General features: G+C 38.5%; 2 protein-coding genes across 2 annotated transcripts; one reads left to right on the top strand and one right to left on the bottom strand.

Annotated features, from left to right (window-relative positions):
• Positions 1-2,803: 2,803 nt before the first annotated feature.
• Positions 2,804-30,238, top strand: LOC139444375 (bromodomain adjacent to zinc finger domain protein 1A-like). The gene is made up of 24 exons (XM_071225342.1): positions 2,804-3,103; positions 4,953-5,228; positions 6,308-6,415; positions 7,771-7,878; positions 9,619-9,706; positions 13,186-13,411; positions 14,413-14,591; positions 14,772-14,867; positions 15,573-15,711; positions 18,647-18,790; positions 19,320-19,412; positions 20,361-20,585; positions 21,047-21,212; positions 21,686-21,781; positions 21,977-23,003; positions 23,864-23,955; positions 25,013-25,125; positions 25,477-25,575; positions 26,114-26,364; positions 26,687-26,838; positions 27,182-27,423; positions 27,909-28,103; positions 28,284-28,429; positions 28,917-30,238. Exons 1-24 carry the CDS (start codon positions 2,991-2,993, stop codon positions 29,181-29,183), a joined length of 4,641 nt encoding a protein of 1,546 aa, XP_071081443.1. The 5' UTR covers positions 2,804-2,990; the 3' UTR covers positions 29,184-30,238.
• Positions 30,239-39,163: 8,925 nt separating this feature from the next.
• Positions 39,164-64,450, bottom strand: LOC139442773 (beclin 1-associated autophagy-related key regulator-like). The gene is made up of 8 exons (XM_071223667.1): positions 64,257-64,450; positions 64,112-64,174; positions 56,704-56,746; positions 55,575-55,656; positions 54,261-54,495; positions 47,652-47,821; positions 46,764-47,091; positions 39,164-46,156 (listed from the first exon to the last, which is right to left on the bottom strand). Exons 1-8 carry the CDS (start codon positions 64,448-64,450, stop codon positions 45,841-45,843), a joined length of 1,431 nt encoding a protein of 476 aa, XP_071079768.1. The 3' UTR covers positions 39,164-45,840.
• Positions 64,451-72,089: the final 7,639 nt, after the last annotated feature.

Here is a 72,089-nt window from a genome sequence, read left to right as displayed (position 1 = left end):
CAAAGTTTCTGTGATACTGGAATGTACTCTGCGCCGGGAAATGCCTACTGAACTAACAATTCGCCATATCGTGGATTCTCTGGATCATTCCTGGTGCTGTTGCGGTCACAGGCCTTTCAGGACGGGGGTCGTCTACAAGGCTCTCCATGCCACACTTATACTCGGCTTCACACATCTAAGTAGCAGCATAGGAAGGGGCATCCTTCCCTGGTGTTGTACTCATATATCTTCATGGGTGGCTTTTGGTGTCAAGGTCTTTTTATGCAAGTACTTGATCCAAGCACGTTCCTCAAGTTTCTCCATTTTCAAAGGTCACAGAACCCTGCTTAATTTATTGCATGACTTGTCGCAGCCAAATAGTTTGCTCAAATGACTCAATTGTTTGTGGATATATATATATGACATCATGTGATGTCCGCAACCAAAGATTCCCCAATTCCTTCTATGGGATGCTCAGAACGTATGAACCAACCGTCGTACATCAGTGGGGCACACACAGAATTGCCTTCATCCATTGTATATCATGTGGAGATTCGGAGATTCGAATCCGGAGCGAACGCTTCAACCACAAGGCTATACTCACGGCCCCAGATAATATGTATGTAAATGAAGTTCTGCAGAAAGACAATTTGAAACTGTCGCACTCAGATATAGTATAGACAGTATACAGACAGTATAGGCGAGCGCTTTCAGCTCCAACAGACCTCTTTAGGTGAGCGAGTGAGTTCGTTTTTACGCCGCTATTAGCAATATTACAACAATTTCACGACAGGGGGACAATACAAATTAATGAGTTTCACACATATAATACCTCTTGTACACAGAATGTTCGTTTGAAGTCAACACGAGGCAGGTTACTGCATAAAATGCCTTCATGTGACCAGTCAAGCAGCGAGAAGATGCCATTATCAGCATATGTATTCATTAACCCCAATAACTGAGATTTTGATAAAGGTAATAAACACAGTATTTCCTGTCAACATTTAAACACATTTATACATGATTTTCGTCGATTTACTGACATCACTATTTCCTTAAAGCTTTCCTACCAGAAATTGTTTCATGGTATCCTGAAACTTATTAGTTATATCTGTTATGCAGATGCATGATGACAATATATAATTACATTCATTGATATTATATATCTTTAATACACATTTGGTGCTTTGGGCAGACACATTTGAAAAAGTCAACGAGGCACAATCTGGAATAAGACAGGGATATATCACAATTGATAACGTTTATATTTTTTATACAGGCAAGTATACAAAGATACCTAACAAAGGATTGCAAACTATAGGCATCATTTTTAGATTTTGCAAAAGCATTTGACTCTGACTCTTGGAGATATTTAATATGCATGGACTTAGTAGCAAAATGTGCTGTATCTACCGTATTGTGAAGGTTTGTGTGTGTGTGTGTGTGTGTGTGTGTGTGTGTGTGTGTGTGTGTGTGTGTGTGTGTAAGGACAATACCGTATCGTTTGTTTGTAATATTGGTGTTCGCTTTTCTTTTGTTATCATGAATTAGCAGAGCAAATCAAGGTTAATTGCACAAATATACAGATACACCCTGAAATAGTAAAGTGCTATGGTATATGGTGAATGTGGAAGATGTCCATTGTACATAGACAAGCTTATAAAGGTTTTGTTAGATACTGGTTAAACTTAAACAGAGCACTATTTGCTTGAAATAGATTTAAAGATTTATTAAATGAGGTACACACTGCATAATTCAAAGAGAAAAAAGAACCTGTCAACTGCTTAGTTTTAATAATATAGAAGATGAATATCACATTTTACTTGTTTGTCCATTTTATGCTGACATTAAAAAACAATTCATAATTGATTGTTTTTTCAAGGATCCTCACTTGTATAAATTCTACTTATTTATGAAGACTCATGAAGGCATTTCGTAGTACCATACAGTGATTAGACGCTAAATCTCGATATCTGCATAGAACACAATGTGTGATCCATGTATTTTGTTGGAGGATTAGCCAAAAAAATCTTCTTTTTTTTATTAAAACAATTCCAGTAAAAGATCATTGCTATTCCTTTAGATCTATGTAATATGTATTAAAATTAACAGTATTATGTTAGTCTTGAAAGTAAATGTATTATCATCTACATATTATACTTAATGAATCTGGGATGTTTCAAAGAATAACGTTAGTATGGCAAATATATTACTTTTGCATGGAGGATACCTATTAGGCTGTACATGTAAGACCCGATTATTATATACTTCCAATTAAAGAAATTACGTATAATGGTATGCTTTACACTCATTTTTTGTCAGCATTTCATTGAATGAGCACCGAAACAATAATCCTACCCCTTACGTAAAAATGCATACATTTGTTCAAATATGTACATGGTATTATCGTCTGCTTTTGTACATGCTGGTTACCTCCCTTTCAATACTCTTTTGCATTAAAGAACAGAATACCATTACTTCCGGTGAAATTTTTGCATATCTGTCAATCATCATACCAACTCAGCCAATCACCGAGCAGATCGTCAATCGGTTACTCCGCCCTTCGAAGCTTTTCCGCTTTCATATTTACACGTAACTTCACCGAAAATTATCTGTAAAATTAAATTTATTCCATGTAGCAACAAATAAATGGACGAGAATCAATGCTAAATATATACTCTACACCCGTGAACAATTGTATCTCGCGTATACGCATTTTTCTTTCCACAATCACGATATTTGTTACCCCCTCTGCAAACCACATTTTCACATGCAGCATTGCGATCTATCGCGCTGGTCAGCATATGACCTCTTTGTGAGGGAAGAACGCCATAGCAGATCGCGGCTCACTTTGTACTCGAATATTTTAGGAAATGCCGGTCTCAAATCTTTTCATTCATGTTTCCACTGCCATTTAGAGCTTTCTAAGGTCATTGTGGCTACAATTGGAGACATTTGGACTCACTTCTGACCACTCAGAAGAGTCTTTGTTTTTCCCTCCAAAATTCAACATGCCGCTCCTCAGAAGGCAACCATTCCACAAACAGAAACCTCCGCCCAATTTGCGACCTGATGAAGAGGTTTTCCACTGCAAACTCACAAATGAAGTATTCAGGGACTACGAGTAAGCAAATTGTTCTCCATCCTCTTTCTGTTTGTTTATCATTGTTGCCGGTATCACGTGTACAATATTCACCCAAGTTCACTCGATCTGGGCACATTTCGCTATCGCGTGTACATTCAACCATGCTATCTCGGAACGTTTATTATGTACTGAGCGCCATTTTCTTCATGGGATAACGTAATATGCTACGATTGTGTTTCATCACTCTAGAGCTAATTTCACTGGCGAAACGGATTCAGATGTAGGATGGCATAGGTGATGGTAAAACCCCAGGTCACTAGGCCTGAACATGACTTCCTTTTATTCTCCCGAATTTATGTCGGATCTTTTTTTAGACTCCATGACATTGCAATGCAGGAAATGTTGTACACCGTGCTGTTTTGATTTGTACAACGAACAATGGAGTGGTTTAGACAATTTGTCGTCTTGTCTTTGTGTTAGTTTTAGGATCTAAATATAGGTTTGGTCTTGTTGACAAGATCTAACTGCAATATTCTAGTTTATCAAGATACCATAATATATATGTATCACATCATATAAAACACTAAGGCAGTCTGTGACTTTAGCCACTAGTCCTAAGTCTGGTACAATTCAGTTCAGTCTAGTTTTAGCACAGCTAATAATCCATATTATAAACACTAAAATCTGCTGAAAATGATGCAAAGAAACTCAAAAGATTTTTGCACAGACTGCTGAGGTAGTCTTTGTCAGGGGTTGGTCAAATCTAACTAGTCTGGAGCTCATTTCAGATTACCGGCTTATGTAAAATAACTAGATTTAGGGAGAATATACTTAGTGTCTGCATTTTTTACTTGTCTCGGACTAACTGAGAAGTGACTGTGTCTGACATGTTATTGTATATTGAAATAAATATCTACCACTGAAGTCTGCTTACAAGGAAATGAAAGATAGACCAAATGTGCGGCTAATCAGTCTCCTAAAACGAATGACAATGGATTGCCTTATTCGAACAGATCTGTTATGAGGCATACATGCCGTCCACTAAGGGAATGAAAATATGTTTTTGTTAAAATAACAGGGGCTTGAAAACTTTCACAAATGATGTCAGGATGTAGTATTTCATTTAAACAGGGATCAGGCTCGCTGACTTGGTTGGTTGGTGCATGGTTAGTCACATGATATATTGTTTAATGACAAAAACTCACTATAGCTCAGTGGATACACTACAAGTCGCTAATGTTCGCATTTCTTTCTGACGATGGACACATTCATTTGACTTGTATATGTTTGAGTAAAGATAAAGCTTCTGTCAACTTTATTGTACACATGATCAGATCATTTGATACATGTATCTTAATAATTTTGGCACAGGCTGTGGTAAAACAATTCCCAATCAGACATTTTGTTCCCAACTCTTGAGACCTGCAGTGGATACGTGGGTAGAGTCTGGTAATAGGGGGTCAGGTACCGGGGTAGTAAATGTGGACTCATCCCAGCCTTTAATAGAAGAAAAAACACTTTATATTTTTTTTATTCTAATGTAAGCATATATATAAGCATGGTTGGGATTATCGGTATCAATGTTGAACATAAAAGCTGTTGATTCTAATATTTTATGTATTTAAATACAAGGAATTTAAAAATGATTTCATTATATTTTCAACATGGTCCCCTTGAAGTTATTATACACTTGTTCCATCTCTTCTGCGTGTCACTTATCCCTGTTTTGTAGAAGTGTGCAGTGTTAGAAATTAAGCATGAAATGCCTTAATGCTAAAAGTTAATGATTTCGGATGTCCCTAGGTATAAATGCTACCGTAGAGAACCACAAACATCCCAGGACCTTTCTTTATTTCAAACATTGCAAATATTGTGATTATTGTTTCAGGGAGTTCTTTGAGCGCATCATCTTATGCAACAGCTTGGTGTGGTCATGCTGCATCACCGGCCGGTCCGGCCTGACCTACCAGGAGGCCCTGGACAGCGAGGAGAAGGCCAGGAAGAACCTGTCAGCCTTCCCCAAATACCTCCAGCGGCCCATTCTCATCCTGGCTAGTCTCACATACAGGACCAGGCTCATCGACCTCAACGAGGATGTCTTCTCCTTTGCCAAGGACAGATATTTCATTGGGGAAATAGTAGATGTTATGGTTGGAACTGTCAGGTAAATAAGTTATACATAAACAAAACTTAAAATAAGTAGCAACCATGGTAACGAGCTAAGAAATACTGGATCTCTTATGGCTTGCTTAAAAGTATTGTTGAATGTTTGCGTCCTGATGGATAATGTAGCCAATCTAAATTTATACAATACATATTGGTTAGGATTACCTTGCAATGCAACCGTTTTTATTGCCTGTTACGTTTGCCATGTTTATCTATCTCGTGATTCATAGCTGTTATACATATATACTGTTCTATCTGTGTTAATCCCACAAGAATATCAAAGATTCAGGTTAGGATAAGTCTTCAGCAACTCAAGCTTGCCGTAAAAGGCGACTATGCTTGTCGGGCGAGGCGACTAACAGGATCGGGTGGTCAGGCTCGCTGACTTGGTTGTCATCGATCCCAATTGTGTAGACTGATGCTCATTATGTCAATCACAGGATTGTCTGGTCCAGACTCGATTATTTACAGACCACCGTCATATAGCTGGAATATTGCTGAGTACGGCGTTAAACAACATTGTTCAATGTGTGAAACGCCCCTTGATCTTGATATCTGAATAATTAGGATAACAATTAACAATCAGTAACTAGTGTTTTATTACTAACATACTGTTTGGGTAATAAAACACCAGCTGCCCTCGGCCCTATTCCACATAATAAATACCTATCGGGGATAAATCCCCTGAGGAAATAACTGAAGGCATCTTCAGTGTTGTTCCTAAAGTGACAAAAGTTGTGGCCACAGTAATCAATGGATAAGCAGACAGAAAAAAGTGTTTTACAAAATCTGAGGCAGAAGCAGGCAGACTGGGCGTAGGCCCAATTGTAATGATCCTTAAACTTTGTGCAGTGTGTCAAACGCAGGGAACTCGTTTTAATCCCAGTAAGGGGATTCCCCACAGCGGTGAAATTTTTCTTTTGGGGAACGCATTCGCCTTTTCTTTTGTATGGTCTGTTTTACGAGTTATTTTTGGTCAAGCTTTTGTGATTCAGTATGCCCTAGAGTATTAAAATCTGCACAGTAGCTGTGTTGACTTTACAAACAAAAGTTGCATCACTGATGTTTTCATTTCAGGAAAAGTTGCCGTATCTTGAAGGTAGTGTCACCATTACAGCAAAGCCAAGGCAATGGTGATGTCATTGTGATAGACATTGACAGTGACTCTGATGATGACCATAGAGGGTAATATATTATATTTTAGTTACCTGATTAAGTCTTTTCTACGTAGTAAAGTCTGTTAAACATGATGTTGAAGTATGACAAGGAATGCTTTGGATAACAACATCTTTATGATACACACACAACATTTCTTGGCCTTCATGAGGTGACTGCAATGGGGGAAGATGAAAAAAACAAAAAACTGACCAGCCCTCTAGATACTGATAACGTTAAACAGGCTGTCTTGGCTAGTAATTTGAGATCATATCCAGCTAGTGATGGGGTTGTTATTCAGCCTTAGGACCCACAATGTTTACAGGTCTTTACAGTGTTGTCACTACCCCTAGTGTTCAGTATGTTCACCCTGTGCACTGAAGAGAACCCACTTGTTAGATGGTAGATCACTAGTTGGTGGAAACACCCGAGACACAAGTGTCTAAACGTGTGGTGTCACAGAGCAAGTGACTTTCGTCAAATGAGCCTCTGTTCACCCAGCAGGGAATGGGTACCCGATTTGTGAGGTAGATGTTAAAAGCCTCAAGCGGCCGAAAGCAGCTTGGGTTGTATACTTCTCAGGGAGTTGAAAGTGGTAACTGGAATGCAAACGGATCCACTGGTCGGGGGAGAAATAAAACCAGATTTGAGCAGATTTGTACCTGGATACCTGCGGTATAACATAATAATAATGATAATAATAATAATAATAATAGTGCCAAGTTACATTCATATATATTATGTTGTAGCAGTATCAAGAGGGGTAAATGTGGTTTTATGCGTCCCGCGTTAGGTTTTATACCATGAACCGGAAGTATAAAACCACATCTATTGTGATAACGCTACAACAAATTTATCTTACCGACATGTTGCAATCTGCCATTGGAAAAGAATTAAAACAAATTAGAAATTTATAGAAACAGCTGCTCAGTTGAGCTGAGGTCAACTTGTGCTGTGTCATGTGACTTTCATTGACCCGGAAACAATATGCGGCTTAATGCTCAGGATTCCACATACAGCTTGTTTTCTTTGTGGTGGGGTATAAAGGATATATTATCCTGCTCGAAAATGTATTTCCCTCCCAGATGGGATACATCTGCACTTCATTGTTAAGAACTACTGCTACAATTAATTCAAGGTCATTTTCAGCCATACCTTTTACATTTTGAAACAAAGTTGAAAAAGAAATGAAGATATAGGTTTCCCTCCTTTGTTTGATTTAAGACTTATTAAGGATCATGTTTAACCATGAATATTTTAAAACAAGGTTGAAAATAAATTAGCAGGTTTGGATTCTTTGTTTGATTTATACATCATTTTTAGCCATGTTTGTTTTGAAACAAGGTTGATTATGAATAAGCAGGTTTACATTATTTGGTTTGCAGTCCCTCAGGTGCAGGCTCCCGACTCGGGCCCCTTCCTGACAAATATGAGTATGTTGTCCAGGAACTCAAGCAAACCAATGTCATGACAGTACCAGCTTCAGCGATCAGGTAAATTATTTATGACCACATTTGTTCATGCTGCCTTTCAGTGGCTTATGGTGTTTTGGTTGAAATCCTATTAATAATAGATGGTATAAGAGCTTGGGAAGGCTGTTCAATTTCTCAAATTCAAGATTAAATTCTAAATTTCATGCAGTGATTTTAGTTGCTTATTAACATGCATCATTTGATCTTGTATAGGGAGTGATAATATGCAAGGTTATCACTGCACAAGTAGCTCCTTGATTTTATAAATAATGGTAAATTTTTGTTCTCAAGAAAAGAAAATTATATTCATTTTGATGCCCCCCCCAAACTGATTTGGTTAAATTAATTTAATTTAACTGTTTTCGACGTAATAAGCACCCAGGGCGCTATCAAAATTAGAAATAGGGGACTCTTATTAGAATATTATCTTGGCAAAGAAAAACAGAGTTGAAAGATAAATTTCGTGGTTTATGCTGACAGCCTGAAATGTTTATGTACGACAGATATAACTTTCAAAATTTAATTGCCCATAATTAAGGGTGCATATAACACACGAATGTGTATCATTTGCGAATAAATAAGTATTGATCAATCGGAAGGGGTGCTAATTGAGATTGTTCACAAGCCAATATATTAGCAAATATCGCCGTGGGCGCTTATTAGAGCGGGGTGCTTCTTACGTCGAATACGGTAATTGGAAATAATTGACATGTATATTTTTATAGATATGTTTTTCTTAAGTCGAAACAAAAATATGTTTAATTTGGGGCATTTGTGTGTTGAATAGGCCATAAAGCCAAATGAAGGCATACTGTATGTGCTTTGTGTGAATGATGATCCTAATTATAGATGCTATAGGACCCTTTTTCAGGTGCATTTGCAAATAAATGTTTGCAGTAGAGTTGAGTAGACACATGACAGACATTTCATAACTTTAGTTTATGTCAGCATGGCCAGTGTGCTTCATATAGAATACTACACAAGCTACTGTGTAATACCAATTTTTATGAAAGGAGTGAATAGTTGTGTTGTCTGCCATGTGAAAGCAAGTCAGATATCAGAACTATTCACGAGTTCCATGAAATTGGTATCACCCGGGAGCTCATGTAGCATTTTATTTTTTACTTGCTGTTAATATTTTTTTTAACAAATTTCACTGCTTGTAAATAGGCAGAAAACTACTCGATCTAGAGCATAATCCAATTGAGTTTCACACAATAATACTTCATACACATTAAAAGTTGACACATGTTAATTTAACACCAGCGGCCTACCTTTAGAATTCAGGGGTCCCTTCCCCAAAGCTATCGTAACTCCCATAATTTAACATAGACAGTCATTGCGCTGCAGCATCTTTGTGAAATGGGGCCCTGCACCACAAAGTTTACAAACACGTCAAAATACCCTACGACGTGATTTGTGAAATTTTGTTGCAAGATACACCTGCGAAACAATGCCATATTTAATGGCGCCAGCCTAGCAACAGGGTTGCTGGGGTCATCAAGTGTGCATAACCTTCTCTCAGTGAGCTATCATTTCTACAGGCAGTGTCAGTGAATAAGCCCAGGGGTGTTGGGAGTTTTCAATATTTGTTTGTGAAACTAGGTCCTGCAGTACATCAGCATGCACTTTGGTATTAAACACTGTGTAATACCACATTATACCAGCTTCTTGTTAATAATCATGCCTATTGTATTACTTAAGGTGATACAATTTACATATTCCTTGGATGTGTCATAAGTTGTGTTCTCTCAATTACAGTCGGAAACGGACTCTTTATACTAGAGAGAAGAGCAAACTGTTTCTGAAACATCATGCAGACTCGAGTTCCGGTGTGTTTAGAGTTAAGGTAAGACCAAAGACTCTTGTTGAATAGCATGTCCCTAATATTGGTATACACATTGCCAAAAGAACCGACAGTGATATCACTGGAGACACAGCATTAGGACATTTTCATGGTTTTATCAACTTTTGATAGGACATTCTTCAAATACCTTAACCATATTTGAAAAAAATTCTTCACTTAATTTTGATTGGCAGTCAGTCAATGTCCTGGAAATGAATTGATCAGAAACCCTGTTCAATGTTTAAATGTCTTATGAAAAACCAACATCATAATCAAGATGATGTGTTTAACATGTTTATTGTGAACCCTAATCATTACTACCTTAATTGAGGTAAATATGTAGAAAGATTTGTTCGTTTTAATTAAAATCTGTACAAGGAGAAGGTTTGCGTGGGCATGAAATGGCCCTAAATACAACATGACTTGAAAAGGCCTTAAATACAGCATGACTTGAAAAGGCCTTGGATTACGAGTTTAAGATGAAGATAATATTCATATATTTATCTCATGACAACTTTAGGTTAAATTCATCAACAATGAACATCATTTTAGAGTCAACTGCCTTCCTCTCAGTCATTAACTCTTTTAACACCGCAGGCCAGTACACTGACCTAAACGTCATGAGTCCCGATACACTGCAGGCCGGTACATCCAACAGACTGTAGCCATGTCAAAATAATATATAATTTTAGTCAAATCATTCATTGATTAAATCTATCACTTTCTGCAATGTGTGAAAACATGTATTTCATTTCAGTTCATCATATTTTATTGACAGATTTAAAATATGAACTATTTCCCACAATGTTATTGAAAAAAAGATTCAGGCACACATGCTTCGACAACGAGTCCACATCGAAAATGTCAAAAAGCAAAATAAAGACGTTTAATGCGAGTCTTTAAAGAAATTAAATAAAGTATCAAATGTAATCAACAAAAATGTCTCTAAATGTTGTCCAATTTACATCTAATTCATTTTTCACATCTTTTCTTGTGAAATGTAATCAGGGTTAGAAACTAACAGTTTTTGTCCACTAGTCCTTATAATGATAACATGTAGCAAAACCTTTAAAATGGGCCAATTTCTACTAGTCCTTAGGATACCTTTACTATTGGGCAGTTTGGTAAGGACTGCAGGACTAGTGCCAATTTCTAATGCTGGTAATGTAAGTCAAATGACATGTTGGCTTTTGTCACCTCAATTTTTCCGCTTGGATATGATGTCTAATGCCAAAATATATGCATAAGAAATCTAGATCAATCACTTAGTATTTTAAAAAATAGGTCGTGTCTTCCTGCTTAAATCATTTAGAATAACATAAATTATATAAAATTATTAGTTTAAATTGGAAAATCATGATACACAAGGACATGTCCATTGTTGCAATTCGATTGGCTATCTTAGGTTATGTTCTTGAATTTGACCAATTGCGATGCTTATATTACACCAGTTTCTATCCTATAAAAATGCATGTTGCAACTAGGGGTGTCATGATAAATCGATTTATTGATATATTGCTATTGGTAAGCACTTAAAGTCAATAAATCGATTGTTAAATCAGGTTCCTATCAATAGTATAGATTTCAGTTAGGAATATCGATAGTTTCGATTCTATTTACCATATCAAAAATACATGCAATGCTGTGAAAATTTGTTTTTCTTTTCATCATGAGTGGTAGTAATTTACACATGATATTGTGGAAGTTTCTTTTTCTTAAATTATTAGGGTAAAGAAAAGACAAATCGGTCATATCTCAAACTTTACTTTTTATTTGTTGTTATGGTTATCACATTCAAAGGAAACTTAGTTCCAAGGTTAAATTCAACTTTAAAATCCATCCTTAATGATACACTAAAAACTATCAATATTTATCGCTGTAGCTGCTTGCAATAGCAATAGTTTCTTTCAATATCAATAGTTATTGCAATAGGTATTTCCAGACCAATAGTCACCCCATGTTACAACTATGAAAATGCCCCTGGTGAGGTTGCTGTAATACAAATGTATTATGGATGTTCAGAGCTTTCGAAAGATACCAATCATCGAAGGATTATTTGCTCGTATTATTCATACAAAGCTTCAAAAGCAGAGGTATTTCCAGGTATTTTTTCTTACTGAGTGATAAGCCATTCGGGGTGACTGTTGGTCTGGAAATCACTATTGCGATAACTGTTGACACAGGGTTAGAAACTTAACAGTTTTTGTCCACTTATAATAACATATAACAAAAATATATTATGAAAACTGCCAAAAATCGCCACAATTTATTTAAGTTGTTTATGTTGTAAATGTATTATTTAAATAATATAACAATAACTATCATATGTATAAAAAGTAGGATTAGACCTTTCAAATGGTTTGTGACAATGTATTATTTAAATAAGATGATAAAAATAACTATCATATGTATAAACAGTAGGATTTGACCTTTCATATGGTGTGTGACATGTAGTAGCAAAGATGATTTTCAAGCTGATATTTTTCTTGAAAAATGTAGGCTTCATCTTGAAAAGAATAGAGGTTAGAGAACTGATGTACAAAGTTGTGACCTATAATTTTGATTATCCATACATATTCGGTGAAGTATTTTTGTGTAGTTTGTTTGTTTATTATTTGACCTTAAGAAAGCCTTAGCAAGGCCTGTGATTGTGCCTCCTGCCGGGGCAAGGGCATTAAATGACTATAAAAGTCCACCCTTGCTAGGCTGGAATTCTGGAGTTAAAGTTTCGCCGGACTAACAAGTCTGTGCATATTCCAATCAAAATTGAGTAAAGAACTAGACACCTTGTTCGTAAACAACATGGATTTAAAGGTGCAGATTTCAGTGGACTGCATATTTTAAAAATATTTTAATGTTTTAAATCAAGCCGCTAAAGTGATCTCATGCACAACATGAGGAAAAACCTGTTTTATTACTAAATAGATCTTGATCATCGATCAGATCGTCTTGACTGGGCACTGCCATGTTTTTTAAGCTAATGCATGTGATGTGAGAATCTGATTGGTCAATACCCTGGACATATATATAAGGGACTTATCTCGTAATAGCCACTGGTGGCGCTACAATTGAGCCACGAAATTCCAGCCAAGTTCAGCAAGGTTGGCAATTGGACTTTCATGGTCAGTTAACTCCTTTGCCTCGGGAAGATGGTGATTGTGCCTGAAAGTTTGTATGAACCACGCAGCAGTACCAGCAACTCCTGACCTAGCCAAATAAATCTCAACATATTGTGTAAGAATTTGGCATTTTATATTTGGGTTTCCTGGTTGTGTTTATGCAGAGAATTGTGAAAAATCAGGCTAACATAATAGCTATGCTGTCATGCAGAATGTCAGTGAATGATCCTCCACAAGAGGACAGTTAAACCTCTCAGTAGCATGCCTTGTTTTTGTGAAATTTCCACTGAGAGTGTTGTTGGTTCATATTGATTGATGTGTCTGGTTTATAATACTGATTGAGTGAACTTATGCTCTTTCCAGGAAAAAGTTGTCAAAAGACTTAATCTGCAAACAGCAAAGTTTGAAGACTTTTTCTCAGGGCCTCCACCAGTTTTTGAAAAATCTGAGATGAAGAAGAAGATATCCCCCAAACGCCCTGAGAATCGCAACAGCACAGGCAACACTAGTCTGACAACCCCACCCAACAAAAAGAGGGGCCGCAAGAAGAAGGATGACAGAATGATGAAGGAAAAGAGAAGCCCAAAAGGTTAGCTTGACAATAGGAGATAATATTAGTAAGATAACCTCTTTAACCCCAGGAGGATTCTGGTTCACATTCTGTCTCCTTGTGTCTATTGTAAAAGTACAGGTGAAAGTAAAAGGTGTGCAGGAAGTCTGTGGTCGGGGGTTCGAAATCCGGTTTCTAGATTACAGCACCATACACATGCTTGTGGGTTTCTTCAAAGTGGTAAACGTCTAACACCTCCATCACTTTAGGCTTTCTTCCTGGCATTAACTTGGAGATATAAATTGTGAAACAATTTAGCAAGGACACCAGCCTTGTGGAATCAGTTTCCATATCTGTGCTTGTAGACCTCGGCGGCTTAGAACCCGTGCCCCAGAATAAAGCAGTTGGATTTGGCCAAAATGTGTCTGAATTGTTACCTTTTTTCGTTTTGTGGCTGTGTGTACATCTGACTGGCCTGGGGGGCAAGGGTGGCCAAGTCGTCTAAGGCGCCGCGATTCACTGTGCAGAGTTGCGTCCATTGGGTTTGATTGTGGGTTCGAATCCCGGTTCGCCCCGATTATGTTTCTAGGTTTGTCAGCACCATGCCCGTGCTCGTGGGTTTCACCGAAGTGGTAAATGTATGAGACCTGCATCACGTCGAGCTTTCCTCCCACATTAAGCTGACATGCCGCAATATAACTGGAATACTGTTAAGAGTGGTGTTGCCCCCAACTCACTCTCTCACTCACTCTGACTGTGAAGTCACAGGACATGGTGCTATGTGATAGGTGGAATGCTGTTAACTGAGACATTAAATAATATGCCACTCACTTTCTGAACTTGTTTTGTCTTCTGTGTATTCATGAGATTGGATAAGCTAATTAAATGCTACATATAATCTTTTAATCTAAAGGTTCTATTTCATTACAAATAGTTTCGTCAAATTTCAAAAACTATTTTTTGTCATTAGTCCCTGACAAGTACTGTCAATTGATTGTCCATGTCAGCGTGTATAGTCATTCTGTATGGTGTTTCCCCAGAGATGAAGACTCCTGAACAGTTGGCACGGGAGCAGATGCCGCACCTAACACCGGAGGAGAGGGCCCAGTTGAAGGAGAAGATGAAGCAGGACAAGATGGCTGAGAAGATGGCCAAGAAGGAGGAACTCAGAAAGCGAATGGAGGAAGAGAGAATGAAAAAAAGGGAAGAGAAAGCAAAGGTGAATTCTAGATTTGAAAAGGAAGTTGACATATATAGTTATGTTAAGGTGTCTCAAATGTTGAACTAATTTGATCAATCTAAGAACACTTTCTAGATTGCAATGTGAATATTTTCTATGTCAAAATGTCTTATAACAATTTTAATAATAGCGGTCTTATTAATTTTATATGTTATTCAGGAACGTGAAAAGATGCGAGAAGAAAGGTTGAAGGAAATTGAGATTTTGAGGGAAAAGAATAGGCCAAGAGATGACATGGAGTGTGATGACTTGAAGGTCAGTAACTATTGGTTGATGACACAGTTTTGTCTGAAAACTTGAAGTATTATATATGACACGTTGAAATGACTAGTTGACTTGTCAATTATTAGTTGAATGTCCTGACTGTCGACATAAAAAATGAATGGTCGACAGTTGACATTCTTTTGTTGCTTTGCACGCTATTCAATGAAAAATGATGTTAGTAAGTATTGACATGACTGTACTGCTCATTCTTGTAATTCTGCTAGTTCAATTAAAAAAATCAAGCCTAAAACAGATGTAATTTTAGATACATGTATATACATACTTACATCACTCTACTATGAGTACGAGCTTGACAGTACCCATATTTGTCATTTGACTTGTCACATCATCATTCTGTCAAAGCACACAAATCATAGTGAATATTTATTCCTGGTGATTACTCTTGTTGCCTTCAATAGTCTGATCTTTTGGACCCATGAAGATCCGGGGTAGAATAGATCTTCAGCAACCCATGCTTGCCGTAAAAGGCAACTAGGCTTGTCGTAGGAGTCAATTAACGGAAACGGGTGGTCAGGCTCGCTGACTTGGTTGAAGCATGTGATATCAATCACTGGATTGTCTGGTCCAGACTTGATTATTTACAGACCACCGTCATATAGCTGGAATATTGCTGAGTGCGGCGTAAAACAACAAACCAACCAACCAATCTGATCTTTTGCACACATATAATTGCAGGTTATGCCAAACTTCAAACCAGTGCAAACAAGGGTCCCAATGGAATTATTCGGGGATGCAGTCATGGTTTTGGAGTTCATTCATACTTTCAAGAGTCTGTTTGATTTTAAGCAATTCTTCCCTAAGGGGTTTTCTTGGGGTAAGTACTTTCATAGCGCTTTGAATGTTTGAATACTGATCAATATCATTAGCAGCCCAGTAAAACGCGACTGCTTTAACGTTCAGATGGAATTTGACCACTGCTGGTGATTTTTCTAAAGACTAGTACCTAAAGATTATTGAAATTAGGTAAACACAAGGGCTGCCACGAATACACTATGAGGCGAATACGATTCATATCATGAATATAGGGTAACGAATACGAATATTAATCCAAGAATACAATAACAAGTCAGCAGCTTAAATATTATTTGTTATATTCGCAGTGAAACAGTTACAACATAAATTATTTGACATGATTTGTTAACTATTAATATATTATACATTTATATCAAGGAACTAGTATATGCTCAAATGCGACAATGACCAATGACCACAATACTGTCAAATTGACCCTTGAAGATCTGGGGTTGAATAGGTCTTCAGCAACCCATGCTTGCCGTAAAAGGCGACAATGCTCATAAGAGTCGACTTACAGGATCGGGTGGTAAATGCTCTCTGACTTGGTTGATGCATGTCATTGTAACCTAATTGCATGGATCGATGTTCATGATGTCAATCACTGGATTGTCTGGTCAAGACTCAATTATTTACAGAACGCCGTCATATAGCTGGAATATTGCTGAGTGCGGCGTTAAACAACAAACAAACAAAGAAACTGTCAAATTAAATATTGTAAGAGAATTGTCTTTGAAGAATTCTATGCACAAATATGTTCTTATGGATATTTTTAGGTACAGGGTATGTAAATGCACATGATTGCATATTCATAAATATTCGTTTCTAGTGGCCACGAATAACAAAATCAATTCATGAATGGATATGGTTCGATTCACTGAATACGAGAGTGAATCGTAAACAGCCCTAGTAAACACAAATCCGAGGAATTCTTCCTAATGGCCCTGGGGAATTCTTTTGGCACCTTCATGAAAAGCCAAAGGTTAAGGTCAAAGTTCAGGTTGTTGTAAATCATGGTTATATCATTATCAGTTTCTAAGGCATTGTTGTCTCTACCATGTCTACAGGTATAAAACATCCTATCACATGACATGGTGGTGGCCTGTCAATCAAAGGTCAAGGTCAGCTTTGAGGCTGTTGATAAAGATGGTTGCATGATTCATTGCCAGTCACTGTTGCACTGTTTCTTTTATAATCCATGATCTTAAGTCTTAATGCAGGTCAATGTCTGAGATAGTGTTTTCAGACTGAAACTACATGTATGTTAAGATTTTACAATCTTTGGAGAAATGGCGGTGAAGGTCTTACTAAAACCAGACCTTTTACTCTAATAAAATAGATCTTTGCGTGAAGATCTGAAATTGTCCTCAGATTGGATAAACAGTTCAGATGTATATATATGTTAGGAATGTTAGAACAAGGGTTCCCTTGCTATTGCGCCCTTCAATATAGCGCAAACTTAGTTACTTACCATTTTTAATAAATTCAACTTTTACACTGATACAATGTTCTTTTCCCACACAAAAAAATATTACCAGCTGATCATTGAGAGAATGTAACACCGGAAATACCAGTCAAGAAATTCCGACCCGAAGTATGCAAATTAATCCAATTATTACACTCTCTGTGTGAACTGATTGTCAGATTGCCCCCAATATTTACAGCAGCAACGATCAGATTACCGCTATTTATGCCTTGAAACAAACCTTAGTTATCAGATAATTTTATGTATATCATAAATGCCATACTTTGACTCATAAAAAGTCATATTTGTGGCAATTTTATACATTAACGTTTTTGTTGTCAAAATTGTCCTGCAGGAAGTCCCTACAGTGACTGTTCAAACATTGTTCCATATGTAAAGCATATTTGGCAGTAGCAGTTAGCTGTACCAAATTGATATGCTTATGTTCTAATCATTTTAATATCCATAGTAAAAGCTGCAACTAAAATAACATGATATTGGAATATATTGTTCCTGATGAAATATTAATTTGAGATTCAATTTCTTCCAACCATTGCATCAAAATTCTTTGAAGTAAAAATATGGGTTGTTTCTAACTGAATCAAATGGTAGAATGGGTGATAACGTGTACAGCTGATTGCTATTTACAAGAAAATACACATGGTAATCTTAATCTCTGCATATAAAACAATACCTTGGAGAGCAGGAAAAACAATTTAAATGGTAAATCATCATGTTTAGTGATGTTTTATCTCACTTTTCAAATTTATCTGTGGTTCACCTGAATTCGCTGAAGGGATACAATGTTTTTAGCTGTGCATAACACTCGATAAATCTCTTTTTGTTCCCTCTTTTTGACACTATGAATCATGGAACAACTATATTTTAATCTTTTCTTTTGAAACTCTGATATGCGTTCAACGTGCTACATAGATCGTGTTAGGTAGGCCAAGCATGTACTGTTGTGTTGGTCATCTACCGCCTATGACTCCACTTTGTTAAAATACTGATCGTCTATAGCACTCATCAACTATTTGGACCCCTAAGGTAGCGTTGTAGCGAGGGATCCCTGTACAATGATCATTTTTGATAATGTCTTGGCATTGTGATCACATTGTGAGTAAGTGGCTTATCTTAAACCAAACTCCTCTCTCTCTTTTGTGACCATGGCAATGCATCTCAATATTCTACATTTTAAACCTTTCACATGAATTGGCTATACCACATCAAAACATTTGACATGGCTTAAACCAATATGGAATCATTGAAAGAATATGCCTCAGTGTTTTGGCAAGCTAATGTTTAGTGAATCTGAAATCTGAAATGCTTCTTTTTTGGATTTTGAAAACACTTCCTAGGTGTATCGGTGTACCCTCTGTCTAAAAGTTTCCTTCTTAAACATGAAATAAGATCTCTCTGATTTGCCAGTCATGAAGCCTGAACTTTTAACTCATGACACGAGTGTAGTGTGACATATGCTGTTGTGTTGTAGGAATGCTGGAGTCTGCACTTCTGGACCACGATGTAGATGGGCCCATGTGTGACCTGGTCCAGATGCTGTTGGTGACTGTCTTCACTCTACAGGAAGAGGAGGCAGAAGAGGTGGAGGAACTTGATAAGGAAGACCAGGAAATGAGTATGAAATACTTTCAGTACAACTGACTTGATGTTATGTTGCCATTCTGGAAAGTGATAGGAATTGTTATTTTATGTGGTCTTTAAAATCATTAATATCTTAAACTAATTATGATAACTGTACATTTATTTAAATATATGGGGGACCTAGTGGTTGATTCCCTTTGACTTGAGTTTGAAATTATTTTCATCCTCCCTTCAGGCATCACAATCTTCCATTTTTTTCTGTGACACATTCAGATCTGTAGATGTGCCTGTAAGATCTATGTGCAAGTGGGCCCTCCCTGACATAGTTGAAGATGATAGCAACAGTTTCTGTGGTTAAATTGTTGAAACATTGAACATTTTAGCCGTACATTACTGTCGTAATCGCTGCCTCCCTATGAGTTTGAAAAACCATTTCCAATAAAGTTCCTTCCATCTCCTATGAAATCTTAAATATATTTTGGTCTGATTCCTGTGTGTTTACGGTGTATGTATGCAGTCCATAGTTTGATTTGTGTTCTTATATGGTGATGTTTTTGCAACAGCAATGAATGAGGAAGCCATGGAGGAGGATATGACAGCCAATCAGATGATCCTAGCTGCCACCATGACTGCACAGATACCACAAATGACACATGGTTAGTTAGCAACCTTATCACTGATATAGACATGTGGTGAAATGGGGTTTAACATTGCGTTCAATATCCTTGCCTAGACTAGTTAATGCAATGTTTGACATAAGGTATGATAGTCAAGGTTTTTTTCCCATATTATAAGTTAGATTCATGCACTATGGCAAGCAAACCTCAAGGACGCCACCATAATATGGCTAGAATTTTGCTGACAGCAGCGTGAGATCAAACTTTATTTCTTCTTGACCATTGTTAAAAGTAGTGCTTAGTTATCCTCATATTAAGGTTTAGACTTCCTGGACTCAAGCATATTTCTAATGCTGTTAGTTGTAGAACAACCTTAGTTATTATCACATAATACTGCAGTGCTCCAGATAGATACATACCTTATCGGTGTACTGTATGTATAAAACCTAGTCAAGTGATATGAGTCTGTTATCTGTGCATGTGCACTTAATCATGTTAACTACTGTATTGACAGTCTGTGACTTTAGCCACTTGTCTGAATCCTAAATCTAGTTAAATTCCTTTCAGTGTGGCAAACTTTGCTAATAAAAGTCCACACATTGATACCAAGATCTACTGAAAATGATGTCAAGTGACAGGTTTGGGCTAGTAGACTTTGCAGGACTGTAATGGTATAGTAATGGAAATAAGAGTTATTTCAGATTGTATTTTACTGTAAAAATAAAACTATTATATTATGGAAATAGAAATTGTAGAAAATGAGAACCAGATGATAGATCTGTGTTTGTAACTAATCCTGATATTCCAGGAGTCCTTGTCATAACCCTAGTGCGAAATATTACAGATTCCGGTGGTCCATAGATTAAAAAACTATAGTAGGAAGTCATGAGAACCCCAAGACCAGCTTTTTTTTTTCTAACACTATTGACTGCTTGCTTTATCTGCCCTGAGTTGAATCTTTGATCTTTTCATTGTTGCGATGTCTAGGTATGCCCCTCAAGAAGATGTTGTTGGACCAGTTCACTCTGACAGAGATTCTGCGAATACACTTGGCTTCATCTGGAGCCCGTGCAAGCATGAAGAACGCCAGGTTCCGCTACCAACAGAGAGGAGGATACACCTCACTTGATGATGCTGGCTTTGAGTTGAAGATGCAGGAGCCAGCACTGATCAAGGCTTTAACCATGCACAGTCTGTTTGATCTCATTCCTGGTGAGTTTCCTCTAGATGTGACTTAGAATACTGATTGTCCGGATCCTGTTAGCATCGCCTCCTGGAAGTTTTAAAAATAACACAGAGCAGAAGTTGTGGCAATAGCTAAAAGTATTTGAAAATAAGGAAATAAATATTTATCTATCAGCATGATCAGATACATAACTCATAAACCATTCAATATTTCTTGATGAAACTTTGTAGGGACATCATACATCATACAACATACAGCCCTGTTGTGTTAAAGCAGGTCCCCAGCAACTTGTTTCGTGAGGCCCATAACTGGTTGACCTCAGATCTTTTTTTAGCATGTTTAGCAGTAGCTACCTTCTGATTTTAATGAGATTGTATAAATGAAAGGGCGGGGGTAATGATGAATTTTTAACTCCTTCTTGTTCTTGATGTTAATGTTTGAGCATAGTTTCTGTTCAGTTGGTTATAGTAGATTTTGTATGGTGCAGGGGAGAAGTTGCGTGTTCTCAACACCCTAGTGCAACAGATTCTGTCCTACGCTGCTGCCCGGGACATTGTAGAGGAGAGTTATGAGAAGCTGCGTCTGATGAAGTATGACTTGAAACAGCTGCAGTGGGCAGAACAGAGGAGGGAGAGAGAGGATGCACAGGCCAAGTATGTTGATATTAATTATCTAAAAACTACTAAATATGGTTGGTTGGGCTTCTATCCATTCCCTTTGATGATGAAATATGTCGCCCAGCAAGTTTTTATGTATCGCATCATGATTGATCATATTGCGCCATTACCATGATCATTTTTGAAACTATCATAACTAAGTGTACTGTCTTCAGTGTCTTTTTCTAAAATATTTTGATTAAGCATGGCAGTCAAGAGGTCCTTATGATAATCCTAATGTTAAAAGTTTAAGATTTGAAGGGTCTCTAGATTCAAATGCAATAGAAGACCTTAAGGAATCCTGGACCACTCTTAGTTTTGGTTGGTTGGTTGGTTTGTTGTTTAACTCCGCACTGAGCAATATTCCAGCTATATGACGGCGGTCTATATATAATCAAGTCTGGACCAGACAATCCTGGGACTGCTGATATAATACTCTTTTTATATCAAATATGTTTTGTGTTTTGTAGATATCGTCAGCGTCAAGAAGAGAAGCAGAGAGAACGAGAGCGAAAGATTCAGAAGATTCTTGAGAGAGAACAGCAGCTCAAAGCAGAGGAATCTGGGTAAACAGTCAACATTAAATATTTATGTGATGTGTCACTTCAACAATCCGCAAGAATATTCTCTTTGGAGTTTGGTATTTTTCTTTTCATATCTAATAAGTCAGAAATAAGATGATGGATCTGAAAAATAAATCTTTAGTAAATCTTTTATCGGGATGATGATTCATTAACCCTTTATTGTTTTTTTATCCACAGCAATGGTGCAGTCAATGGTGATGTTAATGAACCCAAGACTCTCAAGAACAAACTTCTGTTGTTGGATGAAGACAGAAATACACCTAGCCCAGACTTAGATGACGATAATCTCACAGAAGAAGAGAAACAAAGAAGGAGGAAGAAAGAAGAAGATGAGGAAGCAAAGAAGAAAGCAGATTTTGCCAAGAAGGAAGAGGACATGGTCAACAAGATTCTGGAGTTGCAACGGACGAATGCCTTGTACCCAGTAGGCAGAGATCGAATGTATAGGAGATACTGGGTGTTCCATGCCCTACCAGGCTTATTTGTGGAAGATAATGAAGTGAATGTTGATCCCGAAGTGTTAGATCCCTTTTCCACTTACCTTGAAAAACATACCTCAATACCTCATCTTACATCCGTAGACGAAAAGAATACAAGTAGTGATAAGGAGAATGACTCCATGAATACATCTGTGGATACAAGTGTAGCTGAGAATGTTGTCCAGCCAGCTACAGATCCTAGAGTGAAGGCCTTGAAGAAAGATGAGGAGGTGATTGTGATTAGTGACTCTGACAGTGAAAGTCGAACAGCTTCTAAGGATGGAGAAATGGAGGTGGATGAACCTCCAGTGCTTGATGATGAGCCTCCACCTGCTCTGGAGAGCCTTGCTGCTCAGCAGATCTCAAACAGGAAGAAAACCATGTGGTCCTTTTTAGATACTTCTGACCAACTGAATGAACTTCTGGATTGTTTGAACTCGAGAGGATTCAGGGAAAGAGAATTAAAGCAATCATTATTTGAGATTAAAAGTACAGTGGTGAAGTCTATACACCAGTGTCCTGTGGAAGACCTGAGCCTGCCTCCTGATGCTATGGAAGAGGCCAGAGTCAAGGCTCTGGCTCTTACTCGAGGGATCTCTGGCAAAAAGGCTGCTCGTGGCACTGTGCAAAATGATACTGCACAAGAAGCAATAGAACTTAATCTCAGAGACACATTGTTAGACCTTGAAGACAGGATCTATGCAGGAAGTTTAGGATACATGAAAGTAAGTCCAACTTGTCATTTAGGCAGAAAACAATGTGCAGTACAACCACATAATCCAGATGGTTCTGTTGCCAGTGAACTCACCTGGTAAGGTTTAACAAATGTCCTGATTAACAATGTTTGTTTGTTTGTTTGTTGTTTAACGCCACAATCAGGAATAGTCCAGCTATATTATGACGGCAGTCTGTATATAATTGAGTCCAGACCAGACAATCCAGTGATTGACATCATGAGCATCAGTTAAAGCGATTGGGATAGAATGACATTCATCAACCAAGTCCACGAGCCTGTCCACCCAATCCTGTTTGTTGCCTCTTACGACAAGCATAATTGTCTGATTAACAATGTCCCTTAAATTATGTAGAGATGTTCCCAGTCGTAATGGTCCAGAAGATTGCAAGATTCATACAGTCCTGAAAAGGTCAAGAGTTTTAGTGTTCCCTGTCTGTATGAACCTTGGATGGGGTTTGGGACTAACAGGACTAATCAGGTTTCACTGCATGTATATTTCAGCATGAATATTTATGAAAAGTTTCTGTTTAGGAGTCATAGGCTTAACATCATGAAAATAATCTAATTCACATTTGGGACTTTTCTTACAAGTTTGAGCATGCTGAAAGTGTGATTTGTATTGCAGAATGGCTGTAACATGATTACATTAAATATATGGTGTTAGACATTCAATGATAAATTTTGTATCAGTGTTTCATCAAAATGAAGCGTATGTCCTGTAAGCTTGCATTCTGTGACATATTTTATCAGTAGAAGCAGATCTTGAGGATTTTTCCGCCATGAAATTGAAGAAAACATTCTTTCAAACTTAGTACCTGTTGTCAACGCGGTCCGTGGTTCATTTTACAGATCAAGGACAGAGCAGCATGGAGAGATGCAATAGAACAAGGCAGCTATTTTGCCCAGAATGATGACCCAGTGTTTGCCAGGCAAAAGACAGAGTAAGTTTTCATTTTCTAGTTGGTGTTAATCAATTGTGCATTTTATCAGACAAAAGGTATACATTCACATGCAAGCGATTTAACAATTTATTTCGAGTCTAGGGCCCAATAATTATATGACAAACCTTTGAATGCACTCAGTGACCCACAGTAAGTTTCATGTAACAATCAATAATTATTGGGGGAATGCTGTGAGGTCACTGTCTTGGCATTACACTGGTGAATGAATACTATACCATGATACATTTAGGACTGAGAGCTAGAAGGCACCTAGAAAATCTCTGGTTAATGCATTTGATACTCAGACGAGAAATAATTAAGAAAAAACTAAATCTGATCTTAAATCAAAATAAACACTGCATACACAATTGCCAAAGTGGACTTGCCTTTCACATGTTTCAAACAATTAGATTTATATAAAGAGAAAAAATTAATCAAGAGGTCTTCTTTTTATCCTCTGGCATACAATGCAGGGGGATATAGTCATCCTCTAGTCTGTACGTCCTTGTTTAGTTTCTGGAGCATGGCTAGAAAACCATGAAAGATTTTTCATGTAAACTTCGTACATGTATGAACCAGGGGCTGAAATGGTGCCTTTTTATTTATTTATTAGCCTTATAAGGTGAGGTATATGTAGCCAAACTCCATTTCCGAATTGCACCAGACCAAGGGGAGATGACTCTTGCTTTGAGATCAGGAACAAACATTCCATACCTATTTTTTGTTTCTGTGTGGTGACTAGATGGAGCTTAGGTACTCAATAAATTTCCATCCCAAATCAGTTTACATCAAAATAAAATAATCTTCTTTAGAACAGGTAGACATGGTAGAAGAGATAATGGTACAGATGAAATATGATTCATCCTCATGATTTATTTTATTCTATTTATGGTGGGAGACCTAGCCAAATTGATGGCAAGTACATGTTGTTTAAACTATTGGACAGTATCTGGCACTGTATACAATGTGTAATGTCATGTCTGTTGTAGAATCTTTTGAGGCATTTTTCTTTTATCTTTTATATACGATGACATGTGTTTCCATTTTATTTGTGTAGGGCACATGACTACTCAGACTTGGTTTGTACTGAGGCTGTGGTGCGAGACCTTAGTCGGGCATTACTGCAGGTGGCGAGAGGCCTGGAGCCTAAGTACCTGGGCGTACCTTTAGGTAATGTTCACATTACATATTTCATGCTGATGATGTTCATGTTTGATTTGAACTTGATAAAAAAAAAGAATGACATCTCGGTGATTTTACAGAAGACAAATTCAAAAGGGGATGTCTATTATTTCCATCTTGATAAGTCTTAAGGACATTCTATTGTTACCAATTTTGAATATAATGTTAATGGCGATTTGGATGATGATCAACATTTGGAACATTGAAGGTCTACATGGTTTAATAAAAAGATTTATAATATCCTGAAGCTGCATAAAGTTTTCAGTTACCTTATTGAACGAAACATCATTCTATTCAGTATATCTCTGTTAACATGGTTAATTGTGTAATTATGCACAGGTGAAAGTGATGAAGCAAAGAAGAAGCGATTGAAAGCAGAGAAGGAAGCAGCAGAGAAGCGAGCCAAGAGGAAAGACAAGGCAGAGGTTGACAGTGATGGTAAGAAGCAGTCAATTTTCATAACTCTCAAAAATTTGAGTTTCAGAAGCAAGTCAGTAAATGAAATACTTTTAGTGCAAAACAATGAACAGTAAACAAGGACTAAAATATTCAAATCTAGGAAATAAGGCTTTTATTTGTGAAATAACGACAAAGACATGCCACTTGAATGCATTACTTTAATCTTATAATAGCACATGTAGAAACATTAGACCAGTCAGCACCAATAGTTGAAAGGTTTTTAATACAATTACTTTAGGGTAGAGTCTTGATATGACAAAGTTTTAAACTTGTCCTATCTCACGCTATGCATTTCTCTTTCTTCTTTCGGTCCTAAGTGGAAACATGGCTGAAATAAAGTTAATTCACCTGTACATACCTCACATCGCCATGGTCACCTCCCAGATCTGGGTCACGCACACTGCACGTTGGTTGACCTAGATGCACTGATCATGTGTCTATCCCTTACAACTCGTTCTCTAGATAGGAAAAGTATATAAATATACAATTTATTGTAAAAATTCCAAACGTGTTGCAGATGAGGACAAAGATGATGTAAGGCAACAAAAGACCACCTATGAAAGATGGGAAGAGTCGTTGTTGTCGGTGACCAACCTGTCTCAAGTGTTTCTTTTCCTCTCCACACTGGACAAGAGTATCATCTGGTCCAAGTCTGCACTCCACGCTCGCTGTCGCATCTGTCGGCGGAAGGGCGATGGGGAGAAGATGCTGCTGTGTGATGGCTGTGATAGAGGCCATCACATGTATTGTCTGAAACCTCCAGTAGAGGTAAGGCCACTTACACAACTTTTTCTATGACTGAAAAATAATTGTTGAATACTATTATCACTATAACTCTCTTTACTGATATATACTTGTCTATAAAACGGGAGTTAATAAATTTCAATTTGCCTGTGAGGACCAATCAGATCATCATATAACAGAAGAAATCTATACACTAAACTACAAGTTACTGATCTTGAAGTATGTTTCTACTAACACTTTTTCTGTCAGAAAATACAAGTGTAGTGTCATGATTCTGTCAGAAAGTATTGTCCAGTGACATCATTTTTCTGTGACAACTCGATTATCATATATTTGGGGCTTTCAGAAAGTACCAACAGGTGACTGGTACTGTCCAAACTGTAAACCGAAGGAAGTGAAGCGCAGTCCTAGGAAAGATCGCAGAAAGACCTTTGAAGAAGAAGAGCAAGAAGTTGAGGAGGAAGAAAATGATGATGAGGAGGAGGAAGAAGAAGAAGAGTAAGTAGTCTGAGTCATGGTTGTCTGCTGGACTGATAGAAATGCAAACTGTGGATGTGAATGACCTTTAAGAAATTGTGTCTGGAGGGTCAACTTCTGTTCCAAATACTTGTCCTTTTTGTGTTCTCTATTTTGTCTTAGGGCATGAAAATACTGTTTCTATTAGGATGTTTTTGTATGTTATGATGATGCCTTAGTGGCAAAGGCTTTTTCTCAGTTTAACATAAAATACCTTCTATATATTCATCTTAATAAATTGCTACCATCCTTTTTGAAAGCTATGTATTATATTTTTATAGCCAACAAGTCACTAATCAGGCTTATGTTGTTCCTTCTTTTACAGCTCTGATGCAGAGAGTGAGGAAGAGGAGGTGGAAGAAGAGGAAGAGGATGAGAATGAGAACCTGTGTGTGAAGTGTAACAAGCCAGGCATGTTGCTGTGTTGTGACAGCTGCCCTGGCTCATACCACCTCACCTGTGCAGACCCACCCCTCAAAAAGGTCCCCCGGGGCAAGTGGTTGTGTCAGGTCTGTCTGGGGGTGGACAAGCCTGGTGGCAAGATAAAGCTTGTGCACAAAAAGAAGAGTAAGAGACATCTTCAATCCATTTTGTTTTTGTGTAGTGACAACAGTATTGAGTAACTGCAGTGGTATAGATATTTGTTGTGCTTGTTCTCTTGAGCAAGTCTGACTGTGTGCCTTTGATACTTTCCTTTAAAGTAATGGATTCCCAACACTTCTCTCATGCAAAATAATGCATTACATGTTTAAGTAGTGAATAGTAAGACATTGAAAGAAGCTTCATCTCAGAGTTTAACCACTCATGAACTGTTGTGGGGAGTCTGCGGAAGCGAAAGTCCTCAATCCCTCTATGCTTGTTGTAAGAGCTGACTAATGATGATTGGGTGGTGCAATGCCCAGATGAAACTCCTGACAGACCGCTGATGACTGACTTGCATAAAACAACATTCACTCTTCTTAGGGAAGTATCAACAGTGGAGATTCTAAATTGAGTTATAATTGAAGCGTTTAGTCTCAAATAGAGTTTAATTGATATGATTTGTTCTAAAGATTCCAGTAGCAGTAGCAAGAAGACAACTCCAGGCAGAGGCACCCCCAACTCTAGCCGCCCAAGCTCTCGTAGAGGCAGCCCCAGGGACAGCCCTGTCCCCACCAAACCCCGACGCAGCCACCCTGTGTCTGAAGAAAAGCCTAAGATGCAGAAGAAAACATCTACCTCACGACTCTCTCAGGATGCTTATGCAGGTACGCTGTGTTTTACTACATGCCAGATTGGCCACATGATTTGATTATCTATTGTTAGAGTCTCATTTCTAAGATTCCCAATCAGTATGAAGTATCGGAGTCTTATTGATAGTGTACTTCAACTCGTGTCAGAGTCAGGATGGACTTTTGTGTGAATAACTTACTCTTTTGACTTTTCAGATATGGATGGTTCTCCTAAACACTATGTCAGCAGTTACCGTGGTAACAGTACAGTTCAACAGATGAAACATCTGGAAGACATTGTGCATGATCTGGCCAAGATGGATGACGCGTGGCCATTCCTGAAACCAGTCAGCAAGAAAATGGTAATACGCTGTGGACAAACACTGTTTCAAATAATATTATACCAGAGGGCAGCATTAGAAACTGGTGCTACTCCTGTAACTATAATCAAATCTCAAAGTATAAGGTTACTAATATTTTGAAGGTTTTCCTATGAACACATCCTTTTAACTGTGTTATATGTTAGTATCCGATGCAGGAGGAGCTTAACAATGTTAGAACTGTGGGATGGGTCTACCTGTGCTTTCTGCTGTTTTGACTCCTTAAGAGCATCAATGTATTCTGAAGGACATTTTGCAATATTTGTTCTCAACTCCTCAATTTTTCGCTCACGGATTTCTTGCATATTTAGGCAAAGGAGACAATCTATTCAATGTGTGTGTGTTCTTTGTTTAATAATGCAGTCAGCAATATTTCAGCAGAACATTGCTGATCTTAACAAAATCGCTCTATTTCCAATGATGTGCTTGTGACACATTTCTTACATTGTTTATTAATTATTTCTTCCAGGTTCCAGACTATTATGATGTTATAGATAAACCCATGGATTTTTCCACCATAAGAAATAGAATCAACAAGTTTGTCTACAAAAAACCTGCAGACCTCATATCTGATGTTCGACAGATATTTTTCAACTGCATCGAGTACAACAATAGAAAAACACCAGAGTACAAGTGTGGCGCAGGTCTAAGTAAATTATTTGAATCCAAAATTCGGGACATTGAGATGGAGAATGATGAAAGTTCACCGCCACCGACCAAAAAGTCTAAGAAGTAGCAAGCACAAGGACAATGCATCATCTCTCTAGGGAGAGCTTTTACTGAGTTATTTCAAGTGCTGCATTTGTTATCTGTAGTTATTCTGTTGTAGGAAATATTGTTCACACCTAAATGATATATTTTCACGACCTGTTCTAATAATGATGGCATCGAAGACTTTTGTAACTGTTTATCTTGTACATATATTCCCACGTCTGCTGAATGTACATAATGGGGCTTGTCCTAAACACGAACCTTTCAATTTCATGTTAACTGCATTCTGGTGATGCAAAGATACACTCTTTATGATTCCATGCATGTTTCAGTTTCTCTGCATGTTATGCAGTGGTCCAAGGATATTATGTATAACATATCTTGTCCATCACCTGATTGATCCCAACATTATGATAATTATACTGTAGTTTTGTAACTTACGGACCGCCCATTTAACAGTCTGTCTGTCAAAGGTTGGACTGGAATTTGTGTCTGTTGGCGCTCTAAGACCCACAACCCATTATTTTAGAATAAACGATGAGTGGGAGTTGTTTGTCATACAATAAATGTTGCAGGGAGAAAAGCTGTGAGGAACGCAGAGAGAGGATTATTCTCCCTGCAGTATTTAATTGTACAACAAACAACCACGAATCGTTTATTTCTTATGACATATCAACATTATGTATAGCCTCTTTCAGGATGTTGATAAATGCACAAGCTTTAAAAATATTTTCCTAAATTTTAATAATGATGACTCCCTGAACAGAATCCAACCTCAGCAATGTCACAAAATTCCGTTTTACTAACAGGTGGGTTAAATTTTGTATTTGCCACTTATTCTCACAATCCTTACATTGATCATCTGTACCTTTTCTCCTAATACCGATTGTCATACCTCTCCAACTTTTCATGCGATCGTTCGACCACTGCTAGCTACAGATATGGGGTACAACTTACGAAACACTTCCGTCGCAACAATAATGTTGTCCAATATATGACGTCATCAAGTTTTGAGTGCATATTCAAATCTCCAGAAATGTTAGAACAATGATTTATTGTGAAATAAACCACGCTTTGTTATTCATTGTTCTTTGCGATTTATCGTGTAGCTAATTTATATTTCCAAATAATGACCAATGAATGATTTGTGTTTTGTTTCCTAACCCTGGGGGGGGCATGGGTGGCCCAGCCGTCTAAGGCGCCTCGTTTCGCTGTGCACTTAGGCACGCCAGAAACCTATGATTGTGGGTTCGAATCCCGGTTCGCCCTGATTATGTTTCTAGGTTTGTCAGCACCATACCCGTGCTCGTGGGTTTCACAGGAGTGGTAAACATCTGAGACCTGCATCACTTCAGGCTTTCCTCCCACATTAAGCTGACACGCTGCGATATAACTGGAATACTGTTAAAAGCGGCGTTAAACCCAACTTGCTCACTCACTCCTAACCCTGAGAAGAAATTATTATTTTCTATCATTTTCGGGAGTCGATTCATTTATTTATTAAATAATCACTCACTCCTCACCCAAATATCAAATGGTCCATCCTATACTGTCTCCCGTCTCCTCATGCTAATGTGTGCTTCAGAACAAGCTTAGAGATGGGCATATTCAAAGATATGTATTATGAAACGATGTTTGCAATCTCTTCAATAAATATGTAAGTCTTTGAGATGATTTTGCTGGGAAGCTCCTATCTGACATTTCATTAACTTTTGGAGGAATCTTTACAAATTTATCCTTAAAATTAAATACAAGTTGGGAGCCTAAAAATTATTTGATTAACTTAGTAAGCAGTTGTTACTGACAGATATTTTTCCAGTGTATTATTCAGTTGAAAAAATGGCTCGTATCAAACAACTTGAGCATATTTACACACTGTAGCGAAGCCTCATAATTAAGTTGTATTTTTGCAGTATGTTCATACCAAAACTTTAACCACAAATGTGACTATGTTGTTATACCATGACTATTTGAGCACCTGATGCACATCTAAATGGCATCACTAATGGGACTGCCTGCTCTGTATAACTCTGATATACTGGAAGCCTTGTGAGTTTCGTAGGGTATAGTGCTGGATCATATAATCAATACACTTGTTGCACTAGTCGAAAATGGGGTGTAACAGTGCACCGAACATTTAGTGTACCAGGTCAAGTGATGAAACAATACACATATAGTATTGTAACCGTGATCTGCTGTGTCAACAAAAACCTTATACATACATTCCTATCCTCGTATTTGAAGAGTTATGGTGTACAGCATTGCTTTCAGAAAAATATCCCATGAGATATAATTCAATTCTACACTCAAGAGGGTAAGATACCTACATCAAGTTAAGGACATTTAAAGTGCAGGTGTTGGGGTAGCCTAGTGGTGAAAGTGTTTGCTCGTCAAGCCGAAGACCCAGGTTTGATTCCTTGCATGGGTACAATGTGTTAAACCTATTTCTCGTGTCCCCGTTGTGATATTGCTGGAATATTGCTAAAAGTAACGTAAAACCATACTCACTCACTCTCATTGTTATTGCACAAATACTTTTTGAAAGGAGGTAACTTTCCAGCATCAGCTCATTGATATCTGTATTGCATCGTGATCCTACTCTTGAGATTTCTATCATATCATGGCTTAGTGCATCATTACAGACCTAGTCAATGATTTACTTTTCCATAATCTGTACTTGTTTCGTGAAATGTTGATTATAAATAACAATTTAACCCAATCTTTATCAGATATCACTATATCAAAAATAAGCTTTTATTTGAATTGTATTTTATGCAATTTGGACCTGTACTAGAATATGAATTAATCTTCCTTAACAAACTGCAAACAATTAGGTAATTCTGACTTCTTGATTTTATTTGATTTGGGAATATCAATTTTTAAACGAAAGGGGAAAGGGAACAAGAACATAAGATACAGGTCTTTGATGGGCATTTTGAAGTTTTATGGATAACAACTTCTTTATTGTTTGGGATGATGTTTCTGGTTTTCATCTTGCCATGTATATATTAACTCCAATACGCATACTCAGTATTCAGCTGATGAGACGAGAATTAGCCCTGAAACATCATAACAACAACGACGTTTTATCCATAAAACGCTTTGTCATATTAAAATATTGTTGCCATTGTGTCATAAACTATCGCTGTAATGTCACAATTTTGTGTGCAACAATTACAGAATGCCTCAATATCCATACCTAGAGTTGAGATGACGGTTTCCGATGATTGATATGTTGGTCAGCTTAAACATTTGTCATTATGCTACTTAATAAATGCTTGAAATTCTGTCTTTGGTTAGAATAATTTTTCTCGTCTTTGTGTAAATGTCAGTGCATGTCTCATTTACTTGTATATGTTGTATTCATTCCATTATTTAGTCATTTATTTATTTGACATTCACAAACAACACTATAGTTGCTAGTTAGTATGTAACATTTTAATAGATAGAAATATTTTCAGGTATGTCACAGTATTTTTCTATATCTCAAGTCAATCCATTTATAGATTGTAACAGAGTTGTAAGTTGATTCATAAATATACAGTAAAGTGAACTATATAGGCAGTGTTTTTACAAAGCAGCACTTACAACTGCTTTGCTAAAGGCTCTGATTCAATAGGCAGTCGTCATTTGGGTCACTTGTGCAATTATTTCTGGGTAATGTACACCAACAAATAGACTTTTTCCACCACAGGTACCTAAAGATACAACTTTGACGTGGGTACTGGGGCTTTGGGTGCTTCTATGTGTACATAGATACGCTATCCTTATCTCATGTATTTGCTCTAAGACCGAGGACATATCAGGATTATAAGGAACTGTTGTGAGATCATCAGGGCTTGACTACGTCTGCCCTTTCCTCGTGCAGCTATTGTTTTAAGTCCCTAGAAAGTACTGTCACAAGTTCTTTGTACTTAAAAGGGGCGGTCGGGTACCCTGGTGGTAAAGCGTTCCCTCGTCATGCCGAAGACCCGGGTTCGATTCCCTACATGGGTACAATGTGTGAAGCCCATTTCTGGTGCCCTGCCGTGATATTGCTGGAATATTGCTAAAAGCAGTGTAAAACCATACTCACTCACTCTCTGTACTTAGAACGTATCAAGGAACTACCAATGGAACTTTTGAAAAACAACTGTTTTCCGTTTAATTTTAATCATTAAATATTTTGCATGTGTTGTAAGTGTATGGAATGTCATTGTTGGCTTTTCCGAGTGGAGCTTGCACACATATGATGTGTATGTATATTTGAATTGTAGGTTTGTTTATATGTAGTCCCATCTTTATCATTGTTTTTGGTTTATACATGTGTGTGCAATGCAAGACTGGGGTATACATCATGATTCTTAACCGACTGTAAAAACAAGATAATGTACACTTACTGAATGTCAACAGGTCATGTATGAACTGTTACTGGTATTACATACAATGAAACACTTTCCACAACTTTTCATAACAAATTAAATAATGTCAGAGGGCTCAAGGGAAACGTTAATTTTATTCATGTAACCATTTGATTTTCTAAATGTGTAAAAAATAATATGAATGAGATGGTCTGACTTAAAGTTTTGTGATCATGCATGTTGTAATGTCACTGCAAGATTTGGTGCATTTTGTTTAAATCTATCACTAGGATATAGAGCAGAGAAAAACAAACTGAGCAAAAGGAGCGCTGGTGGTCTCTTTTACACTAATCTTTTATGTAGTTCTGAAGGTGCATGGTTCAAGCAGCTCATCTGCATTTGTGATCCAATAGATCTATCAAGAGGAGAAGGTGGTTCTTTGTGTAACACAAGGAGAGCTCCTGGGGGAGTCTGGATGGGAATAGATCCCCTGTATCTCAAGCTTGTTAGAGGGTGATGGTTGATGCGACGGTGACGTATGCATGTCACCGGACCAGATGGTACGGATTGTTGATCATGGTTATTTTCATGACAGAGCTGGGATACTGCTGACTGCAGCTTTTTAAGAACATTCACCTTTTGTCTACTCAACACGAAGAGTGTTATCCCAAAATACATGATTTGAAATGTGAAGACTGATTTGACTGATCTATGTCAAGTTCTTTATTCTATTCATGCAACATTTCAGTACAGAGGGTAGTACCTTTAACACGCAAGCACTTCACATTGAAGAATAATGAAGTTGAAATCCATCAGTCCATTCTGTCTTCATTAGATACAGCTTCTAAAATTCCACTTAAAGGTTTGATGTGTAGTTTTGTTCCTTCTTTTTGTTTCTTGCTCGTTCATTTGTTATCTCCTGTTGATAGATAAAATTTATTAACACGGGTCTGGTGGCACACCACATCAGCATCTGTCCTTATGCTATCATATTTTTGTAGATAGTGGTTATCAACTGTAGTTTCATGGTCTTGCCTTTATGTGCCACAGTGTCATTTACTCCCTGGAGTCAATACATTGCACCTTTTATCTCAGGATTTAAAGAGATCTATTATCTATTCTTTGTTGACAAGTTGGTTGAAGGGGTAGGTAATGGACCCCATAGCACTAATGCATTGTGTACAACTTTGTAGTTTGTTGATGTTTTAAGTCCTCGATTCATTCATTATTTCAGGAATTTAGAGCATGATAACATGTGTTGTCATGAGATAATTAACATTGTCATATAACAAATACTGAGGACTAGTTACCGGTACTTTGTTTCTTTGCGGGGCACTTACTGTGCATATCATATAATTTTGGGAGTGTACTGAAGGTATTTCGTTATCTCCCTTTATTGGGACTTTGAAAACATAATTCTTTTAATTGAATAACATTGATTATTATTGATCAAGTTCAACAAACTAAGAAGAATCAGCCAAAAATCAATCACTGGATTGTCTGGTCCAGATTTGATTATTCACAGGCCACCGTCATATAGCTGGAATATTGCTGTGTCGGCATTAAACAACAGACAAATATTTAAGGAAAGGTAAGCATATATTTCTGTGCATTAATCAAGGATTTATGGTGGCAGAATGGATTGGACCTCCATGATGGAAATGTTTTGTGTCATCAAGCATATTCATTAACAGTGTTTGAATTTGAGGGGGGTCCTGAGGCTCCTTAAGATTTGCTGCTATAATATTTGAGTCTAGGAATGCCCAAAATGTTTAATTTTTAACATTGAGGTTATGACAAGAACCCCTTTAACGTTAAGGCTTAATTTCAACCTTTAATAATCATGTCCATACATGATATTGTTTGCTTGCATACAGGGGTAGTGATTGAAATAAATTGGACTCCTTTTTTTTGTGCTTATATATGCGTTGGTGAATGCATAAAAAACTATCACTTCCGGTTGTGAGGCATTTTTTTTCCTTTGGAATCCATGTTTTACAACAACAAAACTTTGAGAAAAGCTTGGACACAGTTGTAGGTTTTCCTCTCCCATTTCAGTTTTAATAAATATTAGTTTCAGGATACTTATTGAAAATATATCTTAAATGTTATGATGCAAATTTATTTATTAGACTGTTTCCCTCATCCTGTAGTGTTTGGAGGCTTGGTGGTGTGCGAGACATGAGCTTGATGGATGTGCACGATGCGGCTATGGTTTATGCTGTCAAGTTGACAGGCATGGGCATTTTCACTCAATAAACATGCCTCTATTAACTGACGTCGTGTTATTTGTTCAACTTTTGCAATTAATTCAGATGACAATCCCTGTGGAGAATCCAGGATGGAATTGGTCCCTAGCAACCTTTGCTGATGATAAAAGCCAATTTATGGATAAGATGGTTAGGCTCGGTTGATTGCATGTCATTTTATCTCTAAGCCTGGATTGATGCTCATAATATCAATCACTGGATTGCCTGTCCTATATTAAAGTGATTTACAGGTCATATAGCTGGAATATTGCTGAGTGCAGTGTTAAACAACAACAAAATGACAAAGAAAGCAAACAATTAGAAAACAATTTGAAAATAATTTCAGGAAAGTGCTGATTTCTGAACCAATATGTGTCAACTCGTATGAATTCGGACTGCCTCCGTGGTCCGGGGTTCTATCGACGTTAAAAGATGGAACTGTGTGACGCTTTACAATAAAGAGCTAAAACAAGGACTGGTCGGCTCGGAGTCAGTAAACTGTGACTACGTGGGGTATTATGTTTAACTGCAGCATGGTATCTCAGTTGGTTATAGCTCTATGAAATCAGCATTAGTCTGGACAAGCAACCTGACACACATACACATGTGCATGCAAGTGGCTGTGTAAGTGCAAGTGCAATGATCTTGGACGTGATGCTAAGCCCTATTTCACCTCGCCTAATATGACTTTGGAACAGTGATGATGGGTGCTCTGGTGTCAAGATAAATAACGCTGCTCATGACTAGTTTTTCTTATCCTGTTCATCTTTATCAGAGACGACCGCCCGGGAAGCGGAAGGTCTGGGGTATGACCCCCGGCCGCATCATACCAAAAGACGTTAAATGATGGCACTTGTTACCTTGTCTGATGCTCCGCATTAATTGGCTAAAACAAGGACTGGTAGGCTCGGAGTCAGTATACTGTGTTTGAGTGGGTTATTCATGTTAAAGTATGACATGGTATCTCAGTGAGCTAGCACTATAAGACCAGCATTAGTCTGGACTAGTACAAGCAAGCACACACTTGCGCATGTGCATGCACGTCGCTGTGACCCCTGCATCACATGACTGGATGGTAGAAGTGCATTGATCTTGGACGCGATGCTGAACCTTATTTCATGTCGCCTAATATGAGCTCAGAACTGATGATGTGTGTTCGGTGTCAAGATAAATAACACTGCACATGACTACTTTTTCTTATGTTCATCTTACCAGAAGTGAGTGGCAAAGGCACTACAAAGAAAGGAAAGACAAATAAAAACATTGAAGATAATTTTATTGTTAAACAAGACAGTACTTCCTCAAATTGAAAAATAATTGTTCTCACAATGTATATATAAATAGATGTTCCTGCAAAGTGCTGAAAATTGCTCTTTCATACCTTTGACAATGATGAAAAAATCTAATATCTGCATATCATGAATGCATAACTAGTGAGCAAACAAACTTTGCATTGTACTTATAAACTGCATGCAAGTGCATGCCCAACATGAGATGCCTTGGGATCAATAGCAACAGTGAGAGCACAACATGAATGTCTCGCCAACAATACATGAACCACTGCATATTATTTTCAGTGTCCTTTACATTTCCCCATGAGTACTTCATGGATCTGTTTACACTGTGTTCCTCATCACGTGTCACTACATGGTAGACAGTGTAGTACTGGTGTGCTTCTACTTTACATCTGGTAAAGAAATGAGCCTTGCTCTTTGCGTGAATTTTGTACAAACCCTAATGTTGAACTTGAAGCATTGTGTGGAGTTGATAAACCATAGTGAGTGAGTATGGTTTTATGCCGCTTTTAGCAATATTCCAGCAATATCACGGCGGGGTACACCAGAAATGGGCTTCACACATTGTACCCATGTTGCAAAACAAAGCCGGGTCTTCGGCATTGATAACCATAAGTCTGGAGCATGTTTAACAAGAAATATTATTCAGACATGAGAATTTTCCTCGGATACGTGGAATTCTAGGATTTTTCCTCTCAGAATGATGTAAAATGCACATATTTTAATCTTGTTTTTTAAATTTTCAGAGGGTCACATGCCCCCAAACCCCCCTAGATTGGCCATTTTCCTCCCAAAACCAGTTTTTCAGTTCTCATGTCTGTATTACTGTTTGTGTGGTGCTCACTGGTTTCTCTTCTTTACCAGGCCTGGCTTGATTTTGTTGGTCAAATAGTGACTACACTGCAAACTGGCCATATACATTCACTGGTGATGGAGCAACGTAGTGTATACCAACCCATGAAGCATTGATATTTTTGCCATACTGGTCACCTAATGTTTTTACTTGTGAACTAGTACTACCACGTACCACTGATATTGTGCCGTATTTACCCTCTTGCAAGTGATCATTCATCCACGCTATGATAGAGTAATGCAACTGTAGAAGCCATACATTTCCGAGTCCTGTGACTGGAATCAAATCATGTACCTTCTGCTTCAATGTCGGATGCCTTGTTCACATGACCAAAGAGGTTGACCTGGTAGGCAAGCTGACACAGTGAGGATGTCATGTGTGGGATGATACCACACCCTGCTACCTAATAATCTGGAGTTGCAGATAGCCTTCATTTTAAGTAATTCATCTGAGGCAGAACAATGCTAAGGCGAAAATGCATTAATACTGTACATGTATAGCAAACTCAGCTAACACCGGAAGCACTCGTAAAATCTTGAACAGCAAAAGAAGGCAATTGGAAAATGATCTGAAAAACTTCTAAATGTAATAAGTAAATAGGACATTTGTGATTCAAAGAACAAGGAATGATACAGACCCTCCTGGGTCCACTAGATCTTTGCAATTTAATAGATATATGCACGTCTTGTAAAAATTGTTATGAAAATTAAATGGATTCATGGGAATGAGAATTTGACTTAGTTCTTTTCATCACTTTTATGTTGTAGATTATTTTTAAAAATAAGTAAAAGACGTTGGGAAAAGAGTAAAAGCAAATGATGTCAAATTCATCTTCGGGTCACAGATTATCTGATTTTATTCTCCAGAATTTCTAAAAATCTCCACTCATGTCAGAAAGAAATGTACTTGATCATGTTAAAATTCCAAAACATGCTAGTAACAGAGCTTTCATAATAATTGTTTACTTAAAGTTTTCCACAACATTCAAATATATGCTGTTTCCAGTGGGGACTTTTCATACGTGTACCTTTAAATAAATAAATGAGCAAATCAACAATAACAGACAGTGTCAAGTTTACCAGTCAACAATACAAACACAAGGAACATTTAACTTCTTTGATAGGCATTTAGAAGTTGGAGTACTAAGTAAGGATAAGAATTTATGGATGAACAACTTCTTTATTACAAATAAAGAGCGATGTTTCGGTGTAGGTTCTAACAACTTGCTTGATAACGGTGTTAGAACCTACACCGAAACGTCGCTCTTAATTGTAATAAAGAAGTTGTTCATCCATAAATTCTTATCCTTACAAGGAACATTTATGGGACTAGTTCCAAGACCATCAATATCACTGTAACTCCCATACTTACAGAGACTATAGAAAAGTACAGCACTAGCTGAACAAGTTCAACAAACACTGCTGTCTCAGCATCATGTAGGATGAGGAAAACGTGATGTGAGCCAGGCCGAGGTGCGAGGAAGAGGGCTTGTATTGGCACTGCTTTCCGTTACTCGAGCTACAGGGAGGATGCTGCATCTGTCACATCATCTTGAAAACATCCCTGAATATTCACAGTAACTTAATTGCTGCCTTTGGAAGCTGACTGGCTGCCCTCAATGTAAACCAACTTACTATATTTCCCCAGGAATCTTTGTATGACATGGCCACAGGCATGACGGCTCCAAATTGGAGTCCTCATCAGGGAATTATTGAACATTTCAAGTTTGCCACCAATCAAAGGCTTGCCATGCATATGAATCCAATGTTTAAATGCATCCTATAATTCATTTCTGAGAATCAGCATTTCCTAAGTCTTTTTTGTTAGTTAAATAAAAAGAAACAAGAAGAAAGTGACATTTGACAAATCGTTAAAGACCAATTTGACAATTTGGTGATGTCCAAGGAACAGGTACACTATATAAGTCAAAACTACAAGGACAGACCAATGTCAATCTCATTAAAATCAGATCTTAGTTCTCACTATCGCTAAACTGAGATCTGAGGACATCCCATTACGGGTCACATCAGACCGACCTTGCACGAACTTTGACCGACCAATGGAACGACCAATCAGAAGGCAGCTTTCTCGTGCTTTACGGCACAAATTTCAAATTGGCGACTACGCTTAGAAACATATTTTGACAAATTCTCGATTACAAATTTGAAACCTAACAAAAAGCCATTCTGGAATGGCTAATCGGTGGTCTAGATTGTAAGGATTCAGTCGTTAAACCCGTAACTATCATTCGGAATACCCCATGTTAAAGTTTTCGAGATTGCATGATTAGAAATCACATTCCGGCTGTCACTTTCATAATCTGGTAAGCGACGCACTGATTGGTCGGATGAAAGGTTGTTCTGACGTGACCCTTAATGGGATGTCTTCAGATCTTTGTTTAGCTGTCGCGGGAACTAAGGTCTGATTTTAATGAGATTGGACCAATGTTTCCTTGCATTACAGATACTTTGGACCAAACTGGCTGGATGGAGGAGGAAGCAGTCATCCAATGATATTATTTACACTTCTGTTGATGGCAAGTGATGGCAATGAGAAATCAATCCATAATTTATTAATATCAGATCTTAGTTTTCGCTGCCGCTAAACAAAGATCTGAGGACATCACATTATGGGTCACGTCAGAACAACCTTTCATCCGAACAATCAGAGCGTCGCTTGCCAGATCAGGCAAGTGACAGTCGAGTGTGTTTTCTAATCATGCAACCTTGAAAACTTTAACATGGGGTATTCCGAACGACAGTTACGGGCTTTAAGAGTGACTGTCGTCTATCTCACTTCAACTGGATAAACATTTGAATGGAAGACACTTTGCATAGCTTGTGGGAAACATAGCAATACAATCTTGGCCATCTATTAGACATTCCAGACTGTTCTTTTGTTTAGTTTTCAAATTTTGAATCAAGAATTTTGTCAAAATACTTTCAAAGCGAAGTCGCCCCTTTGAAGCTAGTGCTGTAAAACTGGAGAAAACTGCTTTCTGATTGGCTAATGTCAACTTCATGTTTGTCATTTCACTGGACAAGTTCACGAAAAGTCATTCTGACGTGACCCCTTATGGGATGTCCTAAGATCGCATTGTTCACTTTTAGCGAGAACCAAGATATGATTTAAATAAGATAGAATTTTAGTGTTGTTGGTGAATTATTCATCCAAGAATTAAGAAAAAGATTCATATTACATTATTAATCAGTTCGGCAGATCCATAATACAAGAAGAACAAAATATGGTCTGACCATAATGGAAAATGCATTCAGTGATATAGTACAAGTCTGAAGGTCATAACCACACAATCATGTCTGGAAGATTAGAAGAAATTGAATCATTTTGAACATCACATATTTTTTAATGTAAATATTACTCAAAGAACAATCCTATAACACACATTGCCAAGGTAATAAAACATTAACACCATTAAGGCAGGAAAATATCTTGTATTTTACACTTGTGAAAATATGTGTGATATAATATGAAATGACAACACTGATGAAAGTATGATATTACCCATAGGTGCAGTAATTCTCACTTAATACAGTGTGTGATTATTATCATATTAGGCCAAAAAAAAAAATAGTCTTGGTTCTCAGTAACCGCCCACATCATCAAGTTTGCTGCATTTGTATTTAAGAAAGCCCCAGAAAATCCTTAAATATTCCAAGTCCAACGGTAGTCAAATACAGTATTCCGGTATTTTACTCATCAAGAAATACATTTATGTAGGGAGGCCCTTTCCCGGGGTGATTGTACACAATTGTTTACCGGTAATTGGTTACACAACTGCTTTTTGGTTACATACTAGTTTGATCATCCCCCCACAAAAAAGAAAAAAAGAAGACATCGCCCACCCGCATTATATTTTAAAAAACATTTCCTGAGAACCAATTCTTTTATTTTTTTATGCCTTAATCTTTTGAAACATGAGAATGTTTTGGCAGTCACAAGGTAAAGTGTTAATTTCTGATGCTGAAAACCGACAAGGAAATTTTACTATAGGATAATATAAATATAATATTAGACATTATGCTGAAGTGGTGATGCTTGACTAACACATGACTAACAAATAGGAACACCTGACTTCTTCATGTTATTGAAGTATCCACCATCCTCATGCAAAACACACAGAAGACACTGGGAGTAAAACTACTGGTTGTCCAATTTTATTGAAGCTTACTAACTTTAATCAAATTCTTAATTCTAGGACAAAGGTAAATACTGTAATTCTGGAAAGTTTTACACCCTGAAATTATTGCGAGAGACTAGCAATAGTCTCAAATGCATCTCGAAAGTTTTTGTCACTCTGTTGATGAGATTACCAAAGATCAAAGCTACTTTTGCACGTTTTTTGAGAAGGAAGCGAATGATGAAAAGTTAATTCAGTGTCAGTTTTGTTTTATCAATACATGCATGTGCTGTTGTTGTTGTTGACAAGGAAGGTTGAAGTTGCATGTTTATCTAACAGTAGTTTTATAAGGCAGGGATATGTCCGGACTACTCAGTGTTATGTGAGCAACTAGACAAGATGTGGCAGGTCAATGGACTCTCCTGATTTAACTATAGACACTGAGGACAATATGTCATCAAGGAAACAGGATGTTGGTTGGTTGGTTTGTTATTTAACGCCGCACTCAGCAATATTCCAGCTATATGGCTGCGGTCTGTAAATAATCGAGTCTGGACCAGACAATCCAGTGTTTAATATGATGAGCATCAATCCCCGCAATTGTGATCGATGACATGCATCAACCAAGTCAGCGAGTCTGACCACCCGATCCCGTTAGTCGCCTTTTACGACAAGCATAGTCACCTTTTACGGCAAGCATGGGTTGCTGAAGACCTATTCTAACCTGGAGTCTTCACGGGTCGAAACAGGATGTGAGGAATTATGTATTTAATCATCTACTGGCTGGTATATAGTGTGTGGACAATGGTGGAATTGACCAAAAGAAATATATGCCTCATTACGTTCTTTAATTCTTGTTCGTCTGCAAAAATAATTGCATCATGAATGAAACTATTGCATCTTTCGTCGACTTTCCTCCTCCCAAAACTTTCCAGATTTACAGTATTAAAATGAATTAATGATAAACATGACATACATTATGAGTGACTAGGCACAATTCTTTGTAATAAAACATTGGATTGGGAATTCATTTTTTTAAACACAGCATCAGTAACACATGTGTGGATGTAGGGCTGGGACAGAAAGCAAATTGATACCCGGATATGCTGATATTACTAATACCCGACCCGGATACCCGTGATCAAAGTAAGTTGACAGCTACTTCACCTTACAAGAGTCAATCAATGCATCAGTCAGCCAACAAGCAGCGTTTCCTCATCGATCCATCTACACAATATGACATAAAACACAAAATGCAACTGATGTGCTGCATATTGAGTTTTAGAGGTGGCGACACATCGCCAATGTAGAGGCATTTCTACTTACAAGTTATCATTAATAAAATACACAGTGACATTACACAGTACATGCTGAAGGAAGATACAACAACAGTGAATGAGTGAGTATGGCTTTACGCTGCTTTAAACAATAATCCAGCAACATCATGGCGGAGGACCCCAGAAGGGTGCTTCACACAATGTACCCATGTGGCTAATCGAACCTGGGTCTGACAAGTGAACGCTTAACCACTAGGCTATCACACCGCCCCTTACAACAATAGTAAAATATACTATATTGGTCTCCGAGCTGCAGCCTAATGATGAAGCTGATGTATGCTCTAGTGAGGTCACCAATTGAATAAATCACTACAGGTCCTTATTTCGGAAGTTTTAAAATTGTGCGTTAAATTTGATAACTATTGTTCTGAATCTTGATGTGTGTTTTCATAGTTATAACATCACGTGACTACAGGTCGGGTAGTAACTTGTAGAACCGACCTCGTACTCCTGTCACCCGTCCCAGCCCTACTTGTGTGAATGTATTTTATTTGTGCTTCTTAAGACACATCAGATATGATTTGATTTACCTGTGAACTTAACATCAACACTGTTAAGTAACATGCTTAAGTCAACAACAAGAAAAAAATTGGTTCAAACATTTACACTGTTCCAGAACACTGTAGCATTGATTAGTTGAAATACTCGTCCCTTTTCCACAAAGCGATCATAACACTACAACTGTTAGACATCTATGTTAAGATATAGGAATTACTATCACCTTAGCGCTATGATCGCTTCGTATAGCAGCATACAAACTGAACTTTCAAACAGGACCTATCAAACAAGCTTATGAGCTGGAATGCCTATGAGAAATATCAGCTCAACATGTTCAATCCCTATTATTCTGAAGAATGAAAACTACAGAAAAATAGAAATATAAAGAAAAGAAGATATATTGTACAGTCATATCCAGAATAATAACCTTGATTGTTAATATTCATTTACTGCTCTTTGTTCAACCATTTGTTTGGTCTCATATACCTGGACATAGAATTATGTCTATGGAAACCGCCAACAAGAAATAACACTGATCTGGCCTCAACAAGAAATGCAATTCTGACATGTCGCATACATTCCTGGGCCCATTCCACAAAGCAACTGTAGCGCTAAGATGATCATACCCCCCATACTTTAACATGCACTTACGACAATCATAGCGCTAAGATAGCTTTGTGAAACCCGGCCCTGCCCTTGTTTAAGAAGTTAATCTCAGCCCTACAAATATTGATACTCCCATATTTTAATACAGACTTGTAGCACTCAGATTGCTTTCTGAAACAAGGATCAAGCTTGGGGACCAACTATTTGTATTTTTTTAGCCATGATTGTTTATAGTGCAGGCTAATCTTGCCAACTCTTATGTACATCGTATATCTCATGAACACAGTCCTAAATGTAGGCATGGCCCACAAGATCACACTGCAATTTCATTAAAATCAGCCCTTATACTCATAGTATACCTGTTTGCATGAAGATCTGACAACACCACCATCTTGAAAATGACCAGCTATTTGATTTCTGTATCTTGAAAATGACCAGCTATCTGATTTCTGTATCTTGAAAATGACCCGCTATCTGATTTTTGTATCTTAAAAATGATTGAACATAATAAGGGCATCATCATCATATCTTTGTGGACATTTCATACACCTTTCATTTCTAACAGAAAGGATTCACCTGACACAACTCCAATGGAGTGTTTGTCAGATCTTGAAGCAGAGGTATATCGGAGTAAGAGATCTGATTGTAATGAAATTGTACCATACTGCATTTTTTTCTCCCAAATTCAGGAAGTCTCTGAGTGTGTTTGTTTGTTATTAAACGCCACACTCAGCACTATTCCAGCTATTTACCACGGCCTGTAAATAATCAAGTCTGGACCAGACAATCCAGCTACTGACATTCTGGGCAATGAGCCATGCTGCAAGGGTACAATAACACGCCATCAACCAAGTCACTGAGTCTGACCACCCGGGGGCACGGGTGGCCAAGTCGTCTAAGGCGCCGCGATACGCTGTGCAGAGTTGCGTCCCTTGGGCACGCCAGAAACCTATAATTGTGGGTTCGAATCCCGGTTTGCCCCAATAATGTTTCTAGGTTTGTCAGCACTATACCCATGCTCGTGGGTTTCACCGAAGTGGTAAACGTCTGAGACCTGCATCACTTCGGGCTTTCCTCCCACATTAAGCTGACACGCCGTGATATAACTGGAATACTGTTAAAAGCAGCCAACCCAACTCACTCACTCACTCACTCACTGACCACCCACTTCTCACAACCAGCACAGGCTGCTGGGAACTAATTCTAATGGTGGAATCCCCATGGGGGACGAGGAAGTCTGTAACCTGTAACCGGATCAGTTTAAAAGTAAGCTTCTGATGATACTGTCAATGATAGCCCTTCACAAGTTATTCCCACCAGTAGGTTGTTACAGAAATTAAATGCATGTATTATCATCTGATTAGTGTCATCTACGCTCAAACTGGCTGGTAGCAGCTCTCCATATTGATGCTACTGAGGCCGCAGCCGAAGACATCAAACTCCCAGCGGTTGAGTGTGTTGTGTTTGTGTTCATCTGACCCGAATATGCCATTGTATACACAGTTGAGGTCGTCCCAAGACCAGCTCGGGTTGGGACCTCGAGGTCGTGGGGCACACGTTCCCAATCTATACCAATGTCTACCTCATCCTCTGATATAAAATGCTCCTCGTCACTCTCCTCGGAAGTATTGCTGTCAGATATTGACTGAATCATGCTCTCGTTTACTTCAAATGCACAGATTCTGAAATAGAGAAGATTGGACTCAATTCAAAAGGGCTGAAGTATGTTTCTGTGTAAAAACATTGTATATACCTTGATGGACAGGCAACAGAGTTTTTTATCAGTTACACGTGGCCAGGGTAGTCACCACTGGTCATATAGGGATTCACAAAGGTTTATGTCAAACAATTAGATTTTGGGAAAAAAACCATCTACCCTAGTCTCTCCATCATGTCTAGAGTTTGTTGTTTGCATACGATGCATACGATGACATGCATGAACCAACTTTTACAAAGTCCCTGACATCCTGATCCTTTAGTCGCCTTTTACGACAGGTATAGTCGCCTTTTTACGGAAAGCATGGGTTGCTGAAGACCTATTCTACCCCGGATCTTTACGAGAGGGTCTGGAGTTTGACTCGTCTTGGTTTAGCACATACTTGTGGACACCCTTGACTGGTGTTATTGCAAATAAATATTCTCTACCCTTAGCGAATTTGACAAAAGCAAAAACATTGTTTCAAACTGAACTGGTATGGAAAATACTAAATAATCAAGCATTTGATTTATGGTCTCAGCAAATGACATCAAGATATAAAATCTAGCCACTGAATATCCTGGAAACCATACCTGCCAAAATCTGGACATCGCAACAGCATGACGACATTATGGAGTGTGTGCCTGGGTATAAGTACAGCCGGGTTGACATTCTGAGAGAAACAGAGGTGAAGGACATTGTGATTGAGTCGTGCTACAGCGCTGGTGAGCTGCCTCTCGGAGAGATCGGACAGACAGAACTCACTGTAGCATAGTCTCCGGGGGAGACACACGTCCAGGATGTGAGCTATGACGGACACCAGCTGTGTAGTGTAACAGAGCGCGGCACTTATTGTGTGTCCAGGATTGCGATGTCCTGCCTCCTTCTCCGGAGCCGCACCATTCTCTTTGTTCTCGGACACTGAAATATCAATGTCTCAACTATAACATGGTATTTCTATTGGTTTCAAACCTGGTGAGTCTTTTTGTTTGCTTGTTAGTTCGTTGTTTAAAGCCGCACTCAGCAATATTCCAGCTTTATGACAGCGGTCTGTAAATAATCAATTCTGGACAAGACAATCCAGTGATTGACATTATGAGCTTCAATCCACGCTATTGGGATACAGTGACATGCATCTACCAAGCCTGTGAGCCTGACCAACCGATCCTGATAGTCGCCTCATACGACAATCATAGTCGTCTTTTACGGCAACCTTGAAGACCTTTTCAACCCCAGATCTTCACAGAGGACAACAACTGGTTTATCTTTAAAGGAGCGCAAACAAATTTAGGCTGTGGCACAAAATTATAGTAAGGCGTTATGGAGCAACTTGAGAAAAACAAGAAAAAAGGCTTAGCATCATGGTATCCATATTCAGGTTGGCCTGGAAACCAGAAACTCATTTTTTAGTTTAACCTAAGAATCTTAAGATGCTGAAGGAAATACATAAGGCCATGGGAATACATGCAGGCCTCACTCACCCCACACATTGTAGGCTGAGTAGTCCCCATTTCCTGGCAGGGAGGGTTCCACAATCCTGTGTCCGGTGTCTCCGCCATTGTCTGTGTACACCCAATGCCCCCTGACAAATGTGGTCTGGCATGCCTCCTTCAAGGCACTCACAGTGCTCATAGCTAGGCTCTCCGTCTCACTGCAATAGCAACACGGTACACAATTGTTTGCTTTCTCACTGCAATAACAACACACAGTAAACAATAGTTCTCTGTCTCACTGCAATAGCGACACAGTAAACAATAGTTCTCTGTCTCACTGCAATAGCAAACACAGTACACAATTGTTCGCTTCCTGACTGCAATAGCGACACAGTAAACAATAGTTCTCTGTCTCACTGTAATAGCAACACAGTACACAATTGTTCGCTTCCACACTGTAATAGCGACAGACAGTAAACAATAGTTCTCTGTCTCACTGGAATAGCAACACAGTACACAATTGTTCGCTTCCACATTGCAATAGAAACACACAGTAAACAACAGTTCTCTTTCTCACTGCAATAGCAACACAGTACACAATTGTTCGCTTCCTCAATGCAATAGCGACACACAGTAAACAATAGTTCTCTGTCTCACTGGAATAACAAAACAGTACACAATTGTTCGCTTCCTCACTGCAATAGCGACACACAGTAAACAATAGTTCTCTGTCTCACTGCAATAACAAAACAGTACACAATTGTTCGCTTCCTCATTGCAATAGCGACACACAGTAAACAATAGTTCTCTGTCTCACTGCAATAGCAACACAGTACACAATTGTTCGCTTCCTGACTGCAATAGCAACACACAGTAAACAATAGTTCTCTGTCTCACTGCAATAGCAACACAGTACACAATTGTTTGCTTCCTCACTGCAATAGCGACACAGTAGACAATAGTTCTCTGTCTCACTGCAAAAGCTACACAGTACACAATTGTTCGCTTCCTCACTGCAATAGCAACACAGTAAACAATAGTTCTCTGTCTCACTGCAATAGCGACACAGTACACAATTGTTCGCTTCCTCACTACAATAGCAACACACAGTAAACAATAGTTCTCCGTCTCACTGCAATAACAAAACAGTACACAATTGTTCGCTTCCTCACTGTAATAGCGACACACAGTAAACAATAGTTCTCTGTCTCACTGGAATAGCGACACAGTACACAATTGTTCGCTTCCTCACTGCAATAGCGACACAGTAAACAATAGTTCTCTGTCTCACTGCAATAGCAACACAGTACACAATTGTTCGCTTCCTCACTGCAATAGCGACACAGTAAACAATAGTTCTCTGTCTCACTGCAATAGCAACATAGTACACAATTGTTCGCTTCCTCACTGCAATAGCAACACAGTAAACAATAGTTCTCTTTCTCACTGCAATAGCAAACACAGTACACAATTGTTCGCTTCCTCATTGCAATAGCGACAAAGTAAACAATAGTTCTCTGTCTCACTGCAATAGCAAACACAGTACACAATTGTTCTCTTCCTGACTGCAATAGCGACACAGTAAACAATAGTTCTCTGTCTCACTGCAATAGCAACACAGTACACAATTGTTCGCTTCCTGACTGCAATAACGACACACAGTAAACAATAGTTCTCTGTCTCACTGCAATAGCAACACAGTACACAATTGTTCGCTTCCTCACTGCAATAGCGACACACAGTAAACAATAGTTCTCTGTCTCACTGCAATAGCAACACAGTACACAATTGTTTGCTTCCTCACTGCAATAGCGACACAGTAGACAATAGTTCTCTGTCTCAATGCAAAAGCTACACAGTACACAATTGTTCGCTTCCTCACTGCAATAGCAACACAGTAAACAATAGTTCTCTGTCTCACTGCAATAGCGACACAGTACACAATTGTTCGCTTCCTCACTACAATAGCAACACACAGTAAACAATAGTTCTCCGTCTCACTGCAATAACAAAACAGTACACAATTGTTCGCTTCCTCACTGTAATAGCGACACACAGTAAACAATAGTTCTCTGTCTCACTGGAATAGCAACATAGTACACAATTGTTCGCTTCCTCACTGCAATAGCAACACAGTAAACAATATTTCTCTTTCTCACTGCAATAGCAAACACAGTACACAATTGTTCGCTTCCTCACTGCAATAGCGACAAAGTAAACAATAGTTCTCTGTCTCACTGCAATAGCAACATAGTACACAATTGTTCGCTTCCTCACTGCAATAGCAACACAGTAAACAATATTTCTCTTTCTCACTGCAATAGCAAACACAGTACACAATTGTTCGCTTCCTCACTGCAATAGCGACAAAGTAAACAATAGTTCTCTGTCTCACTGCAATAGCAAACACAGTACACAATTGTTCGCTTCCTGACTGCAATAGCGACACAGTAAACAATAGTTCTCTGTCTCACTGCAATAGCAACACAGTACACAATTGTTCGCTTCCTGACTGCAATAACGACACACAGTAAACAATAGTTCTCTGTCTCACTGCAATAGCAACACAGTACACAATTGTTCGCTTCCTCACTGCAATAGCGACACACAGTAAACAATAGTTCTCTGTCTCACTGCAATAGCAACACAGTACACAATTGTTCGCTTCCTCACTGCAATAGCGACACAGTAGACAATAGTTCTCTGTCTCACTGCAAAAGCGACACAGTACACAATTGTTCGCTTCCTCACTGCAATAGCGACTCAGTAAACAATAGTTCTCTGTCTCACTGCAATAGCAACACAGTACACAATTGTTCGCTTCCTCATTGCAATAGGAACACAGTAAACAATAGTTCTCTGTCTCACTGCAATAGCAACACAGTACACAATTGTTTGCTTCCTCACTGCAATAGCAACACAGTACACAATTGTTCGCTTCCTGACTGCAATAACGACACACAGTAAACAATAGTTCTCTGTCTCACTGCAATAGCAACACAGTACACAATTGTTCGCTTCCTCACTGCAATAGCGACACACAGTAAACAATAGTTCTCTGTCTCACTGCAATAGCAACACAGTACACAATTGTTTGCTTCCTCACTGCAATAGCGACACAGTAGACAATAGTTCTCTGTCTCAATGCAAAAGCTACACAGTACACAATTGTTCGCTTCCTCACTGCAATAGCAACACAGTAAACAATAGTTCTCTGTCTCACTGCAATAGCGACACAGTACACAATTGTTCGCTTCCTCACTACAATAGCAACACACAGTAAACAATAGTTCTCCGTCTCACTGCAATAACAAAACAGTACACAATTGTTCGCTTCCTCACTGTAATAGCGACACACAGTAAACAATAGTTCTCTGTCTCACTGGAATAGCGACACAGTACACAATTGTTCGCTTCCTCACTGCAATAGCGACATAGTAAACAATAGTTCTCTGTCTCACTGCAATAGCAACACAGTACACAATTGTTCGCTTCCTCACTGCAATAGCGACACAGTAAACAATAGTTCTCTGTCTCACTGCAATAGCAACATAGTACACAATTGTTCGCTTCCTCACTGCAATAGCAACACAGTAAACAATAGTTCTCTTTCTCACTGCAATAGCAAACACAGTACACAATTGTTCGCTTCCTCACTGCAATAGCGACAAAGTAAACAATAGTTCTCTGTCTCACTGCAATAGCAAACACAGTACACAATTGTTCGCTTCCTGACTGCAATAGCGACACAGTAAACAATAGTTCTCTGTCTCACTGCAATAGCAACACAGTACACAATTGTTCGCTTCCTGACTGCAATAACGACACACAGTAAACAATAGTTCTCTGTCTCACTGCAATAGCAACACAGTACACAATTGTTCGCTTCCTCACTGCAATAGCGACACACAGTAAACAATAGTTCTCTGTCTCACTGCAATAGCAACACAGTACACAATTGTTCGCTTCCTCACTGCAATAGCGACACAGTAGACAATAGTTCTCTGTCTCACTGCAAAAGCGACACAGTACACAATTGTTCGCTTCCTCACTGCAATAGCGACTCAGTAAACAATAGTTCTCTGTCTCACTGCAATAGCAACACAGTACACAATTGTTCGCTTCCTCATTGCAATAGGAACACAGTAAACAATAGTTCTCTGTCTCACTGCAATAGCAACACAGTACACAATTGTTTGCTTCCTCACTGCAATAGCGACACAGTAGACAATAGTTCTCTGTCTCACTGCAAAAGCGACACAGTACACAATTGTTCGCTTCCTCACTTCAATAGCAACACAGTAAACAATAGTTCTCTGTCTCACTGCAATAGCGACACAGTACACAATTGTTCGCTTCCTCACTGCAATAGCAACACACAGTAAACAATAGTTCTCCGTCTCACTGCAATAACAAAACAGTACACAATTGTTCGCTTCCTCACTGTAATAGCGAAACACAGTAAACAATAGTTCTCTGTCTCACTGGAATAGCGACACAGTACACAATTGTTCGCTTCCTCATTGCAATAGCAACACACAGTAAACAATAGTTCTCTTTCTCACTGCAATAGCAACACAGTACACAATTGTTCGCTTCCTCACTGCAATAGCAACACACAGTAAACAATAGTTCTCTTTCTCACTGCAATAGCAACACAGTACACAATTGTTCGCTTCCTCACTGCAATAGCAACACACAGTAAACAATAGTTCTCTTTCTCACTGGAATAGCAACACAGTACACAATTGTTCGCTTCCTCACTGCAATAGCGACACACAGTAAACAATAGTTCTCTGTCTCACTGCAATAACAAAACAGTACACAATTGTTCGCTTCCTCACTGCAATAGTGACACACAGTAAACAATAGTTCTCTGTCTCACTGCAATAACAAAACAGTACACAATTGTTCGCTTCCTCATTGCAATAGCAACACAGTACACAATAGTTCTCCGTCTCACTGCAATTGCAACACAGTACACAATTGTTCGCTTCCTGACTGCAATAGCGACACACAGTAAACAATAGTTCTCTGTCTCACTGCGATAGCAACACAGTACACAATTGTTTGCTTCCTCACTGCAATAGCGACACAGTAGACAATAGTTCTTTGTCTCACTGCAAAAGCGACACAGTACACAATTGTTCGCTTCCTCACTGCAATAGCAACACAGTAAACAATAGTTCTCTTTCTCACTGCAATAGCAACACAGTACACAATTGTTCGCTTCCTCACTGCAATAGCGACACACAGTAGACAATAGTTCTCCGTCTCACTGCAATAACAAAACAGTACACAATTGTTCGCTTCCTCACTGTAATAGCGACACACAGTAAACAATAGTTCTCTGTCTCACTGGAATAGCGACACAGTACACAATTGTTCGCTTCCTCATTGCAATAGGAACACACAGTAAACAATAGTTCTCCGTCTCACTGCAATAACAAAACAGTACACAATAGTTCGCTTCCTCACTGTAATAGCGACACTCAGTAAACAATAGTTCTCTGTCTCACTGGAATAGCGACACAGTACACAATTGTTCGCTTCCTCATTGCAATAGCAACACACAGTAAACAATAGTTCTTTTTCTCACTGCAATAGCAACACAGTACACAATTGTTCGCTTCCTCACTGCAATAGCAACACACAGTAAACAATAGTTCTCTGTCTCACTGCAATGGCAACACAGTACACAATTGTTTGCTTCCTCACTGCAATAGCAACACAGTAAACAATAGTTCTCTGTCTCACTGCAATAGCAACACAGTACACAATTGTTCGCTTCCTCACTGCAATAGCGACACAGTAAACAATAGTTCTCTGTCTCACTGCAATAACAAAACAGTACACAATTGTTCGCTTCCTCACTGCAATAGCGACACACAGTAAACAATAGTACTCTGTCTCACTGCAATAGCAACACAGTACACAATTGTTTGCTTCCTCACTGCAATAGCGACACAGTAAACAATAGTTCTCTGTCTCACTGCAATAGCAACACAGTACACAATTGTTCGCTTCCTCACTGCAATAGCGACACACAGTAAACAATAGTTCTCTGTCTCACTGCAATAGCAACACAGTACACAATTGTTTGCTTCCTCACTGCAATAGCGACACAGTAGACAATAGTTCTCTGTCTCACTGCAAAAGCGACACAGTACACAATTGTTCGCTTCCTCACTGCAATAGCAACACACAGTAAACAATAGTTCTCTTTCTCACTGCAATAGCAACACAGTACACAATTGTTCGCTTCCTCACTGCAATAGCAACACACAGTAAACAATAGTTCTCTTTCTCACTGCAATAGCAACACAGTACACAATTGTTCGCTTCCTCACTGCAATAGCAACACACAGTAAACAATAGTTCTCTGTCTCACTGCAATAGCAACACAGTACACAATTGTTCGCTTCCTCAATGCAATAGCGACAGAGAGTTCAATAGTTCTACGTATCACTGCATCAACCTATAATATTAAACAATGTTTGTTATGTCTCACTCAAAGCAAAATGTAAAGACAAATCTTGAAATCTTCACCTATCTCCAACACTAACAACATGGACTATGCCAATCCAAAACCTTTGATAAATTGATCAAAAAGGCCTATACCCTAAACACTACAGTACCCTAGTCAGCAAGTCTCACCTCCGAGGCTGGATTTCCTTGACAGAGAAGATACACTGCACCAAAATGTCCACATGGAATCTGCGGTAGTTCTTCAAGCTCCTCACGTCAGTGGTGAGACTGACATGTTTTTTCTCCATGGCGCTCTGTGCCGCCTCCACATACCTTCTCAGCCTTGTCATCTTGTCCTGGTGACGCAGACTGTCCTTCTCCCCCTTCCCATTCTTCAACTTCCGTCTCTCTAACACTTTTTGATCTGAATGAAACATCGTCACTTGCTGTTACTTCTCTTCCATACCCTTACCATCATCAATGTCCCTCCTTCACCCATGAATACTTTGGCTGGGACAAGTCCAAGTTTACTACCCAGGTACCTGAACCCCAATTACCCAACCCTACCCACGTTTCCAGCTGCAGGTCTCAGGAGTTGCCCAAGTGGGAATTGTTTTACTGCAGCCCTGGCAATTACTATTAAGATACACGTATAAACTGATCTGATCATTGAAGTTGCCTGAAGCTTTATCTTTACTCAAATATATGAAAGAAATGTGAACATTCGCAACTTGTGGTGTAACCATTGTTATATGGCAGTAGAAGTTATTGTCAAACAAGGTTGTAATTGCTTTACATTGTTTCTGATGAGATTCAGTAGAAGTTCATAGCATTATGTCTTGACAATGCTTAGTTGTTAAGAATGTATTACTATCTAATGTAAGCAGTGGTGTGGAAGTCCTTATATTCAGATGTTTTTTGGAGTCAAGTGTCATCTGGAATTATATAGAACAGCTGGACTAATCAAGCACTGTATAGAACCTTCTAGAAGGAATATAGACTATACAAGGGGGCAAATGTGTGCCTCTCTCATCTCACATTACATCAAGACCAGCGGTTGTGAGAAGATCCTGCTTTTACCCTGGATATCCATCCTAGTCCTATTTTGGAAACTTGACCACTGTTGGTGCTAGGTGCTATTATATTTTTTACTTCCATTGTAACTGTACTGCCACTCTACTGTGTACTGCCATTGTAGCTGAGCTGAGCATTAATTTTTATTGATTTGTAAACCTAGTTAATGTTATCATACATTATATATATCATGTGACTAGCCATGGGTCATGGCAGTTCTGTGGCTATCTGGGTCCTTCTCAGGGCCCATCCGACCCAAGTTACCCATCCCAGCCCTGATGAATACATATGAATCAAGCAATGATTCTTACCATGCTATTGGCAGTCTTAATGCAAGGAATTTCTACCCTTCTAGTGCAGGCTATATCATGTATATGTGAGCAATGAAGCAGTCAGAAATCATCAGCTGAAAACAGTTCACATCATTACCTTCTTCAGTTTTCTTTTTTAACAGCTCGATGGAAGATTTCAGCAGTTCGATTTTCCTCTTGCATTCCTCGATTTCCGATCTCTGGAGACACAAGGATTATATTGATCTAACATGTTTTAAGTCCATGAAATCGCTAAAAAAGTAAAATATTCTTAGGTCCCCTCACATGCGTGAAATTCCCCAACAGAAAATAAACCAGCCCAAATGAGCACACCTCTATGGTTATATATAAGAGCAATAGTCACTTGGGTTTGACGCCGCGTTTAACAGTATTCCAGTTATATCACGGCGTGTCAGCTTAATGTGGGAGGAAGGCCTGAAGTGATGCAGGTCTCAGACGTTTACCACTTCGGTGAAACCCAAGAGCACGGGTATGGTGCTGACAAACCTAGAAACATAATCGGAGTGAACTGGGATTCGAAACCCACAATCATAGGTTTCTGCTCTGCGAATCGCAGGGCCCTAGACGACTGGACCACCCGTGCTCCCTAAGACAGGGTATGAAACTCCCAAAAATTTCAGCCAGACCACAGGACTGGCTAGCTGAAATACTTGCCAGCCCTGAACAAAACTTGCCTGCCCACTATAATCATATGTTTCTCAGGATAATTGAATTAAAAATATGAAAACTGATTGCTTGTAGCATAAGCGCATCGCTAAATGTTAGGTTGTCTAAAAGATAACGGGTTTCTTTTTGGTTACATTTTATCATTCATCTTTACATGTGAATTAATGCTTATCATCGGGAAATATTGATGAGGTCCGTATGTGAAACAAGGCCCCAAGGGATGGGATTAAGATTTGCGGCCTTGAAAATGTGTCTGTGAGTGTGTGTGTGCGTGAGTGTGCATGCGTGTCTGTATCTGACTTGCTACTGGGTACATAAGTACCCATCACAGCCCTATCACACACAACATGTTGTTTTCTTGGAGACAAAGCAAATATTGATCATTATATGGGTCAATATTTGAGGTCAGGGTGTCAGTCACATGACCTCACCAAACCTTTATGGGTCAGTTTTCTATTGTTGGTCAGCATTGAAATTTATTGTTTCGTCATGTGATACAAATTAATCATTGAAAGTCATCGATTATTAACAGAAATATAACAATCTCAAGTAATACCAACCTTCGAGTCCCTTTGATGTTTCTTGGCAACACTTAACTTAATTCTGAAATTGATAAAACATGTGAAGATGACACATGATTTAAAAGAAATTATGAGATCAAACTGGCAGCATGGAAGATGTACTTTTCGAAGCAAATGTTTCTATGATAAAGAAAACATGGGTATATACCATTGGTCCAATCTAGCTATATTAGCTAGCCGCAGATAATTTCGGGCAAGTGGTTTATGTAAAATAACTAGGTTTTGAGAAACAACTAGCCCCTTTGGGGTGAATGAGTGAGTGTGGTTTTTATGCCGCTTTTAGCAATATTCCAGCAATATCACGGCGGGGGACACCAGAAATGGGCTTCACACATTGTACCTATGTCCGGAATAGAACCTGGGTCTTCGGCGTGACAAGCGAACGCTTTAACCACTAGGCTACCCGACCACCCATTACCCCCTTTGGACTTTCACAAGTCTCTAACTAATGGACTACCAGGCTTGTCTATCTCTGAAGGCAGTGAATCAATCAAGTCTGTTTGTTGCTAATGCTATTTAGCAATATTCCAGCGGCCATAAGTCTGGACTTGTCAACCTGTGATTGATATCACGAGCAAGGGGTGAGTTTGGTTCCACGCCGCTTTTAGCAATATTCCAGCAATATCACGGGGGGGGGGGGGGGGGGCATACGAGAATCGAACCCGGGTCTTAGGTGTGACGAGTGAACGCTTTAACCACTAGGCTACCCGTCCGCCCCTCATGAGCAAGGACCCACTGGCAGATCAAGAGGAGGCGTGTAGGAGATGTGTACCCTCCCCCATTTTTCAGACACCTTACATATCTACATAACTATATATAATCATAACTGCCAAGTAACTATCACAAACAAAGTTGTCAAACACTTCCAAGATCGATGCCTAAACAATGTTAAAAGAAGATATCAGACAGAATGCAGACCTGGCATGAGCTTGAATTCGGGTTAGGTCGAGATATCAGCTACTTAAAATTATAAAGTTTCTGTCCAATTGCTCATTATGACAATACATTAATTTTCTTAACTCAAAAAACCTCACTAGGCAGATCAAACTCTTTTCAGTAAAGACAATTTTTAACAATCATCTAATCTGTATTTTTATATTTCATATATGTAATTTACATGATTAAAAATTCCTTTACATAATATCTCAAATCCGTCAGTGTCATGCATTCATAACTACTACTGTCAGTTGGATCAGTTTTACTTTTGATCTGTGTTACAATCATGTCTATTTTATTATGAGCTAAGCACAGTTCTATCTTCTTCACAGGCTATTGATCATAGACAGACACTGTCATCAATTATAATGATCATGTAACAGAAACACATTTATAAACTTTTAAATATAAGTTGACCAAAAAAGTGCAAATTGCAAAATATGCCTTTACATGAATGACCCAAGATTCTTTACACTAACACTTCTAACATTCAAAATCACTAAAATAAACATGCAAATATATTATGCCTGTAAATTATAAAATTGATGTGAAAAGTGTCACTTTGGCACATTAATAATGTTAATATATGACACATTATTATCCTGTCAAACAGGAAGCAGTGACACTGCAAATCTTAAAATTAACGTGTCTCCAAATTCATACGACTGCTGACCCAGGGCCAAAAATGTGACTCAAAATCAATGCGACTTCCCCAACCCTATCCCCAGCAGAATGATACATATCCTTACCGTAATCCAATCAAACAGCAAATAGCACCGCTTATTAACACTGAGTTAAGCACTTCAGTTACAACAATTTATAGTGTTTTCCTAAAGACAAACCACAGTTTATATGTTCATTCTGCTGACTGGTATTAAGGAAGTTCAAAGGCAATAAAATAAATGAACCAATAACAGTTCACTAATTGTAGTGGTCAATGATGCCAAGTTTGATACGAGTGGGTAGATCTCTTGATCCCAGCAGTGATAACTCACCGGCTACCTATTGTGTTATTCCTATTCTTTAAATGACATTGTAATGTACTTGTCACAACCGTATTTGTGCATATATTCAAGTCTTATTGTTGAATGAGATTTTGGAGACATAAATGCAAAGTTTCATTAATGCAAACAAAGACCACCCACATTTTTCGCACTTAATTCACAATCGTGTTAATTTCAAGATTTAGAGTGTAACACACAAAAAAGATTCAAATTAATAATGCAAATGAGTGCAATATGTACTGCTTTTCACTCAGTAGAGTGTCAAATATGGTCACTGTCTCTAGGAGTCAACCCTGTGTGATGACATCCTTATTTGTGGCCCCCACGTCAAATAATTGAATAATTACAGGCAAACAACTGCTCACCAACATGGTGACAATGTCCGGTAACAGCAGTAATAATGGCAATGGTGAATACATTGCTCATATAGGACGTAAATATTACATGGTGTCAGACTTGCAAGTGTTAATATGCATTCAAAACCTGGATATTGCATGTAAAATCTACAGCATTAGCCAGAGGCTTCAAATGTTAAAAGGCCCATCCATCAAATATGGTAATCAATAACAACAATATGATAAAGATAACGTTTATTAACATTGTAAAATACAAAAGTTACAATATCTGTAGCACTTTGGGATGCTTGATAAACTTGTTGCCTTCCATCTCGCCTTGCAAAGATGGTTCCTGACAGTCTTGTCCCATAACCTCCTCTAACCAGGGATGCGTCCTACAGTCTCCGTAGCTGTGGCATTGCGATGACGTTGGTGGAACAGTCAAATGTAACAATCCTGTGCAGGGATGGTAACTCTTTGTCAGCCGGTTCCAGTGATAGTTCGAGGAACTTGAGTATTAGCCTGTGCTCTAAGATAGAGAACTTGGGTCACAGTGATAGAAACTAGAAGCAGTTATGAATGACATTATTAAATCAAACTGTTATTATGCTATATATTATCACAGAATTCTTCTTTCGACTAGTATTATGTGATTTCATCTGTGCCAATGCAGGTCATGGACGTTAGCATCAGGTTCTGCATTGTTGCTTCCCTGCTCAATGTGCAGATCACCACACACCTCAAGACCATGGCTGTTGGGGTCTTCAACATCGTCACACACCTCAACATGAACCACGAGTTGACATATCACACAGCTCTGTATCACTTTCCCTAGGGAGGTAGCTGGCGGAGTTTCCAAAAACTCATTGAATTCTTGTAAAGCTTACAGTCTTTCTGACTGACCACAAATTTCCAGCTTATTACAACTTTGCCTGAAAGATTTCTAGAGAGTCTTCGTGCGTTCTTAGCTCTGGGATGATGCTAATCAATGTCCTTGCCGTGAGCATGTGTACCATCACCTGGGCGTCGACATTATTTTCCTAATCTGTTCATGTTTCCATGGTACGCCATTTTGTTTGAAGCAAATGCAAGTAATTTGTGCGATGGAATCTGATTGGTCAGTTTGGGGTACTTAGAAGGGACATAACTCGTAATAGCCACTGGTTGCACTACGATCGAGCCCAGAAATTCTAGCCTCATTCGGCAAGGGTGGAAACTGGACTTGCCTTGGGAATAGGATATACTTGACACCATGTTACCAAATCAGGTAACAACATAATCCCATCCTAACTTTTCACGTTATTGTTCCTCACAGGCATATTCCTGTCTACTTCCTCTGCTAGCCCGACTACTACATTCTGCTGGACACTCTGTAACACTCCAACGATGGTGGACCTCATAGACAAGAAGCATTATTGGAGAACTATGATTCTGGACCAGTTCTCAATGCTTCCAGTTTGATAAACAAATTGTAAACATAATAAACATTTTGTCTTGTTCAAGCAGGGAAAAGATGAAAACTTTGAAGGCTTGTGAAATGAAATTTCCACAAGTCCTCTGGAGTCGTCTTAAAAAAAATGAACTTCTATGGCTGCTCATGAGATTTGATTGGATGGCTAGTTTTAGCATTATCTTATTTAAATCAAATGTATTAGCAATGCGTCCTGGGTATTTATCATAATAGAATGGATTTAACAGGCGTATAATATTCTTATACAATAAACTACAGTTAAAACGAACTCAAAGGGACCACTAATATTAGTTTGTTATAACCGTAGTTCGTTATAGGCATATATATATACAGCATATATACAGCAAATGGATGGGACCAAAAAGCAGTTCGTTATATCTGTCAGTTCATTATAAGCATGTTCATTATAAACGTATGTTAATTATTATTAGTTAATGCTTGTAGTAACCCCATACTTAGCTGATCTGTATCATTTGCAGGTTGGGCACATGTACAGTACCCCACAGGACATCTTAGTGAAAATCATGCATATTCATAGCCCAAACATTTGCTAAATGTCCTGTGGGTACACTTTGTTCATGACAACCTTTATGCAGTGTTAGAAATTAAGATGTGTCCTTGGGTGTACAAAATTTGCTGATGCTGAATGTAGGGTGAGGTGAGGTGAAATTGGGTTTAACGTCGCGTCCAAGATTATTACACTGATATAGTGACGTGCGTGCATGTGTGTGTGTGTGTGTGGCTGCTTGTACTACCCGACTGATGCCGATTTATAGTGCTAGCCCACTGAGATACCATGCCGCAGTTTAACATGAATACCCCACTCAGACACAGTATGCCGACTCCAAGCTGACCAGTCCTTGTTTAGCCCCTTAATGCCGAGCACCAGCCAGGGTAACAACAAGTACCATCTTTTAACATCTTTTGGCATGACGCGGATGGGGATCGAACCCCAGAATTTCCGGTCTCCGGGCGGACTCTCTACCACTAGACCATGGAGGCGGTCTTCTGAGTGTAGGGAATCTATTACCTTTAAAGAGTGGGATCATGACAAAGGGGCCCTGGTTTTCAGGCCTAAAAACAGAGCGACAGAAATGTATTTTGATTCAAGGACACTTAAAAAGATGTTTAGATGTGCCCTTTGGAATTTATTTGTGGAAACTAGAATACTTTCGATCAATCTTAATACTCAGGGAATGTCACTTCAAGTATCTGCTCAAATGTGTATTCAGTGTTTGCATGCTCATTTTGCACATACTGTCCAGATTATACTTTTACGAAAGAGTGAGTGAGTATGGTTTTACGCCGCTTTTAGCAATATTCCAGCAATATCACGGCGGAGGACACAAGAAATGGGCTTCACATATTGTATCCATGTCGGGAATCGAACCCGGGTCTTCAGCGTGACGAGCGAACGTTTTAACCACTAAGCTACCCGACCGCCCCTTTTACGAAAGAGCATTTATCATGAGCTTGTTATTACATACATACATCATGAACCTCACAATTCCTTATATTGAGTATATAATTAGCTTGTATTGTTCCACATTGTGAGATGTAACTTGTAAGAAGTACATGTAAATCTAGATACATGATAATTCAATATTAATAAAGGAATGGTTTTGAAGGCCTACTTTTAGAATACAGTTACCTACCTGTAACCTTTGTAAGTGTTCGTCATCTATTCAGTTCAGTTCTGAATCGGTGTTTGCACGACTAAGTAAAGTTGCACTCAGTTTAACAGTGTGGACTTAGCTCAGCTCTTTAACATGTTTAATAACCAGGCCACTTGAAGAGGACTAGAATCACAGAACACAGCTTGTATCAGACACTGATTGTGTTTATTGGTTAATCAGTCATTCATCAATCACCTATGAATTGGTGAAATGTAAAATGAATGAATGTTTGAAATGTAAAATGAATGAATGTTTGAAATGTAAATTGAATGTAAAGGGGTGTAATGAATAAAAAGTACAATATTACATGATCTCTGGTGAAAGAAGGCTGTGAATAAATTTGCTATGAAAGTGTACGCCGTGCCAATATGAGAATTTTGAGTTGTGAATTAAGGATTATGAACATACATGTTTCTGCCGTTTTTACTTTAATGGTTAAAAAATAAATGGGTACACATTGTCCAAACTTCGGTACAGCTCCTCTAAATTTGTGTATGAGTCATCCACAGTTGTATGTATACAATAGGGCTGGGACAAGTCCGAATTTACTACCCAGGTACCCACCCCCCTATTACCCGACCCTACCCGGGTACCCACCCTAGGTCTCAAGAGATAGGTTCAAATGTCCGATTGGGTATTTTATTACCATTGCAGTCGCAAAACATATTTAGATACCTGTATTAAACAATGTGGTCATGCATACACTGAAGTTGACTCGAGTTATATCTTTATTCAATGATGTGAAAAGTCAGAAGAAATGGGTGCATACTCAGAAAGAATTGCGAACATTTGTGACCTAAAGCATAACCATAGAGTTATAGATATTTTTTGTCATTTAACAATATACTGTAAACAGCTTTATTTCTGCGCCGTTAAAATATTGCGAATACCACACCAAAGACAATACTGCGACGAGATATTTTTGCGAGTTGCCGTGTTGAGATGACCCCTCGATTACTAAACAATAGAAAGCTTTCTCCGAAGCTAGTTAATCTGAGTTGGCCGGAAAGTTAATAATTGATAATTGACTCAACTCAGTTTAATGACTGTGAGTTTGAATGCAAAATATATAAGAAGGATTTAAATCAAATTGCGAAATACGCATCAGTCAGAAAGCACACGTTAAATCTCCAAAGTAAGTAAGTAAGTAAGCAAATTGCAAAGGACACTGGCGCAATCAAGCGAGGTTGGAAGAAGGCATGATTACTGTGAGTTAACAGTGACACTAATTGGTCTGTTTACACGGTCATTTGTGATGTATTGTGTGACCGTTCTGCATCCATTTGTGTTATTAAACTTATAGAGTAACTTGTGGTTCTGATTGGTGATTTCAACATTTGATGACGTGTTGCAATGAATAAAGTATGAATGTATTATTTATACTTATTTTGGCGTTTTTAATTTTTGCGATTGAGTCTCATTTGCAAAACTCGCAATAATAAAACGGTCGCAAAAAATTCCCTGTTTACAGTATCACATGACCAACCACGGGTCTGGGTAGTCCTGTGGGTACCTGGGTCCTACTCACTACCCACCCGACCCGGGTCCCAGCCCTAGTATACAAGTCCGCCAAATAAAGTAAGGGTTAGCCATTTTCCTTGAGTATGAATCTCCGTTGGTACAGATCATCTAGTATCCTTTTATAGAAAGATGTCACCATGTTCATAGTATATGGGTATGGTATATATATGAAATATCTTGCTATAAGTTACCTCAATACAATCACAATCGAAATTTCATTTTCTTGTTGTTAAAACTTGAATAATTGAAATATCACACGCGTTGTATAATGTACATGTACAACATTAAAAGCACATGAACTCATATATATATGTATCATGAAAGTGGGGTTTAATTTGTGACGCGTGAAGCGAATCATCGCCAAAAATAGACGTGACACAACTGACGTTGGTTAATATGTGTCCTTCCAAATTCATTATTCGGTGATTCACATTAAATGCCTACCTTTCTTGGAGTTCGCTGCATTCCTTCGTCTTTGTCCGCCACTTATCTTGTCTTGCATGGAAACTGTAACATACAACCAATTGTAAACACAACAACAGAGAACAAAGGCATCTGACAGATCAAAACAAACTTCGGCCAGTGTTACCTCTCTTGGATATTCGACGATGAATGCGCGAAACTGCCTTTGTTGACGCAACTTGCGCAGTAAAATGGTCTTCTAGATGTTGTACAGAGCGGACAGCGTTCAACGGCAACGGTCAGACCATCAGAACTTTCAAATGATGTGGGTAACAAGAAATCAACAGGGGCTAGACTACTTTCACAACTGGAGGCAGCCATGACATTACGTCATGCGGGTTTGTTTACTACACGGAATTGTGGGATAGCCACACATAAACAAAGAGTTACCCCCCTTTGATTATGGATCCTTAATAAATGACGCGTTCCTCATTATGTACATGATAAATGTATATACGTATAAAATGAACCGATGAACATTTTCGAGGAGATTTACATAGAAATTGAAACAATTTCAAAATAAGAGCCCGCTAACACCGAATAGATCAAAGCCATTTTGACCTTTTTATTCTTCGCCGTTCTGACTGTGCCAAGGCCGTTTTTACGTTCTCCCCCGCGAATTAGCAGGTTTACCAAGACCGAATAACCCTTTAGCAATAAAAAATATATCATAAACAACAATTTTAGATGGAGAAACCTCTTTAAACGAGAGTAAAAACAACACTTCAGTAATGACAATGAACCTCTCATAAGTCAAACCAAGATACTCAACTTTAGATCTAGAACATCAATCTAGAGTTTATTGATTATTCTAATTAAATATATAATAATTGAGGTCATTTGATACTATTGCCATTTATTTCACACCAAACATGGCATGCTCAAATCGCTACACTATCATTACCCTGGTTAAAAGATCAGTGTGCACGGCGTATAACAGTATGTATTCCTTCACTCTTCAGTTGGGCTGGAACTGTTTTAGGACAGAGATATCTTCAGGACAGTCGGGAGTTACGACAAATATTTTTTGGAAGTTGGGTCGTATCGGAAGACCCCAGATGAATCCCTTGAAATAGGTCAAATTATCAATTCAAGTATGCAGTCATAGATCGAGGTAATACCCTAAGGACCTCAAAAATGTATTTTGAAATTGGGGAAATGTTCTGCTCACACTTCGGCCAGCTTTAATGTATGGACTCTTTGTGCCCCGAGCCCACCCGAAATTTCTTTGTCAGTATTCTGATTACTGCACAGGTTCTGCTATTTCCGCAGACACCCCACTGTTAGGAGTTGCCGACATTGGTCTTGCAGTATAAGGGGTTACTCATAGACAATTAATTATCACCGAAAAAAATGATTTTTTTCCCTTAACTTCAAATGGCTAAAAAGTCATTATTTTGGTAGTTTTTATTTATTTTAGTGATACTATTGAATGTACAGTTCCAAGAGCTTTCCATATATCTATAACACATTATATGGTTTCAAAATGGATTACGTGACCAGCCCCGAATGCATTATGGCGTTTGAACCCGTTGTGGACGTGCAGGGGATATGAGTAAGTATTCCTCTAAGGCAATTTCATATTTTGACACTTGATCGATGTCTAAGGATCACCCGATAGTGAACCATGCATTTGAAGCTGTTCTTTTATGCTAATCTAAACGGTTATGGAAAAATAAGACTTGAGGGATTATGGATGAGACATCAGGTGCCGTCTCTTAAAACTGCATCATGTACCCAAAAGTTACAACTATCTTTTGTTGTAATATTCCGTTTCAAACGTAACAGTGTATTAGTAATAAAACTGGTAAACATTGAATAAGCTGTAACAGAATTTATATCTTGTGAGAGTGAGTGAGTGAGTGAGTTGGGTTTAACGCCGCTTTTAACAGTATTCCAGTTATATCGCATCGTGTCAGCTTAATGTGGGAGGAAAGCCCGAAGTGATGCAGGTCTCAGACGTTTACCACTTCGGTGAAACCCACGAGCACGGGTATGGTGCTGACAAAGCTAGAAACATAATCGGGGCGAACCAGGATTCGAACCCACAATCATAGGTTTCTGGCGTGTCCAAGGGACGCAACTCTGCACAGCGAATCGCAGCGCTTTAGACGACTGGGTCACCCGTGCCCCCATATCTTGTGAGATATTGTACAACTAAGTCTTATTCAGTTATACGGATATATCGTTAAAGGGGGGTTATGCTACACGATCTGGAACCAAGTCACCGAGCCTGACCACCCGATCCAGTCGCCAGTCGCCTCCTCGAACAGCAGAGGTCGCCAGGACAGTAACACTAAATCGCCATGGGTTGGATGAGATTAGTGAAGTGCTTCAATCTGGGTGCCGTTGTACGAAGCGATCTTAGCGCTAAGATGGTCGTAGCTCCCATACCTTAACACAGACTTACGACAGTCGTAGCGCTAAGATCGTTTTGTTTACAATGGCACCTTAAGACATTGTCTGTGTGTGATTAGGGTATTTACCAACTGGTGGATGGTTTTAAATGGCTTCGTCTAGCGTCCCTTTAAGATAATGCGGTACACCGCTTCTCTCGAACAACGGGTAACTCGGCATATATATATTTGATGATGGTTATTAAGGGATCAAACTATGCTCACCAAATTGTAGCGCTATACACCTGTTGTTCTCGAGTTTATTGATATTATGAACGAAAGCATCATTAAACAATCACTTGTACTTTATATGCATACAAGTATTTCGTAATTTTAATCGCTTTATCTTAATACGTTTGTTTGGCTGTATTCAGCATGAATTAATTTTGTAAACAGATAGAAAACAGATCAGTAAATATACTTGGTTTTACTTTTGAACAAAAATAACCTTATGCTTTTTACAGGTAATATTTTCAGTGCCCACTTGTTCAAATAATCCAATGTATAAAAAGTAAGTGGAAAAAATATCAATGGAAACTCCTTGCTTCATATCAAGCGTTGGGTCGTATGGGTTCCATAGCAACCAGTGAAACTAAACTGACGAGCGAGAGAAACGTTACCAAACTGAAATTGTGACATATCGGTTCCAAACCCCGAATCGTGCTACAGAATTAATCGCCCCAAAACAGCCCAAACAATATGCTGATTAATGGACGTGCTGTGCCAAGACCAATGGAAACTGAGTTTGAACTGAGAATGAGAGAACATGGCATTGACATGACCACGTCGCAAGGAGTTTGGGTTGTATCCGAATGACAGTCACCAGGCTGATGGGCCCTTACAGGTCGACTGGGCGGACGGGAGACAAGCCTAGAAGCGACATCCTGTCACCGTTACCAGGACGACCGCTGCTTCCGCATCCTTCATTTGAGGAATCGGCTTCTCACGGTGACGTCAACGGCGATGATTGACATTGGTCATTCAGTCAGTCGCTGGACTGTGTCGGTACAATATCAGAGCTTACAGACCACCGCAAGGCGTATCCGGAACATAGGTGTCTAAGACATCGATGGGCTCGAACACTGGGACAGAACAGAAAACAGTCAAGTTCTTAGACGTCAGCAAACTCCAACTTTTCAGAGAAGATGGAAGAGTTCGTGCCTACCTCCGAAGAGGAGAACGGACGCTGTGGCGTTCAAGACGTCGATCCGTTTGGGGCGGCATCTGTGGGCAAGCCAAAACCGATCTGGTGATTTTGAAAGGAAATATCACTGGACTGCGTTACATTGATTAAGTTCTCCGTCCTGTTATATGACCGTCCTTGAAAAATACCCAGAACGATCACCAGACATGTCACCCGTAGAACCCTTGTTGGATCGCATCGACCGTCACATTAGAGCACAACCAGATCGTCATTATAACATAATGGCTTCCCATTTCTTGTGAACTGACTTCTCACATCTTCTGCCTGTCGTCGACTTAGGAATTGCTTTGATGCCCGTGATGGGCATACACGATACTTACAAGCTTGACACAAGTGTGACATTCGGAAGGATTAAAGGGAGTTTCGTGTCTTGATTGATCGATAACCGAACAACTGACTCCAAACTGTGGACACAATACCTTCAGTTGTGCTCTCATTCACGGCTTAACTTGTAATTCAAACCAACGATCATAGGTTTCTGTCCTGCCCAAGAGAGGCAACTCTGCACAGCAATATTCAACATTCAAGTCCAGCTAGCTAACAACTGCATTCTGCATTATAACGTTATTTCACAATGTATGTAACGGACGAGGCAACGCTGTTCTTACAGCTGTGAAATGTTAATGAATAGCCGGCGAGAACATGAATTACATCTAACGTCATGTCAAATCTTCTGTCTTTTATTACACTTTTATCATCTAGAACAATTCATTTACGTCTTTTATGGTGTCATAAGACGACCCCAGTAACAGAGGTGAGGTTTTCATATACCATGCTACCTCTAAATCACGTGGGAGCATTCATCATATATATCATGTTCCTATTTGAGACAGATACGATCTGAATTTACATTCATTGTTGCGGCGAAATGTGTGGTAATGTAGACGTTTACTGCAGCCTATGGTTTTATCATACACTGCCTTTGTTCTAACAACATATTGGGCTGTGGGGAAACTTAGACCAGTGGTTAAACATTCGCTCATCACGCCGAAGACCCGGGTTCGATTTACATGGGCACAATGTATGGAGCTCATGTTGACGTATGGCAAGCCGTTTTCACATTTATTACGGAATTACAGATATCTTCAATTGTTTAAAAGATATCTTGAATTGAACTGAAGAAATCTTGAATTGAATTGAAGATATCTTGAATCGAATTGAAGATATCTGAAATGCAGATAATTGTAGATATCTGCAATAAAATTTAAGATATCACGAAATGAATTAAGGATATGGTGAAGCGTATTACTGATATCTTGAAAAGGAATGAAGATATCTTAAGTTCGATTATTGATATCAAAATATGATTTAAAGATATCAAAATGTCATGTTTTGTTATGATGTCATTAATTCATTTTCCTGATATCTTGAAACTAAATACAGATATCAATAATTAATTATTGTAATCTTCAATTGTTGCCATTATTAAAGATGTTACATTAATAATGTTACTAAAATTAGATAACTGATATCAATAATTGATATAAAGATATCATCAAAATTATTAATATCTTTAAATGGATTTTTGATATCAGTAACGGTCAGAATTAATGGTATCTTGAATTGAATTAAATATATCTCTAATTGAATTAAAGATATCTCTAATTGAATTAAAGATATCTCTAATGCATTTGTGGACATGTATAACATATTTCAAGATTGAATTTAAGATATCTTGAATTTATTTCTAATATATTTATGTACTGTAGGATGGTAAAGGTTTAATGATATCTTAAATACATTTAGAGATATCACAAACTAATTTGTTGATATCACCGTAACATTTTAAGATATCAGTAAATGTATTATGGACATCAGAAATGAATTTAAGATATCTTTAATTATTTTTTCATATCTATAAAACATTATTGATATCTTACAATAAAATACCGATATCTTTAGAACAATTGAAGATATCTGTTATTCCTTAATAAATGTGAAAACGGCTTGCCATATTCCCGACATGATATTGTTGACATATTGCTCATGGCGGTAAAATCATACTCACTCACTCACTCAAACAATACACACGAAGCTTTTGACTAACGTTACTGACATGTTTCCTTTTAAAAAAATAATACTTGTAACGATAAATTAATTGACATATCTATTTGAGTGTTTGTGAAATATAATGTAACGTATATAGGCTTGATCCCTGTAAGAATTCCGGGTCAGAATAGGCCCCAGTAGAAATGCTTGTAAGAGCAGACTGATAGGGGATCGGGTGTTCAGGCCCCGTGATTTCTGTGGTTGCGTGTTATCGTATCCTGACCTGGCGTATATGGCTGCTCATGCTTTCACTCACTAATTTGGCTGCTCTAGACTCGAGTAGCAATATGATATAGCTGCAATGACTTATCTGCGGTGTTAAACATGTTTCATCATACACCATCAATGAAATGAGGCATTTTGCAAGTGCTATAGAGCCAATATGGAGACGGACAAATCACAGGGGTGTAATAACAAGGCCCGTATTACATCCCTGTACGTAGGGCTGGTATGGCTTCTCGACCCGTGAAGATCCGGGGTAGAATAGGTCTTCAGCAACCCATGCTTGTCGTAAAAGGCGACTATGCTTGTCGAATCGTATCCCAAATGCGTGGATCGATGCTCATGATATCAATCACTGGATTGTCTGGTCCAGACTCGATTATTTCCAGACCGCCGTCATAAAGCTGTAATATTGCTGAGTGCGGCGTTAAACAACAAACAACAACAAAAACATATCAGCCTGTGTAATGCCATATTATAACCTACTAATAATATATACTCACTCATTCATTAGGAAGGCATGTTTTACTATTTCCTAGCAACCGTCGTAAAGCTGGAATATTGCTGAATGTGGCGTTAAACAACAAATTGATAAACAAACAGTTTCAATGTTAAATCTACATTTTTTTTATTGAATATTTGGTGTTAATAAAAAACCGTGATTACTGTTTCAGATAAGGAGTTCTTTGGGCGCATCATCTTATGCAACAGCAAAACTTACTTTGTTACTTTTTTCCTGTCAGAACAGTAGGATCAAATAAATTTTGATCTTTTCAACACGGAATGCATAGGTATATTTCTTAAGTGGCTTATTTTCATTGTGTGGTTAAAATGGAGTATACTGTGGAGAGAGCCAGGGACGTTCTTTGACATGACATTGACACCGTGTACTGCACATTTAGGCCTCTCGGTGGTCAAAATAAAAACTGAAAATACCTTTTTCCGAAAGTTTTCTGAGGTAATTTCTGAAAATAATTGTTAGTCGGGCGTAATGAAGAAACATATATATTTTGGAATGACAAGTCAAATTGTTACACCTTTTCGTCAGCGAAAAAAAAGCCTAGTGTTGTAAATTTGGGTCGGGGTTTCCGTAAGTATTTGAGAAATCACTTTATTTGGCTTTTGTCAACATTGAAGCTCCCTCATAGTGTAATGTATGAACTGAGATAGAACATCTTTGAAATTGTCACTACCTGATATGTATGTAGATCTTAATGTAGGTACTTGCGTTTCTTTGACAAGACTCCCGCTGTTGATGCTGTCAGGAAATAAATTCTAATGAAAACGAAGTTATGTGTGAGTATCGCTGCACCTCAGATGCAACCCATCACCCGATAATGCACGAAGCATCCTCGAGTGCCGGGTGTATCATATCTCCATTCTGTCATGATAAATACCCTGAACTCATTACTAACAGAACTTCTCTTTGAGCCCGATTCAAATGGAGCAGGACTAAAAAAATAGTGTATTTATTGAAAAGGAATGGAAATAAAATACACTGGATCAATAAAAGAAAAGACTCAAACAACACAACCCCGAATGTGTTCACTATGATTCACTGCCCAATCAGTTATTCCGTTGAAAATATGCGTTAAATTTCAAGATTTATTTCAGTTGGCCTTTGAAAATAAGGTGCCGAGTGACCACAGCAGAAAAGACAACCTGTATTTCTAACACGAACGCACAGACGAAGGCACGCACGCACGCACACACACATTCGTGAAAAACAAAGAAACAGACAGTTCCATTCATGTCTGTACTTTGCTGTATGTCCCTGTGACAGTCTATAGTACATCTATATGAACTGACCTTCACTCTTATCGTAGCAGCGAAGATAAAGACAGGGAGAAAAGTCACGAACACAGCTGGAGACAACTTGAGACTGATTCTCAAGAGAACTGTACCTTAGGTCGCCATAGCCTGCCGCACCTCACAGCTCGTGTCAATTTTGTGTGTGCATGCGTGCGTGAATTGTGAGAGTTGGGTTTAAAGCCGCATTAAAAAGTATTCCAGGTCTCGGACGTTTATGACTTTGGTGAAACCCACAAGCACGGGTATGGTGCTGACAAACCTAGAAACAAAATTTGGG

Source organism: Haliotis cracherodii, unplaced genomic scaffold, assembly GCF_022045235.1.
Source record: "Haliotis cracherodii isolate W230 unplaced genomic scaffold, xgHalCrac1.p SCAF_5, whole genome shotgun sequence".
Taxonomy (NCBI): Eukaryota; Metazoa; Mollusca; class Gastropoda; order Lepetellida; family Haliotidae; genus Haliotis; species Haliotis cracherodii.
The sequence above is the reverse complement of the archived record's forward strand: the minus strand, read 5'-3'. Positions and strand labels throughout refer to the sequence as shown.

Coding starts and splice junctions, on each gene's coding strand:
- LOC139442773 (XM_071223667.1), bottom strand. CDS start 64,450: ATGGCTGCCTCCAGTTGTGAAAGTAGTCTAGCCCCTGTTGATTTCTTG. Junction 55,657..56,703: donor AACATCAAAGGGACTCGAAG/GTTGGTATTACT, acceptor TTGTGTCTCCAG/AGATCGGAAATCGAGGAATG. Junction 54,496..55,574: donor AAAAAAGAAAACTGAAGAAG/GTAATGATGTGA, acceptor TGTTTCATTCAG/ATCAAAAAGTGTTAGAGAGA.
- LOC139444375 (XM_071225342.1), top strand. CDS start 2,991: ATGCCGCTCCTCAGAAGGCAACCATTCCACAAACAGAAACCTCCGCCC. Junction 18,791..19,319: donor TAAGGAAGACCAGGAAATGA/GTATGAAATACT, acceptor TTTTTGCAACAG/CAATGAATGAGGAAGCCATG. Junction 20,586..21,046: donor TCTGTTTGATCTCATTCCTG/GTGAGTTTCCTC, acceptor TGTATGGTGCAG/GGGAGAAGTTGCGTGTTCTC.